The sequence below is a fragment of the Sardina pilchardus genome, chromosome 1, assembly GCF_963854185.1.
Source record: "Sardina pilchardus chromosome 1, fSarPil1.1, whole genome shotgun sequence".
Taxonomy (NCBI): domain Eukaryota; kingdom Metazoa; phylum Chordata; class Actinopteri; order Clupeiformes; family Clupeidae; genus Sardina; species Sardina pilchardus.
Window position 1 is genome coordinate 17,263,858 of NC_084994.1, and position 72,089 is coordinate 17,335,946.

Genomic DNA, 72,089 nt, shown 5'->3' on the forward strand with positions numbered 1-72,089 from the left:
AGGTAGCAATTTCCAATGCATTTTGCCATTGGGATTTACTACAGGTGAAATGGGTAAAATTTTAAACTATAGATATCAAATTGAAAATGTCACAGTTGTTTACTCACATTAAGGCAAATATTTTTTGTATTGCAAGTTTTCTGAAATGTGATGTTTAGATATGCAAATGAGACCAGTTTTACCTAAATATGCAATAATTTGCATATATTTCTAGAAAACTAAATCTGAACAATAGGTACAGTCAGCTTCAAAATAATTGCTGCATTTTGCTTCTATATTGGATACCAAAAGCCTATGCAAAGGGAATATTAGATATTACTTCATTTCACCTCAGAAATGAGGAAATCAAGTCAAGTCAAAATCAATGCGTTTCAATGGAAGTACATTATAGAACAAATGATTGTCAATGATATGGTATGATGAAAGTATCTCAATGCATGCCAAGTCACATAAGGAAGATATTGACCTTTAGACATAAACATATCAAGTGAGTTGGCATGCACTGAGATACTTCCATCATACCATATCATTGACAATCATTTGTTCTATAATGTACTTCCATTGAAACGCATTGATTTTGACTTGACTTGATTTCCTCATTTCTGAGGTGATATGAAGTAATATCTAATATTCCCTTTGCATAGGCTTTTGGTATCCAATATAGAAGCAAATTGCAGCAATTATTTTGAAGCTGACTGTACCTATTGTTCATATTTAGTTTTCTAGAAATATATGCGAATTATTGCATATTTAGGTAAAACTGGTCTCATTTGCATATCTAAACATCACATTTCAGAAAACTTGCAATACAACATTTTTTTGCCTTAATGTGAGTAAACAACTGTGAAAGTTTCATTTTGATATCTATAGTTTAAAATGTTACCCATTTCACCAGTAGTAAATCCCAATGGAAAAATGCATTGGAAATTGCTACCTTTGACCTTGAAAAAAAGTATGTTCCACTAAATATAAATGGGTAGATTTTTTATATGTTAATTAGATATACCTAGGGATCACAAAAAACTTTGAATGATTACTATTGCAATTAGTTATGGGTCAAACGCTAGATTGACTGGCCTATAGGGTAGACAGGCTTTGTGGCTAAAACTATGAAAACCAGTAGGCTAGTCTGTCACAGCTAACTTCAGGCACTGTAGCCTAGACTAGTTTACACGCGCAGAAATTAAAAGTCAATATTGCCATCACGAGATTGCTGTCATTATCGGAAAATCCAGACACGTCAAACTGGATGCGAACGCGTGGCAAAGCCAACAACAACTTCATAAATGATGTCTTTTAAATAAATAATTTGAGCCTACCGTTTCATGCCTAACGTCGACAGCAGATTTCTCAGCCCATCATAGGCAAGGTTATTAATGCATAGGCCTATAGCCTAATTAAACTAGGCTTAGTGATGGCAGATCAAATAATAAAAAAACGTTTTGAAGTCTACCCAGAGCATGTTTGCAAACGCATGCAAAGGGATAAACTATGTTCATACCATCTTCAATCGTTTCAAAAACTAGGATTAGGCAGTCTGCCTATGCTGTTTCAATGTATAGTTGCAGGAATCAATCGTTTGAAAAATATCGTTGTTTCTAGCCTCGTATGGTTTCACTTGGATCACACACACATTGCACGACTGCTCATATGAATCGGTGGCACCAAACTAACGTATTTCCAGACAGTGGAAACGTTTAGATTATTTTGAATAGATAGATGGTTCACTCCATTTAAAGGCAATTAATCACCACAACTGATTAACATTAACCTGCCTTGCACTGGAGGGAAATGTTCTTACCTTGATTGAAAGCTAACCAGTGAAGCAGACGGCCAGTTCTAGTTCTGTCATCTTCTCTCCTGCTTTCTAGATGTCCATGGAGAAACGTCCTCCTTCAGTTAGGCAGAGTAAGTTCGTTGTGGTTTCAAACTTACGTCCTCCACTAATAGCTAGCATTAGCTAGCTTCCACTCACAAACGGTAGGCTACTCCCAAAATGTGACACATTTGAACTTCTCGTTACGTTTTACAACTGTCAAAGGTTTGGATTATGTTTCAGGAGTTAAACTGACACCTAGGCTATCAATGCTCTATTTGTAAGCTAAAATAAACTAGTAAGCACCATATCGCTAACGTGCATCACTTGGAGTTAGCTAGCTAGCTAGCTAGCTTAGGCCAAGATTTAAAACCAGGTCGAATTTACTACGGCTGGCCCTAGGTGCCTGTTGTGTTTTCCGCTAGACCTTTTCAAACAAGACCAACTACAGTAGCAGCTAGGCTATTTGACGTTCGTTATCGCACTGGGACTTGTTAATTACCGAACGTGACAAAAACCTGCCTTGCTATAACGTTAGCTCCCAAAAGGCAGGCTACTCCCAAACGGCAGGCTACTCCCAAACAGTGACACATTTGAACTTCACGTTACATTTTACAACTGTCAAAAGTTTGGATTGTGTTTCGGTAGGCCTAGTTAGGCTGTCACCTAGGCTATCAAGGCTCTATTTGTAAGCTAAGATAAACTAGCTAGTAAACACCATATCACTAACGTCCATCACTTGGAGTTAGCTAGATGGAGGAAACGAGCGCTTTAGCCAACTTATTGAACCGCATCAAATAGCTTGCAAAGTTGCGTTTCAACAAAACTGTTACCTTACTTTCAAGAATAACTCCGTAGACAAAAAGTCAAAATGATTGCACTGTTTCCACAATATAAATCCACGAAAACACTCAGTGTAGAGCTATGCTATGAGTCTTCTATGGGGTCGCCTGGATCTGCACTGACTAACAAATCACATGATGTAGTGGGCGGGACAGTGCTCTCGACCACAGAATGTCAAATGAGTGAGAGACTTTTACAGACAATTGAGTTTCATTCCCTAGGGCATCAAACAAATAACCCTAAATAACTCACTTTCTGTTAATGTGTTTAAAGTCAAAATTGCAGCATAGGTTAATATGACTATTAGTATTTGTAAACTCATCTCATAATACTTTAGGTAAAACTATGTGTCAATCATTAATATGCTATTATAAGTGACAAAATCACAACCACACCAAACAACATCAAAACTTGAATGTGACTGTCACTACAACCACACTATCTAATACTCCATTCAATTTCATCCAAATTAGTCACTGCTTTCTGCCTATAACACCAACTTATTGTTCCTTTTATAAGACACCTAGGTTCAAACCTGTGTGTGTGTGTGTGTGTCTGTGTGTGTGTGTGTGTGTCTGTCTGTGTCTGAGTCTCTATGTGGAAAGCGGGGGAGGTTAGAAAGACATCCAGCTGGGAGAGAGGGGAGGGGTGGGAAGAACTGTGGGGGGAGAGTGGGTGAGCCACAGTGAGGGAGCCAGACCGTGCGCCGCTAGGCACACAGACCTATAAAAACCTAATAAACCTAAATATCTCACTTTCTGTTAACATGGTTAAAATCAAAATTGCAGCATAGGTTGATATGATTATAATTATTCATCAACTCGCTTCAAAATATTTTAGCTAAAACTGTGTCCACCACAATCATTAATGCGCTTTTAAAAAACACAAACAACACCAAATTCAAAACTTTGTATATGACTGTCACTACAAACACACTAACTAATACTCCATCAAATTTCATCCAAATTAGTCACTGTTTTCTGCCTATAACACCAACTTTTTGTTTCTTTTATAAGACACCTAGATTCAAACCTTCGCCATTTCAATATACTTTTGAAATTCAAAAATCTGGTCGCAATTCCTCTCGGGCAACCCCTCAAGATCATTTTAGTGCTTAAATGACATAATTTCGATAAACCGTCTAGGAGAAGTATTTCAAAATACATGATGTGCAAAAATCAGAAAATCTCACATAATTCATATTCTTCTAAGATTCACTATATAGTTTGAATGTAAAACTTGTTCAGAATAATACAACACACGTGTCCACCAAATTTGGTTCATTTCCGTGAATGTATGTGTCAACCACAGTAGACGGCGCGCTAGGTGGCGCTGTAGAGTCCCTGAGCCACACCCTAGGCCACAGCTCTGTGTCTGAGTATCAAATGCAATTCTACATATGCCAGCTAAATTGCAAGAGTTTTAGAGCATGCCAAGGTGGTGAAAAATGTTACTGGTAAGATAATTATACTATAATAATAATAATAAATATAGCCGCAAGCGGCGATGGCGGGCCCGAGCACCTGCGGTGCGGAGACCTGTGAAATTTCGGAATCTAACAAAGCAACACGTGCGTGTTGGTGGGCATGTGCATGAGCAACGCACATGCCCACCAAATTTGGTCAATTTTCCTGAATGTATGTGTCAACCACAACAGACAACACGCTAGGTGGCGCTATAGAGTCCCTAAGCCACACCCTAGGCCAGAGCTCTATCTGTGACTATCGATAGCAATAACGCACAAGCCCACCAAATTTGGTTCATTTTCGTGAATGTCTCTAAGACACCCTTGGCCAAAGCGCTGTCTCTGAATAGCTATAGCAATAACACACATGCCCACCAAATTTGGTTCATTTTCCTGAATGTATGCGTCAACAACAACACACAATCTGCTAGGTGGCGCTATTCACCCCTTGCCAATGATGTCATAAAAGTTCGCGCCACAGCGAAATAGCTAACTGGACGGCAAGAAGACGAGTCGAATCAATGGGTTCTGATGGGACGTATAGCGCTAGCTCAAAGATTATATTGAAATTGTACCTTCATAATGTCCTTCCACCACTGTTAGCATATTGTCTGTAATGAATCAACATCCGATTACTTGAAACAGATATATTTTGCTTTGTTTTCTTGAGTGTTTCGGGAGTATTTCAACCACGATTGCACTGTCATCTGGTCCGTCTACTTAGCTCAGCAAGGGTTGTTATAGCAACCATAAACTCTGAATGGGACGGCACGTTTAACGAGTTCAGTGCTAGGATAAACGTAAGCTAGGTTAGCTAATAATAGTGTTCAATGACCGCTAACGTTATTTCATATACTGATATGTTATGTTTTGACTATGTTTCATCTGTTAAGAGCATTACAAATAAAGTGGCCAAATCGGTTTGAAATATTTTAGCCCAGAAATACTTAATATGGGTGTTAATATACAGTAGGCTAATATTAGCAGTAGACTACGATCTAGCAGCCCTATGTTAGTGCTGTTATCACTAGTTTAATAACTATGTAAATTTGCGATCACAACCCATTTCACCTTACAACACATCTGGCATGTTTATTTGACTACCAGACGCTTACCAAAGTAATACATTGAACTACAAAAGATGTTAAAGTGAAGGTGTTCACTTCTTCATAATGTCATTTGCCGTACATCTCCTATCTTTCTGCCGTCCGTCATGGTGCCGTCCGGCGCTGTCACGTCACTTTGTGACGTTTCAGCAAGGGGTGAATAGTCCCTAAGCCACACCCTAGGCCAGAGCTCTGTTTCTGACTAGCGGCAGTAATAACAAACAAGCTCACCAAATTTGATTCATTTTCGTGAATGTATGTCAACCACAACAGGTAACACACTAGGTGGCGCTATAGAGTCCCTAAGCCACACCCTCGGCCAGAGCTCTGTCTCTGAATAGCTATAACAAAACACATGCCCACCAAATTTGGTTCATTTTCGTGAATGTTTGTGTCAACCACAACAGACAATGCGCTAGGTGGCGCTATAGAGTCCTTAAGCCACACCCTAGGCCAAAGCTCTGTCTCTGACTACCGATAGCAATAACACACAAGTCCACCAAATTTGGTTCATTTTCGTGAATGTATGTGTCAACCACAACAGACAACGCACTAGGTGGCGCTATATAGTCCCTATGCCACACCCTAGGCCAAAGCTCTGTCTCTGACTAGCCATAGCAATAAGACACAAGTCCACCAAATTTGGTTCATTTTCGTGAATGTTTGTGTCAACCACAACAGACAATGCGCTAGGTGGCACTATAGAGTCCTTAAGCCACACCCTAGGCCAAAGCTCTGTCTCTGACTACCGATAGCAATAACACACAAGTCCACCAAATTTGGTTCATTTTCATGAATGTATGTGTCAACCACAACAGACAACGCACTAGGTGGCGCTATATAGTCCCTATGCCACACCCTAGGCCAAAGCTCTGTCTCTGACTAGCCATAGCAATAAGACACAAGTCCACCAAATTTGGTTCATTTTCGTGAATGTTTGTGTCAACCACAACAGATAACATGCTGCTAGGTGGCGCTATAGAGTCCCGAAGCCACACCTTAGGCCAGAGCTCTGTCTCTGACTAGCGATAGCAATAACACACAAGCAAACCAAATTTGGTTCATTTTCATCAATGTATGTGTCAACCACAACAGACTATGTGCTAGGTGGCGCTATAGAGTTCCTAAGCCACACCCTAGGCCAAAGCTCTGTCTCTGACTAGTAGTAGCAATAACACACAAGTCCACCAAATTTGGTTCATTTTCGTGAATGTTTGTGTCAACCACAACAGATAACATGCTGCTAGGTGGCGCTATAGAGTCCCAAAGCCACACCTTAGGCCAGAGCTCTGTCTCTGACTAGCAGAAGCAATTCCACATGTAGCTGCCAAATTACATCCAATTCCTAACCTTTTTTCTGCCTATAACACCAACTTCCTGTTTCTTAATAAAACGCCATAATTCAAACCTTCGCCATTTCAATATGCTTCAAAAATTCAAAAATCTGGTCGCAATTCCTCTCGGGCAACCCCTCAAGATCATTTTAGTGCTGATATGACATGATTTCGATAAACCGTCTAGGAGAAGTATTTCAAAATACATGATGTGCAAAAATCATAATCATAATCATAACTCAAATTCCTCTAAGATTCACTATATAGTTTAAATGTAAAACTTGTTCAGAATAATACAACACACATGTCCACCAAATTTGGTTCATTTCCGTGAATGTATGTGTCAACCACAGTAGACGGCGCGCTAGGTGGCGCTATAGAGTCCCTGAGCCACACCCTAGGCCACAGCTCTGTGTCTGAGTATCAAATGCAATTCTACATATGCCAGCTAAATTGCAAGAGTTTTAGAGCATGCCAAGTTGGTGAAAAATGCTACTGGTAAGATAATTATACTATAATAATAATAAGAAGAATAATCTGAGCAAAAACAATAGGGCCTTGCACCTCCGGTGCAGCCACTTTCAGTGGCCGCACCTCGGTGCTCGGGCCCTAATAATCTGTACAAAAACAATAGGGCCTTGCACCTACGGTGCAGCCGCTGCTACAGCGGCCGCACCTCGGTGCTCGGGCCCTAAATATAGCCGCAAGCGGCGATGGCGGGCCCGAGCACCTGCGGTGCGGAGACCTGTGACATTTCGGAATCTAACAAAGCAACATGTGCGTGTTGGTGGGCATGTGCATGAGCAACACACATGCCTACCTAATTTAGTAAATTTTCCTGAATGTATGTGTCAACCACAACAGACAACACCCTAGGTGGCGCTATAGAGTCCTTAAGCCACACCCTAAGCCAGAGCTCTATCCCTGACTAGCGGTAGCAATAACACACATGCCCACCAAATGTGGTTCATTTTCGTGAATGTGTCAACCATAATAGACAATGTGCTAGGTGGCGCTATAGAGTCCCTAAGCCACACCCTAGGCCAGAGGTCTATCCCTGACTAGCAGTAGCATTAACACACATGCCCACCAAATGTGGTTCATTTTCGTGAATGTATCAACCACAACAGACAATGCGTTAGGTGGCGCTATAGAGTCCCTGAGCCACACCTGAGGCCAGAGCTCTGTCTCTGACTAGCGGTAGCAATAACACACAAGCCCACCACATTTGATTAATTTTCGTGAATGTATGTGACAACTACAACAGCCTATATGCTAGGTGGCGCTATAGAGTCCCTAAGCCACACCCTTGGCTAGAGCTCTGTCTCTGACTAGCAATAGCAATAACACACAAGCCCACCAAATTTGGTTCATTTTCGTGAATGTTTGTGTCAACCACAACAGATAATGGGTTGCTAGGTGACACTATAGAGTCCCTAAGCCACACCCTTGGCTAGAGCTCTGTCTCTGACTAGCAATACCAATAACACACATGCCCACCAAATTTGGTTCATTTTCGTGAATGTTTGTGTCAACCACAACAGATAACGTGCTGCTAGGTGGCGCTATAGAGTCCCTAAGCCACACCCTTGGCTAGAGCTCTGTCTTTGACTAGCAATAGCAATAACACACATGCCCACCAAATTTGGTTCATTTTCGTGAATGTTTGTGTCAACCACAACAGACAAAGCACTAGGTGGCGCTATAGAGTCCCTACGCCACACCCTATGCCAAAGCTCTGTCTCTGACTAGCCATAGCAATAACACACAAGTCCACCAAATTTGGTTCATTTTAGTGAATGTTTGTGTCAACCACAACAGATAACGTGCTGCTAGGTGGCGCTATAGAGTCCCAAAGCCACACCTTAGGCCAGAGCTCTGTCTCTGACTAGCAGAAGCAATTCCACATGTAGCTGCCAAATTACATCCAATTCGCAACCTTTTTTCTGCCCATAACACCAACTTCCTGTTTCTTAATAAAACGCCATAATTCAAACCTTCGCCATTTCGATATACTTTTGAAATTCAAAAATCTGGTCGCAATTCCTCTCGGGCAACCCCTCAAGATCATTTTAGTGCTTATATGACATGATTTCGATAAACCGTCTAGGAGAAGTGTTTCAAAATACGTGATGTACAAAAATCATAATCATAATCATAACTCAAATTCTTCTAAGATTTACTATATTGTTTAAATGTAAAAGTTGTTCAGATTAAGACAACACATATGCCCACCATATTTGGTTCATTTTCGTGCATGTATGTGTCAAACACAACAGAAACCGCGCTAGGTGGCGCTATAGAGTCCCTGAGCCACACCCTAGACCAAAATTCTGTCTCTGAGTTTCGATTGCGATTCTACAAGTAACTGCCAAATTACAAGAGTTTTAGAGCATGCCAAGTTGGTGAAAAAAGGCCAAACAGGTAAGGAGGAAAAAACTATAATAATAATAATAATAATCTGAGCAAAAACAATAGGGCCTTGCACCTACGGTGCAGCCACTTTCAGTGGCCGCACCTCGGTGCTCGGGCCCTAATAATAATAAGAATAATCTGAGCAAAAACAATAGGGCCTTGCACCTACGGTGCAGCCACTTTCAGTGGCCGCACCTCGGTGCTCGGACCCTAAATATAGCCGCAAGCGGCGATGGCGGGCCCGAGCACCTGCGGTGCGGAGACCTGTGACATTTCGGAATGTAACACGTGCGTGTTGGTGGGCATGTGCATGAGCAACACACATGCCCACCAAGTTTGGTCAATTTTCCTGAATGTATGTGTCAACCACAACAGACAACACGCTAGGTGGCGCTATAGAGTCCCTAAGCCACACCCTAGGCCGGAGCTCTATCTTTGACTATCAATAGCAATAACGCACAAGCCCACCAAATTTGGTTCATTTTCGTGAATGTGTGTGTCAACCACAACAGACAATGCGCTAGGTGGCGCTATACAGTCCCTAAGACACCCTTGGCCAGAGCGCTGTCTCTGAATAGCTATAGCAATAACACACATGCCCACCAAATTTGGTTCATTTTCCTGAATGTATACGTCAACCACAACACACAATCTGCTAGGTGGCGCTATAGAGTCCTTAAGCCACACCCTAGGCCAGAGCTCTGTTTCTGACTAGCGGCAGTAATAACAAACAAGCTCACCAAATTTGATTCATTTTCGTGAATGTATGTCAACCACAACAGGTAACACACTAGGTGGCGCTATAGAGTCCCTAAGCCACATTCTCGGCCAGAGCTCTGTCTCTGAATAGCTATAACAAAACACATGCCCACCAAATTTGGTTCATTTTTGTGAATGTACTGTACGTGCCAACCACAACAAACAATGCGCTAGATGGCGTTATTAAGTCCTTAAGCCACACCCTCGGCCAGAGCTCTGTCTTTGACTAGCAAAAACAATAACACACGAGCCCACCAAATTTGGTTAATTTTCGTGAATGTTTGTGTCAACCACAACAGACAATGCGCTAGGTGGCGCTATAGAGTCCTTAAGCCACACCCTAGGCCAAAGCTCTGTCTCTGACTACCGATAGCAATAACACACAAGTCCACCAAATTTGGTTCATTTTCGTGAATGTATGTGTCAACCACAACAGACAACGCACTAGGTGGCGCTATAGAGTCCCTATGCCACACCCTAGGCCAAAGCTCTGTCTCTGACTAGCCATAGCAATAACACACAAGTCCACCAAATTTGGTTCATTTTCGTGAATGTTTGTGTCAACCACAACAGATAACGTGCTACTAGGTGGCACTATAGAGTCCCTAAGCCACACCCTAGGCCAGAGCTCTGTCTCTGACTAGCGATAGCAATAACACATAAGTCCACCAAATTTGGTTCATTTTCGTGAATGTTTGTGTCAACCACAACAGATAACGTGCTACTAGGTGGCGCTATAGAGTCCCGAAGCCACACCTTAGGCCAGAGCTCTGTCCCTGACTAGCAGAAGCAATTCCACATGTAGCTGCCAAATTACATCCAATTTATAACCTTTTTTCTGCTTATAACACCAACTTCCTGTTTCGTAATAAGACGCCATAATTCAAACCTTCGCCATTTCGATATGCTTCGAAAATTCAAAAATCTGTTGGCAATTCCTCTCGGGCAACCCCTCAAGATCCTTTTACTGCTCATATGACATGATTTCGATAAACCGTCTAGGAGAAGTGTTTCAAAATACATGATGTGCAAAAATCATAATCATAATCATAACTCAAATTTGTTTAAGATTCACTATGTAGTGTAAATGTAAAAGTTGTTCAGATTTATACAACACATCTGCCTACCAAATTTGGTTCATTTTCGTGCATGCACATGTCAACCACAACAGACAGCGCGATAGGTGGCGCTATAGACCCCCTGAGCCACACCCTAGGCCAGGGCTCTGTCTCTCAGTATCAAATGCAATTCTACATATGCCTGCCAAATTACAAGAGTTTTGGAGCATGCCAAGTTGGTGAAACGGCCAAACGGGCTAAGACGAAGAGAGAATAATAATAATAAATATAGCCGCAAGCGGCGATGGCGGGCCCGAGCACCAGCGGTGCGGAGACCTGTGACATTTCGGAATCTAACAAAGCAACATGTGCGTGTTGGTGGGCATGTGCATGAGCAACACACATGCCCACCAAATGTGGTCAATTTTCCTGAATGTATGTGTCAACCACAACAGACAACACGCTAGGTGGCGCTATAGAGTCCCTAAGCCACACCCTACGCCAGAGCTCTATCTCTGACTATCGATAGCAATAACACACAAGCCCACCAAATTTGGCTCATTTTCATGAATGTGTGTGTCAACTACAACAGACAATACGCTAGGTGGCGCTATAGAGTCCCTAAGCCACACCCTAGGCCAGAGCTCTATCCCTGACTAGCGGTAGCAATAATGCACATGCCCACCAAATTTGGTTCATTTTCGTGAATGTATGTGTCAACCACAACAGACAATAAGCTAGGTGGGGCTATAGAGTCCCTAAGCCACACCCGAGGCCAGAGCTCTGTCTTTGACTAGCGGTAGCAATAACACAGAAGCCCACCAAATTTGGTTCATTTTCTTGAATGTATGTGTCAACCACAACAGACAACGCGTTGCTAGGTGGCGCTATAGAGTCCTTAAGCCACACCCTAGGCCAGAGCTCTATCTTTCAGTAGCGGCAGCAATAACACACAACCACCAAATTTGGCTCATTTTCGTGAATGTATGCATCAACCACAACACACAATCTGCTAGGTGGCGCTATAGAGTCCCTAAGCCACACCCTAGGACAGAGCTCTGTCTCTGGCTAGCAATAGCAATAACACACAAGCCCACCAAATTTGGTTCATTTTCATGAATGTTTGTGTCAACCAAGACGGACAACTCGCTGCTAGGTGGCGCTATAGAGTCCCGAAGCCACACCTTAGGGTCAAAGCCCTGTCTCTGACTAGCAGTAGCAATTCCACATTTAGCTGCGAAATTACATCCAAATTATTACCTTTTTTCTGCCTATAACACAAACTTCCTGTTTCTTTAATAAGTTGCCATAATTCAAACCTTTGCCATTTCAATATACTTTTGAAATTCAAAAATCTGTTCGCTATTTCTCTTGGGCAACCCCTCAAGATCATTTTGCTGCTGAAATTACATGATTTCGATAAACCGTCTAGGAGAAGTGTTTCAAAATACATGATGTGCAAAAATCATAATCATAATCATAACTCAAATTCTTCTAATATTTACTATAGAGAGTAAATGTAAAAGTTGTTCAGATTATTAGAACACACATGTCCACCAAATTTGGTTCATTTCCGTGAATGTATGTGTCAACCACAACAGACAGCGCGCTAGGTGGCGCTATAGAGTCCCTGAGCCACACCCTAGGCCAGAGCTCTGTCACTGAGTAGCCACAGTAACTCCACATGTAGCTGACAAAATACAAGAGTTTTGGAGCATGCTAAGTTGGTGAAAAAAGGGTGCACAGGGTAAGACGATGAAAGAATAATAATAAATATAGCCGCAAGCGGCGATGGCGGGCCCGAGCACCAGCGGTGCGGAGACCTGTGAGATTTCGGAATCTAACAAAGCAACATGTGCGTGTTGGTGGGCATGTGCATGAGCAACACACATGCCCACCAAATTTGGTCAATTTTCCTGAATGTATGTGTCAGCCACAACAGACAATATGCTAGGTAGCGCTATAGAGTCCCTAAGCCACACCCTAGGCCAGAGCTCTATCTCTGACTATCGATAGCAGTAACACTAGACAGACACAGACAGAGGGGGTACAGACAAATGGATCAATAGAATAGAATATACACTTTTTTGATCCCGTGAGGGAAATTTATTTCTCTGCATGTAACCCAATTTAACCAAATTAGTGAACACACACAGCACACAGTGAACACACAGTGAGGTGAATCACACACTGACCCAGAGCAGTGAGCTGCCTGCCCAACCAGCGGTGCTGGGGGAGCAGTGAGGGGTTAGGTGCCTTGCTCAAGGGCACTTTAGTGGTGGACTGGTTGAGGATTGAACCGGCAACCTTCCAGTTACAAGCCCCAAGCCCTAACCAGTAGGCCACGGCTGCCCAGAGGGAAGGAGGGAGGGAGGAAAGAGGGAGGGTGTGTGTGTGTGTGTGTGTGTGTGTGTGTGTGTGTGTGTGTGTGTGTGTGTGTGTGTGTGTGTGTGTGTGTGTGTGTGTGTGTGTGTGTGTGTGTGTGTGTGTGTGTGTGTGTGTGTGTGTGTGTGTGTGTGTGTGTGTGTGTGCGCGCGCGCGCGTGCGTGCGTGAGAGAGAGAGAGAATGACGGGGGAGGGGTGAGAGAGTGTCTGTGAGTCTGTGTAGAGAAGTAGCAAGGGACGAGAGAGACATGCAGCTGAGAGAGAGAGCACCTACTCCTGCTCAGCTAAATGGATGGAGTATAAGACATATGCAAACACAAATAAACCTAAATACTCACTTACTGTGAACATGGCTAAAGTCAAAATTTCAAAATTGCAGCATAGGTTGATATGTTTATAATTATTCGTCAACTCGCTTCAAAATATTTTAGCTAAAACTGTGTCCACCACAATCATTAATGCACTTTTAAAAAACACAAACAACACCAAATTCAAAACTTTGCATATGACTGTCACTACAAACACACTCATTTGGATGAAATTTGATGGAGTATTAGTTAGTCACTGTTTTCTACCTATAACACCAACTTTCTGTTTCTTTAACAAGACACCTAGATTCAAACCTTCGCCATTTCAATATACTTTTGTATACTTTTTAATATACTATACTCAGAGCAGTGAGCTGCTTGCCCAACCAGCGGCGCTCAGGGAGCAGTCAGGGGTTAGGTGCATTGCTCAAGGGCACTTCAGCTGTGGACTGGTCAGGGATCGAACCGGCAATCCTCCAGCTACAAGCCCCAAGCCCTAACCAGTAGGCCACGGTTGCCCAAAGTGTGTGTGTGTGTGTGTGTGTGTGTGTGTGTGTGTGTGTGTGTGTGTGTGTGTGTGTGTGTGTGTGTGTGTGTGTGTGTGTGTGTGTGTGTGTGTGTGTGTGTGTGTGTGTGTGTGTGTGTGTGTGTGTGTGTGTGTGTGTGTCTGTCTGTCTGTCTCTGTGTCTCTAGAAAGCCGCGATGTGTGTGTGTTAGTTAGGGAGGACCCGAGAAGGGGGGTGACAGAGTGCGTGCGTGTGTCTGTTAGTTGCAACAGAGAGAGAGGCAGAGAAGGACAGAGAGGAGGGGCTGTGTGATTGGGCAAATATGAAATTAAAAATAACTCACTTTCTGTTAACATGGTTAAAATCAAAATTGCAGCATAGCTTGATATGATTATAATCATTCATCAACTCGCTTCAAGATATTTTAGCTAAAACTGTATCCACCACAATCATTAATGCGCTTTTAAAAATCACAAACAACACCAAAATCAAAACTTTGTATATGACTGTCACTACAAACACACTAACTAATACTCCATCAAATTTCATCCAAATTAGTCACTGTTTTCTGCCTATAACACCAACTTTTTGTTTCTTTTATAAGACACCTAGATTCAAACCTTCGCCATTTCAATATACTTTTGAAATTCAAAAATCTGGTCGCAATTCCTCTCGGGCAACCCCTCAAGATCATTTTACTGCTGAAAGGACATGATTTCGATAAACCGTCTAGGAGAAGTGTTTCAAAATACGTGATGTGCAAAAATCATAATCATAATCATAACTCAAATTCCTCTAAGATTTACTATATCATTTAAATGTAAAAGTTGTTCAGATTAGTACAACACATATGCCCACCAAATTAGGTTCATTTTCGTGCATGTATGTGTCAAACACAACAGAAACCGCGCTAGGTGGCGCTATAGAGTCCCTGAGCCACACCCTAGGCCAAAGCTCTGTCTCTGAGTTTCGATTGCAATTCTACAAATGGCTGCCAAATTACAAGAGTTTTAGAGCATGCCAAGTTGGTGAAAAAAAAAAAACAGGTAAGACGGAAAAAGAATAATAATAATAATAATAATAATAATAATAATAATAATAATCTGAGCAGAAACAATAGGGCCTTGCACCTACGGTGCAGCCGCTGCTACAGCGGCCGCACCTCGGTGCTCGGGCCCTAAATATAGCCGCAAGCGGCGATGGCGGGCCCGAGCACCTGTGGTGCGGACCCGTGACATTTGCGGAATCTAACAAAGCAACACGTACTTGTTGGTGGGCATGTGCATGAGCAACACACATGCCCACCAAATTTGGTTAATTTTCATCAATGTATGTGTCAACCACAACAGAAAACAAGCTAGGTGGCGCTATAGAGTCCCAAAGCCACACCCAAGGCCAGAGCTCTGTCTCTGACTAGTGGCAGCAATAACACACAAGCGTACCTAATTGTCGTGTATGTATGTGTCAACAATAATAGACAATGTGCTAGGTGGCGCTATAGAGTCCCTAAGCCTCACCCTAGGCCAGAGCTCTATCCCTGACAAGCAGTAGCAATAGCACACATGCCCACCAAATGTGGTTCATTTTCGTGAATGTGTCAACCATAATAGACAATGTGCTAGGTGGCGCTATAGAGTCCCTAAGCCACACCCTAGGCCAGAGCTCTATCCCTGACTAGCGGTAGCAATAACACACATGCCCACCAAATGTGGTTCATTTTCGTGAATGTATCAACCACAACAGACAAAGCGCTAGGTGGCGCTATAGAGTCCCTAAGCCACACCCTAAGCCAGAGCTCTGTTTCTGACTTGCGACAGTGATAACACACAAGCTCACCAAATTTGATTAATTTTCGTGAATGTATATGTCAACCACAACAGGTAACACACTAGGTGGCGTTATAGAGTCCCTAAGCCACACCCTCGGCCAGAGCTCTGTCTCTGAATAGCTATAGCAAAACATATGCCCACCAAATTTGGTTCATTTTCGTGAATGTACGTGTCAACCACAACAGACAATGCGCTAGGTGGCGCTATGGAGTCCCTAAGCCATACCCGAGGCCAGAGCTCTGTCTTTATCTAGCGGCAGCAATAACACTCAAGCCCACCAAATGTGGTTCATTTTTGTGAATGTTTGTGTCAACCACAACAAACAATGCTCTAGGTGGCGCTATAGAGTCCCTAAGTCAGACCTTTGGCCAGAGCTCTGTCTCTGACTAGCAATAGGAATAACACACAAGCCCATCAAATTTGGTTAATTTTCGTGAATGTACGTGTCAACCACAACAGGCAATGTGCTAGGTGGCGCTATAGAGTCCCTAAGCCACACCTTTGGCCAGAGTTTGTCTCTGACTAGCAATAGGGATAACACACAAGCCCATCAAATCTGGTTAATTTTCGTGAATGTATGTGTCAACCACAACAGGCAATGCGCTAGGTGGCGCTATAGAGTCCCTTAGCCACACCCTAGGCCAGAGCTCTGTCTCTGACTAGAGATAGCAATAACACACAAGCCCATCAAATTTGTATGTGTCAACCACAACAGACAACCCCACAGAGCGTTCTTAAGCCTTCTTTAATCATTGTCTAATATTAAGGAAAGTTTAAGATCTATTAACCAAGGTGTTATCACACACACACGGCAAATAAGTTGCAGGATTGTGGTGCCTTCTCTCATCCTCAAGTTGGGTTATCATCTGTTGACCTTCTTACCACCACCAGAGAGGCATGGGGGATGGGTGAGAGAGTGTGTGGGGGGTCGGAATGCAAATGAGGGGAGGGGGGGGGGGCATGGGGCTAAGATAGAGAGAGAGATAGAAAGAGAGAGAGGGAGGGAGGCAGAGGGGTCAAGGGGGAGGCTGTGTGTGTGCGTAACTCTCTGGAAAGCTTGCGCGTGTGTAATGTGTGTGCGGTTAAATGTGGTTCTGTGTGTGTAACAGGACCAACATGAAGGCGCGGATGAGGAAAGATCGTAACACAGAGCCATCCTCATAAGAAAACCTAAATAACTCACTTTCTGTTAATGTGGTTAAAGTCAAAATTGCAGCATAGGTTAATATGATTATTATTATTCATCAACTCGCTTCAAAATATTTTAGCTAAAACTGTGTCCACCACAATCATTAATGCACTTTTAAAAATCACAAACAACACCAAATTCAAAACTTTGTATATGACTGTCACTGCAAACACACTAACTAATACTCCATTAAATTTCATCCAAATTATTCACTGTTTTCTGCCTATAACACCAACTTTTTGTTCCTTTTATAAGACACCTAGGTTCAAACCTTCGCCATTTCGATATACTTTTGAAATTCAAAAATCTGGTCGCAATTCCTCTCGGGCAACCCCTCAAGATCATTTTAGTGCTTAAATGACATGATTTCGATAAACCGTCTAGGAGAAGTGTTTCAAAATACATGACGTGCAAAAATCATAATCATAATCATATCTCAAATTCTTCTAAGATTCACTATATCGTTTAAATGTAAAAGTTGTTCAGATTAATGAAACACACATGTCTACCAAATTTAGTTCATTTTCATGTATGTATGTGTCAACCACAACAGACAACACGCTAGGTGGCGCTATACTGCTCCTGAGCCACACCCTAGGCCAGAGCTCTGGTTCTGAGTAGCGTTACCAATTCCACACGCAGCTGCCAAATTTCAAGAGTTTTAGAGCATGCCAAGTTGGTGAAAAAAGGAATTCGGTAAGACGGAAAAACTATAATAATAATCTGAGCAAAAACAATAGGGCCTTGCACCTACGGTGCAGCCACTTTCAGTGGCCGCACCTCAGTGCTCGGGCCCTAAATATAGCCGCAAGCGGCGATGGCGGGCCCGAGCACCTGCGGTGCGGAGACCTGTGACATTTCGGAATCTAACAAAGCAACATGAGGCGTGTTGGTGGGCATGTGCATGAGCAACACACATGGCCACCAAATTTGGTCAATTTTCTTGAATGTATGTGTCAACCACAACAGACAACGCGCTAGGTGGCGCTATAGAGTCCCTAAGCCACACCCTAGGCCAGAGCTGTTCTTCACTAGCGGTAGTAATAACACACAAGCTCGTGAAATTTGATTCATTTTTGTGAATGTAAATGTCAACCCAAAACGGGTAACACGCTAAGTGGCGCTATAGAGTCCCTAAGCCACACCCTCAGCCAGAGCTTTGTCTCTGAATAGCGATGGCAATAACACATGTGCCTACCAAATTTGGTTCATTTTCGTGAATGTATGTTTTAACCACAACAGACAACGCACTAGGTGGCGCTATAGAGTCCCTAAGCCACAACCTAGGCCAAAACTCTGTCTCTGACTAGCGATAGCAATAACACATAAGTCCACCAAATTTGGTTCATTTTCGTGAATGTTTGTTTCAACCACAACAGATAATGTGCTACTAGGTGGCGCTATGGAGTCCCTAAGCCACACCCGAGGTCAGAGCTCTGTCTTTATCTAGCGGCAGCACTAACACTCAAGCCCACCAAATGTGGTTCATTTTTGTGAATGTTTGTGTCAACCACAACAAACAATGCTCTAGGTGGCGCTATAGAGTCCCTAAGTCAGACCTTTGGCCAGAGCTCTGTCTCTGACTAGCAATAGGAATAACACACAAGCCCATCAAATTTGGTTAATTTTCGTGAATGTACGTGTCAACCACAACAGGCAATGTGCTAGGTGGCGCTATAGAGTCCCTAAGCCACAACCGAGGCCAGAGCTCTGTTTTTATCTAGCGGCAGCAATAACACACAAGCCCACCAAATTTGGTTCATTTTTGTGAATGTTTGTGTCAACCACAACAAACAATGCTCTAGGTGGCGCTATAGAGTCCCTAAGCCACACCTTGGGCCAGAGTTTGTCTCTGACTAGCAATAGGGATAACACACAAGCCCATCAAATCTGGTTAATTTTCGTGAATGTATGTGTCAACCACAACAGGCAATGCACTAGGTGGCGCTATAGAGTCCCTTAGCCACACCCTAGGCCAGAGCTCTGTCTCTGACTAGAGATAGCAATAACACACAAGCCCACCAAATTTGGTTCATTTTTGTGAATATATGTGTCAACCACAACAGACAACCCGACAGAGCGTTCTTAAGCCTTCTTTAATCATTGTCTAATATTAAGGAAAGTTTAAGATCTATTAACCAAGGTGTTGTCACACACACACATGGCAAATAAGTTGCAGGATTGTGGTGCCTTCTCTCATCCTCAAGAGAGCCAGAGAGGCATGGGGGATGGGTGAGAGAGTGTGTGGGGGTCGGTATGCAAATGAGGGGGGGGGGGGGGCATGGGGCTAAGATAGAAAGAGAGAGAGGGAGGGAGGCAGAGGGGTCAAGGAGGAGGCCGTGTGTGTGCGTAACTCTCTGGAAAGCTTGCGCGTGTGTAATGTGTGTGCGGTTACATGTGGTTCTGTGTGTGTAACAGGACCAACATGAAGGCGCGGATGAGGAAAGATAGTAACACAGAGCCATCTTCATATGAAAACCTAAATAACTCACTTTCTGTTAATGTGGTTAAAGTCAAAATTGCAGCATAGGTTAATATGATTATTATTATTCATCAACTTGCTTCAAAATATTTTAGCGAAAACTGTGTCCACCACAATCATTAATGCGCTTTTAAAAAACACAAACAACACCAAATTCAAAACTTTGTATATGACTGTCACTACAAACACACTAACTAATACTCTATTAAATTTCATCCAAATTAGTCACTGTTTTCTGCCTATAACACCAACTTTTTGTTCCTTTTATAAGACACCTAGGTTCAAACCTTCGCCATTTCGATATAGTTTTGAAATTCAAAAATCTGTTCGCAATTTCTCTTGGGCAACCCCTCAAGATCATTTTACTGCTAAAATGACATGATTTCGACAAACCGTCTAGGAGAAGTGTTTCAAAATACATGATGTGCAAAAATCAGAAAATCTCACATAATTCAAATTCTTTTAATATTTACTATATAGTTCCAATGTAAAAGTTGTTCGGATTAATACAACACACATGCCCACCAAATTTGGTTCATTTTCGTGCATGTATGTGTCAAACACAACAGAAATCGCTCTAGGTGGCGCTATAGAGTCCCTGAGCCACACCCGTGGCCAGAGCTCTGTCTCTGAGTAGCGACGGTAATTCCACATGTAGCTACCAAATTACAAGAGTTTTGGAGCATGCCAAGTTGGTGAAAAAGGGCCGCACGGGCTAAGAGGAAAAGAGAATAATAAGAATAATAATAAGAATAATCTGAGCAAAAACAATAGGGCCTTGCACCTACGGTGCGGCCGCTGCTACAGCGGCCGCACCTCGGTGCTCGGGCCCTAATAATCTGTACAAAAACAATAGGGCCTTGCACCTACGGTGCAGCCGCTGCTACAGCGGCCGCACCTCGGTGCTCGGGCCCTAATAATCTGAGCAAAAACAATAGGGCCTTGCACCTACGGTGCAGCCACTTTCAGTGGCCGCACCTCGGTGCTCGGGCCCTAATAATAATAATCTGAGCAAAAACAATAGGGCCTTGCACCTACGGTGCAGCCGCTGCTACAGCGGCCGCACCTCGGTGCTCGGGCCCTAAAAAACAATTTTCAAAGGTTAAAGGTCAAAGGTATAAAAATACACTATAAATATATATCGAGCTAAGACTTTTGAAGTTTAAACCTTGAAAACAATGGTGTTGGCTCCATATAAGTAAAAAGAACATTTAAAAATGTTATGTAGTTTTACTACAAATTGGAAAAAAGTCAGACTAATGGGTCACTTAGTGCGTGTCTCTTTCAAATGCAAATTACTGTAAGTTGAATGGGCTTTTTGGATGGGCCTGCTGCAGGTGAGAGGACTGAAATCCTAGGGTTTTCTTTTATTGTTTTTACAAAGTGCCATTGATACATTCTCTTTTAACTAGTTGATGAAAGGTTTATGGTGTCACTTATATGTTTCTAGGACAAAAAAATAGCAAAGATTGACATGTGTGTTTGGAACAGTTTTTCAAATCCCCAGGGAGGGATTTAGACTCCAGAGGGTTAATCAATCTAGTTCTGGGAAGTCAGGAAAAATAAACGTTTTGGATATTGCCGAAATGAGATCGTTTTGCATGGTTTTAGACATGCCTGTAAATAGTGACGAATTGTTGTCTGAATCAGCCCCCTCGTCATGCCCCCTGAAAGACAGTTCTTGCATGCCCAGATAGGCAGTAGCATTAATCACACGCTTCACAGTCTCCCTGTTCTGGCGCACCTTTGCATTATGCTGTGCAGTCTGCAACCGCACACCTTCGTCCATAACCTGATCAATTGGCATTGTGCCCAGCAATGACAATCGGATTACAGCTTCAATGTGCTCATCACACAAATCGTGGCGTTTTGTTGCCCTATCCAAATTTCCAAATTGGCGTTTTGTTGCCCTATCCTGGCTATCCAAATATCCAAATTGTCAGTAAATCCCTGAACTGTCCACGTTCGTGACTTCCCCATTAGCAGGCAAGGCCAGCAGTATAGCCGACTGTTTTCTGTGCTACCAGTTAGCCACGAGTATTTGTCATACCATGTAGCATTCACTACACTAGATTTAGCATTACCATCTTTTTTTGGAATATGGATTTTTGGAACTGGTCTTCCTGCTGCTTTGATCCTAACCTTTGCACTGTAATTGAATGTGTAAAATGTTTGTTCAGTAAAAACATGGACAGCGTCCTCTGATGCCATTGTAGTCTTTATTTCACGAGCAATTAGCAATGTAAAACAAGCCTCCCGTTCAACACATTATTCTTCTCGTTGTGGACGCAGATCACGGTCTTGCACGGTGTAATCCAGAGGAGCTAGCTGCTTATTGGTTCACCGTTGGCGCTAAATTCCAGAGCCTCTGGCTAGACCCGCCCACTCCAACGGAGGAGCTTCCTCCCTTGCCCATTGAAAACGACGGGGTTCACGAGCCGCGGGGGTCTGAGAAGTTTATAATGGACTTCAATGAGGGGTCTGAGGAGGAAGCTCCTCCGTACAGTAATTTTGAATTGCGATAGGGGGTGCTGTTGGCATTTTGACCTAGGAGAACGATTTTAGCTCATTCAACGTGTCCAAATAGTAATATTAAGAATAATTTATCAGATAAATTAAAAAAATAAAAATAAAAAAAAATCCCTGAAGTTTTAGGGAGGTTGTTCCTCCCTTTCCTCAATGGAGGAGCCTCCTCTGGTAATAACATATCACACAGTAGATATGGATCAGTTATGCCACACATACCCACAGAGAATGCAGAACCTACTTTTTCAACTTTTTATCTCTTGTTTTGTAAACTAGTTATCAGCCAACTATCAGTGTGATTGTTGTATCGTAGTATGGTCTCTCCATATACAAGTACAGTATAGGGATGTTGAGAAATTCTCAAACTTTCAACTAAGCATGATATAACTTTAAAACCATACATATAGCTCATTTCCAAAGACAACACACGAGTCACTCATCATTTGCTACACAAATTCAAAGCTGTTTACATAACCCTTATCTACTCTGTTAGACATACCATTTACTTTAATATTGCCAAATAGGTGACAGTTTATATTGTAGATCAGACAATACAGTACTTAGGACCATTAACAATGAACACTATATTTAATCCCATCCATTTCTAAACCAATAGAATAATATGGTATACTCAAAGCAATTTGCAAAATAATATTTCAATAAACAAAATACATATAGAAAAGCTGTTGACAAACATGAAGACAAACCCAGAATATTAGCTTACCTTACTCATCGGTGTCTCAAAGTTACTGATTCAAATTCTGTGTTGTTCATTTTATCTCTTCAGTAAGTTTCGATTCTTTCCTTACTGGTCGAGGAAATGGGGAACTACAAACAAGATCTGTGGGATTCCTGCTGACACTCTGTGGGTGTGAGAGAGGCCGTATCCTTCATGTACAATTACAATTTCCCGATACAATTTTAAAAAACTATCATCAGACAAATTCCAAATCCAGTTAGGGTACATGTCATATTGTATTCAGATTTGCATTCTTGTTTCAAATTGTCTATCTCCTGTTGTCAATTTCCCATCAGAAGACTGCAGTGGGCGGTTGGTGATTACATCTTAATCAATGAATTAAGATGGCAGAGAGCAGATCCAGCCCGTGTCCTATAGGCCAGAGTGAGAGATTCTGGCCACTAGAGAGAGCCAGCGGAGAGCAGTGTAACTAGGAGAGGAGTTACACGTGTTCTCTTTGACTGATTGAAGACTAGGCATGCCACATTATTCTGAATCAGTTGTAACGATTTTACTACATACAGTATGCAGGTAGGCTAGCTAACAGTGAATTACAATAGTTTCGCTTGGCGATGACCATGGCCTGTGCAAGATGTTGGTGTTGTCAATTTAACAACATGTCACATACAGTAAGGATCACTTTCATTTCTTAGAAGTCTGTCGTCAGTCCATGTCATCTTTCACTTCCTCTGTTCTCAGAAATAATCAGGCAGGACCAGGCAGAATATGATATACTGGTTTTGTACATTTTCAGGGTCTTTTAAAAACTTTTTTTTAAAAAGAATTTTTGTAAAACAAATGTTGGGCTTTTCATGCCCTTACTGTGACTGGACAGTGTAGAGAGAGAGTTACAATCTACTAACTGGAGAGAGAGATGGGATGGGATGAGGAAATGACCTGAGCTGGACCCGGGCCCTATGGGCAAGTGGACCCAGATATGGTCAGATGCACCACAGCACCCCCGTACACGCTCATTTTTTTTAAACGACCTGATTTGGGTCCAAATATTTCAGATCACTGATTATTTGCAGGGGAGAGAGATTATGTGCAGAGATATCACACAACACATCAGTACTTTCTCCACAGGCAAGGACAATATCTGTGCTCAGGTCTGTGTCTCCAACTTACTGATTCACAATCTCTGTGCTTTTGATTATATCTCTTTAATAAGTTTTGATTCCTACCTTTCTGGTCGAGGAAATGAGAGACTACAAACAAGATTTGTGGGATTCCTGACAGCTGACACTCAAAGGTATGTAGGCTTCTGATGATGTAAGAGAGGCCATAGGCTTTGTAATAGCTCTCTTCATTTCAAAATCAGATTGCAATTGTTGACCTACAAAAACTTGAAAATGCAGAGCATTCAAAAAGTGACTGATAAAAGTGTTACATAGTACAGTTGAGTAATTAGACATACCTTCAATTCATTTATCTCTGTAAATGTACTGTAGCAGCAAACAATTTGTTTTGTTTTGTCAAACCGTGTCAATGATGATTTTGTTATTTATATATATATTTTTAAAGAATATCCAGAGAGTGTTGCTGTTCACTGGGTGCTTGTATCACCTTCACTGAGTGTCTTTTAAATACTACTTTTTAAAAACGTTCTCTTGTATTCATTACAATTCTGATTGTTAAGGTGCAATGGTGGCAGAAGACATTGAACTCTATCAGCTCTACACAGAGTTTAGCTCAGTTATTATTACTGATGACCAGTAGGGGGCAGAAGGGGGACAGTGTGGAAATTAAAAGAGTGAAGAAATCAAAGACACCCTCAGGAATGGAAATAAGACATGAGGAATTGGTGGTGTTCAAAATAATCACAGCCACATTTATTCACTTAATGTAAGGAACACACACAAACATATTGCATGTAACCACTGATATACAAAGAGTTCTTTACAGATCAGTGCATGTAACACATGTACATATTGCATGTAAGGAAGAACAAGTGAACAAAATGTGGGATAATAAAGGGATTATCATGTAACTGAATCACAGCCAGACATGATTGGTGCCATGACTTTTACTAGCACTGTAACCCTGACTTTGTAACCAGTGACCAACATATCGGTACAAATAAGTCATTAATATATTAGATGATTTTCAAAAAAAGTCAGTTACTTAACTGACACATACATTTGATTGTAAAACACAATAATATATATATTTTTAAAGTTTTGCATTCTTTTTTTCGCTTTATTCCAATAGGATAGCGAAGAAACTGACAGGAAGCGAGTGGGAGAGAGTAATGGGGTGGTATCAGGAAATGACCCGGGCCGGACTCAATCACGGGTCCCTTAGGCACTCGGACCCACCTGTGATGCGTATCGATAACCAAATACTAAACCGATACCGGTCCATGCCTCGTTGATACCAAGATACTGTTAAGGCTGGTGCCCACCGGACACAGTGTTCAGCGGTGTGGGCTTGACACACAGGATTTTTGAACAGCGAACTATCCCTGTGCGGCTGCCACGCGGCAGACGTTTCTAGTGGGCTTTGCTCCGTTAAAAAAATATGGAGTTCTATTTTTTTTCTTGTTGTGTCGCGCCGTGTTTGTGTCCGGTGGACGCCGGTCTTTAAGCTCCCAGACACATGATACTATTGGTATTTATTAGTGACACTATGGTATGCGCTATCAGGATGTTTATGGTGAGGGATCATCCGCCCTCGTGTCCACAAAGTCAGTAGGTCTGGAGTTGAGTTATTGACCTGTTTATCCTATACTTTATTCTTTAATTTAAATTCTTTTCTATGGTGTAAAGTATCGCTAAGAATATTGATAAGAACAGGTATCGTTAAGCAGTATCGATTTTTGTATCAGTATCGATAAAATCCTAACGATACTCATCCCTAGTAAGGAGGGCTCAGTAATCCAACAGCACTGAGTAAAGGCCCCATCACATTGCACGCAACATGCGCTGCGCTCACCGCTAGGTTGCTCTTGGTTGAGATAATGTGCTAACGATTTTTGTTGTGGTCGCTGGGCTCCGCTCAAAAGACCATTGACTTACAGCGCGTCGCGGTCAAAGTTCAGCATATATTAACTTTTGCGCAAGAGCGGTAAAGCTGAGCACAGCGGCAGTCCAGCTCTTGTGTGCTCAAACCATTGAAAGTAATGGGTTTTATAGCGCGTGCCGTGTGCAATGTGATGGGGCCTTAAAAATCCTAACGATACCCATCCCAACAGGTACAGTAGTTCACCAGCAGCACTGAGTAAGGAGCGGTCAGTAATTCAACAGGTACAGTAGTTCACCAACAGCACTGAGTAAGGAGCGGTCAGTAGTTCAACAGGCAGCTCAACAGCAGCACTGAGAGCAGAACTGAGAGTCCAGTGGAGGAGCTGCTGACCGCCTGACCGCTGTTGCACTGAGCCCTCACCTCCTCCAACCTTCTCTCTCTCTCTCCCAACAACCTCTCCAGCGCCTCTCTCTTCTCCTTCTCCTCCTGACGTATTTCCTGCTCTAACTCTACTCTCTTCTGCTCCTCCTGTTGACGTAGTTCCTGCTCTAACTCCACTCTCTTCTGTTCCTCTTCTGCCCTGATCTCTCGTTCTTTTCCCACTCTCTTCTGTTCTTCCTCTGCCCTGATCTCTCTTTCTCTCTCCACTCTCTTCTGTTCCTCCTCTTCTTGTCTCTGTTTGGTTCGCTCCATGGATGTTTTCTGGGACACTGCCAGGGTGTCAGAATCTGTGGAAAAGGAAAAGGAAGGGGATAATATTGCTGATGGAATGGAAGAAACAATGCTGGCAATGAATCGCCATATTTCCCATTTCAATAAAAAAACATGTGCACACACACACACACACACACACACACACACACACACACACACACACACACACACACACACATACAGCGGGAGAAAGAATAAAATAATGTCTATCTCTAGCTCAAACTATGGTATGCGTTTATTTACTTCTTTCCTAATTAATTAAACAAAAGAAAATATTCTAAATCCCAGAGCTGTCTATTGTCTGGGTGTCATTGTGATATGCATCCTACCCTACAACCTATAGCATAGCACAGTGCATTGCATCCATCATACCTTAACGTCATAACTTAACAGTACTTGACAACAACAGCAACAGCAACAACAACAACAACAACGATGCCTTTGTGAGGTGTTGTCAGTATTGTGTTGAATAACAGAAATCTCAACTGGTGTGGCATCCCAGACCCACCTTCCTTTATATTCATAATGGACGATAAGACATGTCAATACCAGACACAGCAACACATCAAAATAACACACACACACACAAAGTGTGGATGAGACAGCCTGTAGAATACTGTACTGTATGTGCCTGTTAGTGGGCATAAGACACTGAGATACAGCAAAACCCAAATGGTCACAAATAGAGAGAGGCTGACCTCTGAACCAGGCACAAACAAACAAACAAACAAACAAACTAAACATAAATAAATACATAAATAGAGAGAGACTGACCTCTGAGCCAGATCACTGCGACAATGAGGACGGTGACCAGCAGCAGCACCGTGAGGGCGATGAACACAACAGCGATCACTTTCCACGTGCACCATTGGTTAGGACCTCGGAGAGAAACACGTACAGGGAATGATTATGACCTCACTTTACTTACAGCTGGCAGGGGGAAACTACCAACAACAACAACAACAAACACAAAAAGAAAATATGAAAAAAACTAAACATTATTACTTTTTAAGTAGCGTTCAGACCAAAGATTCCCAACGAGATGAGGCGAGCCGCGACGTTCTAAAACCTTAAATTAAACATGTTGAATGCTCTGCGACGACTATGTGAAACTTTTAATTCACGTCTCATCGTGTCGGGAATCTTTGTTGTGAGTTGGGCTTTAGAGGAACACAACATGCAATAAATAAATAAATAAATAAAACATTGACCTTTATATTTACCTGGGTCTGACTTGTCACCATTATCCAGAGCGTACTCTGCCCCATCATTATCAGCTTTCTGGATGTTAGAGTAACGGTCGTCACTGTATCGGCCTCCAGCCTTGAGCGCCTGGTTGTTTGGGCTACCGAGGAACATAACAGGCGAAGGGAGGGAAAGGACAATGTCCATGAAACATGAGACTGAGAACATCATAAAACATGGCGTCTCTGCGTGATGAAGCACGCCTCATTTTCTCTCATTCACACACATGCTCTACCTAAGTTCCATCTGTCACAGACAGTCAAGAAACTAAGGACTTGTTTGTTTATTTTTCATTTAGTACCTTAACTTAAGTCACATTGTCTGCTGTGCAGAAACTCAACAAAATGTTGTGCCATATCAACGGAACATTTCAGTGCTCACCAACACTCTAAAACTTAAAAATACACACAATAAAAGAGTTGTGTAAACATAGAACAAGACACATTTTTTGCCTATTATAACATGGTTAACCTATTTTACTTTAAAACTCAACCATACCATTCAATTATCTCAAAAACAATATTTCTATTGACTATGGAGGGGACAGAGGTGTCCCCATATACAGCAAACTCCACAATATAAATCTGCCAATAGTAAAATAATATGATAGAGAACACTTACACAACTTGCTTAGCATCGTTCAGTGAGTCTTTTTCATAGAGCGTGTCACAGTTCTTCTTGTACTCCATTTTAGAAATCGGCACCTACAGCCAACAGGAAAATAACATGTGGCCTGAACAATGTGCGGACAAGACAACAGCAGCAACAAGTAACACGATTAAGAACCAAATAGTTGAGACATGACTACTGGTTCAGCACAATACATACACTGAGAAAGATACAGGCAGCAGAGGAAGAGAAAATGAGAGAGAGAGAGAGAGAGAGAGAGAGAGAGAGAGAGAGAGAGAGAGAGAGAGAGAGAGAGAGAGAGAGAGAGAGAGAGAGAAAGAGATATTACAAATGATGATTGCATAGACAGGCATTTTGTAACTTTCCTCAACAATATACGAGACAACAGTCAGTACATTAAGAAACTCTTACAGGTACTTTTGTTTCTAATACAGACTAAACTTGAATTCTGGTCAGTGGTCGAAGACAGGACACAGCACTTCCCAGAGTGGTCAGAGGCTCGGGCAGGACTGCTGTCTTTTAGTGTTCTACTGTTGCTGTGGTAAGGATCACTTTCATTTCCTCAGAAGTGGGCTGAAGGACAGAGGGCATGTCAGCATAACATTCACTTTCCCTTCCTCCGTTATCAGACATGACCAGACAGATGAAAGAAAACTGGTTTTGAAAATGCAAATGTATGTGAAATATCTTGGTTGGATCTTTTCCAAATGTTTCTACTGACAGATTGTAGATTATTTACAGATGAACCAGGACTGTGTGGGTCATTCAATCAGTTTCCCCTGGTGCCCATCCTCTGATTGAATAGTTGGTTGTAAAAACTAGTCTCAGTGTTGTATCTGTAAACAAAACTAAGTTTTGTCAATTTGAACTAACTGTGTGTCTGTGTGTGTGTGTGTGTGTGTGTGCTCATAACCATATTATCATCTCACTGATGCCATCTAGTTGTGTTGTGAAACATTTGTTTTGCAGTTATGGCCTCTGTCAGGAGGGAGGACTTGAGAATGGGTCTGGATTTTTAAACTTGATCAATTCCAAAGAAAATACACAACTGTGTAGACTCACATCACAATACGGTCTCCTTTTGGCTTTACTGTTCACATCTGTTTTTTTCTTGTTGTTGATGTTGAATTACATTTAGACGTTCAGCTTAGACAACTGTTTCTTTCTTATGTTTGGAAAATGGATAATGTTAGCATTCATTCTGTTCAATAATTGTGATGCCAATATTGACTAAATTATGCTATGCAATAATCCAGCAGCCCTACTACATATAAACATTATTTGACCTACATTATGTCTGACCAACATTGAGCTTCTCAATGACTCAATTAAATAATGTAAACAAACAGCCAAAAACATGCACTACATGCATGATGCAATCATCACACATCTGAGTCATAAGAAACAGGTTTATGAAAGCACAAGGGGCCCAGAAGTTTATTGAATGTGCCCAAATACAACTTTACAAGAAGGAAAGCTACAGTATTTCTTAAGAGTTGAAATGAAGAAACACAAGGCAAATGGTGAAAACCATACACTGGTGTGAAATTGAGCTCAACTGTATTTAGACGAAAGAGACAAGACAAGAGGTGCTTTTCAACATGCCTCCTCGATCCTCGATGCTCAATCCTCGAGGGGCATTCCCAATGATCTAGAACTATCACTGGGTAGACTATCCCATTGTTTTCGCCCCATCATTCTTTATGTAGATCAGTGAGGATCGAGGCCTAGGAGTGAAGGAGGACGTATAAAAGCCCAAATGAGAGGCACCCAAGGAGTTCTCCTTTGCTCTGGGTGCTCCTACATGGACTAACACCATGCTGTTACCTCACAACCTGGAGGATAGGACAATTTCCAATAAGATCTCCTCTTTGTCCAACCGTATTGCTCCTATAGACACACGAGGAAAATGAAGAGTCGAAATTCAGAAATACCAGACAATCATCAAAATTCATTCAATCGTCATGTTTTTGTAAGGCAGCAGCGTAGGTCGAGCTGTGCAACTCGAAGGCCGAGGGCATCTCGATCTATTCTTATCTCTTATCGTTACATGGGAGCTTTCGCCACACATTGCTCAGAGGGCAAGTCAATTCAGAATAGGATATAATAATATCTCTTCTTTGCTTGTCGAGCCCTATTTCTCCTTGACCCTATCAAACAAAAACAAGAACAACAACAACAAGGAGCTGAATTTCAGAAAAAATACGAGACAATCATCCAAATCTCATCGCCATTTTTTTGCTCTAGGCAGCGTAGCTCGAGCCGGGCAACTCCAATGCCGAGGGCAGCTCGCTGCACCAGTCCAGGTCTCCTCTGATGTTCCTCTCAATGCTGTCCAGGTGCGACAGCGTGGCCTTGTAGCTCTGCTCCACGACCTCCATGACGAGGTCCCGGTAGGTCTCGGCGCCCTCGTCCAGGACGGGCTGGTGCTCGGCGACGTGGCGCTGCTGCTGCCGGACGTGCGCGTGCAGGGCGCGGCGCTTCTCCTGGACGCGGCTCTGCAGCTGGCACATGAGCTCCGTCATGCTGCGCTTCTGCTCCTCCGCCGACAGGTGCACCCGCCGGCAGCACGCGCGCAGCTCCGACGCCTCCGCCTCCGACTCCGGCATGAGCACCCCCGGCAACGGCTGAGCATCATCTGGTGGTGGTGGGAGGACAGAAGATATCCGTTAGAGGAGAAGGGTGGAGAAAAAAGGAGGAGAAAACACACTAGTGGTGGCAGTCCTGGAATCAAGAAATGATCAGGAGCACCTGTTGATCGTAACCTGTACGTATGGTCAGCATACGTTTATAATGTAACCTTAGCGTACCTCTATTAGCATAGTTGGGTATAAATGTAACCTGTTTATAATGTAACCTTAGCGTACCTCTATCAGCATAGTTGGGTATAAATGTAACCTGTTTATACTGTAACCTTAGCATACCTCTACCATACATGCTAGGTCAAATTGTAGATCCTATTCTTCAGTGGTTCCATGTTGGTGGAATGAGTTGCCCAGTGCTCTCCGTTCCAGCAACAGCTTTGGATCTTTTAAGAGGGGTCTTAAGGCATATTTATTTAATATGCACTTAGTCCTTTGAGTTTGTGATGTGTTATGGTTTGTATAATAGTATTGTTTTGTTATAATTTGTCTATTGATAGAATTTGAAATTTATTTTGCTATTGTCCTTAAATTTAGCCATACCATGCTTTAGTTATTATTATCATATATAATTAACTGAGTGACTTATTTGATTGCTATTCTCATTTCACTGTTTTATTTCTCATTAGGTTAGTGCTTAAAATTATTGTTCTACTGATAATATTACTATTCTCCCTAGTTTGTAATTGTTCACTGTTATGTAATTTGTAATTTGTATTGTTATTTATTTGTATGTCGCTTTGGACAAAGGCGTCTGCTAAATAACCATAGCCATAGCCATAGCCATAGTTGGGTATAAATGTAACCTGTTTATAATGTAACCTTAGCGTACCTCTATTAGCATAGTTGGGTATAAATGTAACCTGTTTATAATGTAACCTTAGCGTACCTCTATTAGCATAGTTGGGTATAAATGTAACCTGTTTATACTGTAACCTTAGCGTACCTCTATTAGCATAGTTGGGTATAAATGTAACCTGTTTATAATGTACCGGTAACCTTAGCGTACCTCTATCAGCATAGTTGGGTATAAATGTAACCTGTTTATAATGTAACCTTTACATACCTCTATTAGCATAGTTGGGTATTAATGTAACCTGTTTATAATGTAACCTTAGCGTACCTCTATTAGCATAGTTGGGTATTAATGTAACCTGTGCATAATGTAAACTGTACCTCTATGGTCAGCATAGTTGGGTATTAATGTAACCTGTACACAATGTAACCTGTACCTTTATGGTCACCATAGTTGGGTATTAATGTAACTTTCACGCACCTCTATTAACATAGTTGGGTATCATTACTGCCACCAGCGCCACCAAGACCATCGCGACCAGCCACGTCCAGGACACACCTGCATTTTCTGGAGCTGCTGCTGAATCGAGATGTTGGAAATGTGAAAACAAAAAAAACAAACAAACAAAAAACAGGGAAAAAGTCCTGTCTTCTAAATTTCACCAATTATTTCCAGACAGTGTCTTGAAGTTACTACACATCCTGATGAAACATATATAAATCACCACTTTTATGTCATTACAAATACTTACCACCTGACTATAACTGACACTTGACAGCACTCACAGATGCACTTATTCCTATCTTACCCTAAAAAGTGTCCGCCAAAATGTAATGCAATGTAATGTAATGTAATGTAATGTAATGTAATGTAAAACAAACAAAAAACAGGGAAACAGTCTTGTCTTCTAATGGTGAAATTAGACAGTGTCTTGAATGTAATATAATGTAATGTAAAATAGCCTGCAACAGTGAGGCGTGGATCTGTCCGAGGTTTCTTCCTATATGCATCTCCAATTCTAGGGAGTTTTTCCTTACCCCTGTTACTCATGGGCTCTCTTTGGAATGTTTGACCCTCTGTAAAGTGCCATGAGACATGTGTAATGTGTTTGCGCTCTATAAGTGAAATTAAATTGAAAATTGAAATTGAGGCCTATTCCACCCACCAGGAGGGGGCGCTGTAGCTGACGCCGCTCTGGATGTCCGTGAGGGGTGAGCCAGCACGTGTGCGGACGTGGTCGGGGCCCGGCTGTGGTCAGTGAGGTGCCTCTCACAGAAGGAGGCGCTGCAGGCATGGCAGTATCTCACTGCACCGTGGATACCGTCCAGGCAAATGTCACACGATCCTTGCACATGCTGTTTGATACTGTGTGAATGACATGACATGCAGAACAATAACTGTAAAAATTATATACAATTTGTTTAATTCTACGCATTGAAATACATAATAAGAAAAATATTGTGTTTTAAGCATGTAGACTCTACACTTTCCATAAAATAGACCTGGATTTCGAATTTAATTTGAGACTGTATACAAACAATAAAGGAAAAATGGTGCATGAGTGATCACTTGGGTTGTGAACACCTTGAGCAGTTATTATATTGGCACTGTGCACATAACGTTGAGTTAATTTGCACACATTGTTATCATGCAATAATAATTAAACAAATTTATTGTGAATAATAATAATAAAAAAAACATTAGAATATATAATATATATATATATATAAAATTCCCACTACCTTGCATGCAGATCAAGTTCATTCACAGAGTCATCACGCTGTTGTCCTTCCATGTTGTCCTCGCTCCTGTAACAGACATAAAGATCAGATGACCAGCTGATACTTGCCTACAAAGCGCTCTCCGGCTCTGCTCCCACCTATTTGAATGCCCTCATACAGGCATATGCTACCACAAGACCGCTGCGCTCCTCAGCCGAGCGACGTCTAGCTTTTCCGCCAGCACGCTCAGGCCAATCCAAACTTTTCTCATTTGTCGTCCCTCGTTGGTTGATCTGTTCCTACTAGATTAGGGACATCCCTCGCCATCTTCAAAAAATCTCCTCAGATGACCAGCTGAGACATACCAGGAAGTCTCCATGGCGAGACAACTCACTGCCCATGTGGCCTTCTAAGAGAAATGATACAGTTGGAAAATGTGTATGTTTGTGGGGAGTATTTGTGCTAGACTTGGAAACCTTTTGATTGTTGAATGAATCAGGCAGGGTATAGTAGTAGTAGAAGGCTGAAATATTTTGTCATTTTGTCATGTTTAACATAACTAGTAACATAGAGTATTGCCTGATGTGTAAATGTGTATTTGACTTTTTTTTTTGTGAGAGTGATGGGTGGACTGCTTAAAACCTTGTAATGAGGCCTAGATGAGGCCGCCTGTGTGTGTGTGTGTGTGTGAGAAAGAGAGAGAGAGAGAGAGAGAGAGAGAGAGAGAGAGAGAGAGAGAGAGAGAGAGAGAGAGAGAGAGAGAGAGAGAGAGAGAGGTGCTTAGGTGCTCAAGGCTGATGTGAGTGGAGACCGGTGTGGGGAAATGTCCAGTAGTTTGACTATAAACCACTTTAGCTGGTACATGTCTACTCGGGTTGTGGGCGTCTTACTGGCTGCACTTTAAAGAAATGTAGACAACTCAAGGATGATCCGAGTTATTTTTGTCCATGACCTCTGAGGTCAACCTCCCTTAGGGAGTCAGAGAAATAACGGCACACACGCCGGCAGTGCACTAACAGTGTCAGCAGGTTTTATCACCAGACCAGACAAAGATTCACCACCACCTCTGTGAATGTGTGGGATAACTTTGTGTTTTAATAAAAAGCTTATTTGCTGTTTTGCCAGGGTGTGCTTACAGACTGAGCCTGAAGGCTGATGTATAACTAACTGGTGTTAATTGAAAGTAGAATGCTTAGTATCCTAAGCTGTTGAGACCTAAGTGACCTAGTGAGTGTGTGTGTGTGTGTGTGTGTGTGTGTGTGTGTGTGTGTGTGTGTGTGTGTGTGTGTTCTTTTTTCTCTCATGAATCTACACACAATACTACAATACTCCACACAAGAACAGGTATTTGAAGTGTTTTGTAAAAATACAAAAAAAATTAAAAGACTAAAATATGCTATTCACTTAAGTATTCAGACCCTTTGTTGTGACGCTTGCAATTGAGCTCTGGTGCATCCTACTTATATCAATGATCCTTGAGATGCTTCTACAACTTCGCTGGAGTCCAGCTGTGCCTAAATTAATTCATTGGACATCATTAGGAGAGGCACACATCTGTCTATGTACTGTAAGGTCTCACAGTTGAGGGTGTATGTCAGAGTGAAAACCAAAATAGCAAGCAGCTAAAAGGGGAAGTTCACAGCTGCTGTTGTTCAAAGGGCTGCTGAAGTGGTTGACATACAGCTTGTTTTGGAACGGCTGAACTCTTGCTAACTCCAGAGTCCAGACTGCTTTTGTGATTTGTTTTAGGACAACTGGCCTCCTGGTAGTCCCTGAGAGCTGAACTTTGTGCTATCCCAAACCCACTAATTGATTCAAAATGCATTTAATCTCAGTTTAAAAGGATTATTATAAGACCGAATCAGCATTCAAAATTTCATTGAAAGTTGTGACTATGCTAAGGTCCAAAACTGTGATGATTTCACACCAATACGAATGTATTTTTAGGTTTCAAGCAGAGAACATTATCTTCACGAGTCATTCCAACATTTTCTGTCTTTGAAGAGTTACGTCTGTAATGAAGTTTCTTGTTTAGGGCGATATGCAGAAACAGTGTCAGTAGGCTGTATCATCAGTTGAAGATACACCAACTACTCCAAATTTTAAATGTGTGGGATAACTTTGTGTTTTAATAGATGTGCTTAAGTTAGATAATTTTTTCTTCAATCGTTCAAGAACAGAAAAACAAGCAACTGTGTTGCAAATGCAACATCTACTGATCTGCATCCAATATGGTCCTCCCTGTAGTGAGTAGGACTGACATGACAATACTACTACTACTAATAATAATACTAATAATAATACTAATACTAATAATAATGTTATATTATACAATGTTATATAATGCCTTTCTATAACCCAAGGTCTCTTTACAAAGTGGAAGGAATATACACTACAAAAAAGAAAATGCAACAAACAAACAAACAAACAAACAAGGAAACAATATAACAAACTGAGGGAATGATGCACAACCATTCAAAAATATGATTGGTTTTCTAAAGATACAAAGCTCAATGCTAATCGGTGAATTGTCCCTTTAAACAAAGAGGTCTTGATGTGCTATAATGATGACCCTATACTTGTCCCAGGCCAGGAGCGGGATTTTCCCTCAGGCTGACATGGGAGGCATTACAGACATACATTAGACACGAGGCCGGCAAGACAAGACTGAGGAATGCAAATAGTAGGTCTGAATGGTACTATTATTGTGCTTGAGTTGACAACAGGCGCAAATAATGAGGCTTTACTAATGCTCTCATTTGTCAAAAAAGGAGTTTAGTGAATTTAAAATGCATAAGTGCATGTGTCTTGTTGTTTGTACACAAATAGGCCTCTGTTTCCACACACAGGCCTGGTGAGTGTGACCATAAGTGCATGTGTGTTGTCTGTGCAAGACGACTGTCTCAGCCTCATTTTCTAATTTATTACTGTCAAAATGATCACATATTGGATTTCACTCTCAAAAACACGGGATTGGGGTTCTATGTGCAAGCGTTCAATCTATGCATGTGTGACTCCTGGGAAATTATTTAACTGAGATTGTCACAGTAAATAAGCATTTTAAACATGATAATATTAAACAGGTTAACATTATACACTGATTTGGATCTGCTTTGCCTTTGCATTGAAATCATGGGCAGCTGGGCATAGTATGAGCTTTGGTTGAATGCCAACTACTGTACATTTCAGTCAGCAGCAACTATCTTCCAGACTGTACATGACCAAAGACACACTTTTGTGTCACTTTTCTGCCACCTAACTTGACGTCTGCCATTTCTCAGATCAAAGGTATGCTGCAGTTGACACACTGCAACAGGAAAACTGTGATGTCTTTACCCTCCCCCTAGATGCAAGAAATAAGTTTTTGACAATTCAAGCCTATTGTGGACGAATACTAAAAGTGTAAGGCTAACATTAAAAGCAGATGTGTCAAATTATAAATGATGAAAGATGAATTATGAATTATGACCCCCCCCCCCCCCCCCCCCAAAAAAAAAAAAAAAAAAAAGTGCCCAGCTCCTGCTCTACAAAACCCTCAGGAGTGCTGAGGGGAGGGGAGGGGAGGGGAGGGGAGTGTTGAGGGCCAGACGGATGTCCCATGAGGCTATGGGGAACAGTAGCTATAGACTCTAGCAGTGAACTCCAAGAGGCTTGGGCACCCCAACACTGCAAGCTCTGAGAGGCTGAGGGGTGAGCTTACATTTTTAACGCCATATGGTTAACTGAAGTTATAAGCACTAGAGGCCTTTTGGTCATCATGTGCTGTGTTTACTCAGGGCCCTGATGCTAAACTTCATAATCTTAAGTACTGTATGAAGAAAATGTTTACCTTAAGAAATAAAGTCAGTCCTCCAATCTCTTTCATTTTTTAAAAAGGAAATCTAACAGATAAGATTTATTAGTCCTACTACACGGACCGTCAAATAACACTAAAGAAGACTAAAGGGTGACCAGAGAAAATACTGTCGGGTGACGCCGGTGATGTCAGGCAAGCAATTTGGTTATCGTGTGATAAATGCTGGGCGTAAATGCAATGCAGCGATGATGTGGTAGCCTACTGAGGTCCGTGTTATGCACAAACGGCAACAATGTAGTCATTACTCTTTTTTGCGCATTTCACCGATATTTTGGTAACTAAATGGCGAAAGCGCTGGTAACTTTTCTAAATGACAGCGACAGCGTAGAGCTTCAAGTAGCCCTACGTGACACACTCAGACATATTATTTGAGACACATTTCCTTCTTTTGACAGAGGAGACTGTAAGAGAGTGGATAATGACAAGTACAGTAAATCCAGTTTACCAGTGGATGAGCGCGATGAGCAGCAGTCTCGAGGAGCATACGGTACAAAACAATGCAGAGGAACAGGAAGTACTGTATGTTCACCTCAGTCCACGCTGTTTCCTATATTCATCCAATCCGCTTCTGTTGCTATGTAGAAACTCTGGCAGAAAAGTTTTCGTTTTACAGATGCGCAGAAGCATAGATTTTTGTACAGTATATATAGGTCAACAGAAAAATCGTTTATGCAGTAGTTAGTCTTTATTTAATGTGATAATGTGAAAACTGTTATCTGCACTTATGAACACTATAGAACACTTTAACACTAAAGCTGCTAGATGATGATGATGCATATAGTATAGTTTGCATAGTTATAATACAATATATTATATTGTTATAGATATAGTTTGCATATATGCACAAAGTTATAGCCTACTCTTTATACAGTCTTCACTAATTACATCTCCATCTGTAGCATGCCAGTCAGTCACTCAACAACAATTCACCACACAAGGCTGTGTCACTAAATGACCACCACCTGTGGCATGTTTTCAGGTCTGACCGTCTGACCCCACTAAATCTGGGAAGACAATCACAGCTCTTTCCCAGGCCCACACTATCTCAACAGCAACAGTGTGAATCCCAAAACAACACAGGGGACATAGAGTAGAACAACATACACCACAGATGTCAGATGCAAATCATCATCTCTGTCCATTACACTGTTGGGTAAATGGTTTAAACATGCATTCTTATATACTGATAATCTGAAAAAGCTCTTTGGTGTGTTGCAAAATATAATCATGGGAAACAAAAGTTGGAAGTGCTTTTTTTAACTTGAGCATGAACCTTATGTTACAACCTTTCTGTTGTACGATCAGTCGTGAGGTTATGCAGTCAGTCGTGAGAGTATGCAAAAAGTATGTCAGCTGCTATTGAAGATGTCTGCTTTTAAAAAAGGTCCTTAGGGTGCTATATAGAACCATGCAGGCTTTAACAAACCTTTCCTTTGAAGGACTCTTCTAAATGGTTTAAAGACTTATATGACACATGGTTTTTGATTCTATATAGCACCTTTTTTTCTAAGAAGTATACTTCTCAGTATACTGCCATCTTAAGCCATGTGAACATATGTGGCAAAGTACAGTCAGAGACTCTGCTTGTGTAAACAAATGCATAAAAGGGAGCACCCAGCCAGGCATAACTCATCAGAGTCTGGTGCCAACCATTTTGGGGACCATATGTTTATGTCCATTTTGGTGAAACAGCCGTCCCATGATGACAGATTTATGTATTTTTGTCTAATGACTTGTTTCTCAGGCTCAGCCTTATTTGAATGCAACTTTGAAGCAGCTCCACTGAGGAAACACAACACGACATTCATTGGGCAAAAAAAAAGGATCTCAAAAAAAAGGAAATTATGCATAACTATTATATTTTTTTTCATTACTTATTGATCTCTATAGTAAAGAGTTTACATAGTCTGTAGACTAGGAACCTAACGTGTGATAGTAGAGTCACAAACTGCACATTCTGTTTTTTTACTTTTGGGCCTCTTGGTTAGATAACCTCAAGGTCGCAATTAAGCTCTCCTTTCATTGGTATCAGCGTCTGGCAGAATGTCCTTGCAGACTTCGGGGAGTGAAGCAGTTTCGGCTGTTAGCTGACGAGATAAGGATGATTTGCTCACAACTGAGGCTTTGTCCACCGTCGGGGTCTTAGGAGTTCATTATGTGAGCCCGGTCGGTGAGATGTATGCTTTTGTGTGCAGCGCTGTGTTTTCCTTTGGAGTATTAGGAAGAATTACACTCCTCTGGAGAACAGGGCCCACATGCTTTGGGTGTCATAAAAAGCACTATGTGTAAATATTGTTGTTGTTGTTGTTGACCCAAGATGGACGCTGCTATGTGTTGATGATGCGAAGCAGTGTGATTGCAAAACTATGTAATAGTATTTTCTCACACACACACACACACACACACACACACAAAGGCCTGCCCTGACCACTGCGCCAAGTGTGGGTGTGCTGTGCTCTGCTCCTAGTGAGCTCACTGCTCTGAGTGTGTGTGTGTGTGTGTGTGTGTGTGTGTGTGTGTGTGTGTGTGTGTGTGTGTGTGAATGTGTGAACACTACCCCTGCTCTGAGTGTGTGTGTGTGTGTGTGTGTGAGAATGTGTGAACACTACCCCTGGATGGGTGAAATGCAGAGAAGAAATTCCCAGAAAGAAATTCCAACAGGACTATACAGTTCCACAAAAAATCCATCCCCCCTTCTGTCCTGTAGAAGCAGTTCTATTATTAGCTCTGGTGCTAATAATGTGCAGACTGAGGCTCCTGTTCAGCAGTGACAGAGCGAAGCAAAGAGAGACCTAAAAGATCATTCATTTATTAGAAATACAAATAAATCCTGTGGACAGCAGTGGCTACTACGACAACACGTGAACGAATTGAATTGAAATAAAAATGAATAATAATAATAATAAAAAAAGTTTTAACTGCTTTTAACATGAGCATGAACTGTTGTTGGATATTTCGGTATGTTTCTGTGCAAATAAAGACAAAAACCAGTGATCCCAAATGACAACACAATTGTATTATCTTTGCAAAGAGAGAGAGAGAATGATACAACACAAAATGGTTGGCACTAGACTCTGATGAGTTATGTCTGAGCGCTTCCTTTGATGCCTGTGTTTACACAAGCAGAATCTCTGGTTGTACTTCGCCACACATTGTCACATGATCTGAAACCGCAATACTTCTTTACTGCATGACATTTGTTTCTCTGGCACTTTTCCGGCCAGACAACGGAACTTTTAAACAGAACATAACTTTTGAACAGAATAACAAAACAGAACTTGCGGCTTACACGCGGGTCTAGTGAAAGCAGTTCCAACTCTCATTTCCCCATAGTTATATTCTGCACACATACAGTAGGAGCTATGTAGATTATTAATACAAAAGAGTATATGTTTTACGATCAATCAATGTAAAAAAGTACAGGGTTCAGGATCATGGTTATACAAGAATACATGTTTCATCACTCATGATTACATTTCGCAACACATATAGCTTTTTCAGATGATCAATTCTATTATGTTCCACGACCCAAAGTTGTGCAATCAATCGTGAAAGGATGGAAAAAGTGTATGCCAGCTGTGTTTGAAGGTGTCTGCTTGACAAAATGAGCATACAAATGTCATAAAATATAAGAAGTATTGAGGTCTTAAGTCATGAGAAAACATGTGGCGAAGTGCAGCCAGACTGCCAGTGTAGACACACGTATCAAAGGAAGAACTCATGCGTCAGCCTCCTACAGCAACAAAGCTCTGTACAAAACTCACTGAATGCAGCTCGAATACAGTGTATTCACCTCAAGTCATTCACATGTAAAGACATGGGGGGAAAAATGAACATTTCATCAGACATTTTAGATAAGAAAAAAAAAAATGAAAAGACAGCAAACAATAGTGTTCAACACACCACTGATGTCAAATCAAACACTTTGTAACAGTTTACAGTACCGGTCTGTCCAGCTTCAAATCAGACCTAGTCATCCTTGAACTTGAAAAGAAGATTCCACAACCACGGCTTGAGGCGGAGGCAAGTTTAACAGAATGAAAATTAACAGAAATGTAACACTATTCCTGTGTTTGAAATGTTTCGACCAAATCTTTAAAAGAAAAAGAAAAATCTATGGATTTGCTTATTCATTTTGAATCCATGGATTATAATACAGCTTTTACAGTTAGTTAGTTACACTTCAAGACGTGAGCATCAAACAGAGAAGAGTTGTCCGCGCTTCATCTAAAGCCTACCTTACACTGACAAGATTTGGGAAAGTTTCTTGAAAGATTGTACGGTAGTCTTTTGAGTAAAGCTTGAATGAGGGGCATTAGTTAAAAGACTACAATCTTTCAAGAATCTTTCCCAAAATCTTGTCAGTGTAAGGTATAGGCTTAAAGAACATCACACACTAGTGCAGCGACAAAAAAAACCCCACTCGTTATGAAGACTGAGCAAGATCGACCTCGGCCAACTTGTCGCACCACTTTTGCACATCTGCCACGAACGTCCGGTTGTCCAGCAAGGAGTACAGGATGTTGCTGGTGCTCATGATTATGGGCATGACGATGTCCTTGAGGTACTGCGGCTCGCTGCTGAGGGCGTTCTCGAGGAACTCGTGGTCCGCCTGCACCTTGCTCTCCATGGCGCGCCGCTGGTCCTCGAGCGTCTCCTGCATGTGGCACACGTGCTTGGCCATGAGGAGGCGCTGGTTCTTCACAGCGAGGTGCATGTCCTCGCAGTCCTGCATGCGCTTCTCCACCCGCGCCCGCTGCTCACGCACAAACGCCCTCCCACGGGCATCTGGGGGCACAAATTCAGAGATTGGCTTAAATTCTGTGGGTATCTCGGGGGGGCATGGGGAGGTATAGGTGGAGGGGGTAGTAGAAGTGGTTGGGGGGGAGTAAGGGTGGGAGGGGGTTGTTGAAGTGATTGGGAGGGGAGGATGGGGGTTGTAAAAGTGGTTGGGAGGGTAGTAAGGGTGGAGGGGTGTAGAAGTGATTGGGAGGGGAGGATGGGGGGCTATAAAAGTGGTTGGGAGGGTAGTAAGGGTGGTGGGGGGGTGTGTAGAAATGGAGTAGGGGGGGGTGTATGGGGGAGGGGGGTGATGGAGGAGGTAGGAGAAGCAATTAGAAGGGGAATATGGAGAGGTGTAGGTGGAGTGGGTAGAAGAAGCTGTGTGGAGGGTGTTGGTGGAGGGGCTAGGAGAAGCAGTTAGGAGGGGAGTCTAGAAAAAATGGGTCAAGAATGATGAAAATAAAGTTTAAAAAAAGCTGCAAAAGTTAAATGTACCTTCATCGTCTGAAGACATGTAGAATACGGGTATCACCACTGCCACCACAACCGCCAGGATCATAAGTGCTCGTGTCCAGGAAACTAGAGGTGAGGGGAGATGGACATCATCACTTGTACGTTGTGCAGAAGTGGACAGTCAGGCTCAAAAGTGGGCAAATGTCCTCCTACTAATCCCATGTGTTGGGCTCTCCCTGTGCACCAGACACAGGCGATTCACTAATGAGCTGTCTGTAGCCAGGATGCCCATCTGTGAGGTGAGGTGTGTTCAGATTCGACCGGCAAACATCTAGCGGATGTTCGTGGCGAATAAAACTGTGTGCAAGTATTCACAAAACGTTTGCGGAGGACTCACGCCAAAAAAAAGAAAACTGTTCTCAAATGTTGGCTCAGCATTTGAAGACAGTCTCAGATGATTTGTCATAAGAAATTGTTTACAGTGAGCTTCTCCGGTGAGGTGAACTGCCGGATGTCTGTGCGTAACGGAGTATTGTGTGTGTTACAGAAGCACCATTTTACCTGAGCTACTCCAGATAGGTGACCTGCCTGATGCCTGTGCATAACTGAGTATTGTGTGCGTTACAGAGGCACCATTTTACCTGAGCTACTCCAGAAAGACAAACTGCCTGGTGGCAGTACATAACGGAGAATTGTGTGCGTTGCAGAGGCCGGAGACTCCTTGTGCTCTTTCAGGTGTTTCACGCAGTAGGTGGCTCGGCAGTTCTCGCAGTATCTACGAGCATAGTGGACACTATCCAGGCAAATGTCACACGCTGTCTGATGGAGCTTGTAAGCCTCCAACTGGCTTTTGAACCTGTAAATGAAAATGCAAAAACATCGTCAAAACAATGTCTTGAGTTTATCTTTCATCAAATTCATCCACCAGAAATTCTAGAAATTGTCCAGAAACTAAATCTGAGTGTACAATATAATTATCAGAGGTGGACAACCCTGGTAAACGTCCTGGAATTAATTCCTCCTTTGCATTGCTCTCCCTCTTACGGTCACTACAATCAGACTAAAGGACTCAGCAGAGCAGTCTGATCATTAACGTTTCACCAACACATGAACACATTTTTAATGGTTTGAACAATCGTACACACAGTCAAAGAGCTGTCTGATCATCACTCATGCCGGGTTGGAAAATGGCCTGACTAACTCAAACAACGTGGCTGGACTGCATAAAGGGGAAAGCCGCTAACTCTATGGTGAACTGAATGAGACCTTTGACCTCTATACTTTCCATAGGATGTGGCAATATTTGTAAAAAACAATATTAAAAAAAAATGGCAATATGGTAAAACATTTTTCCTCATTTTGTTTATGCAGTGCGGTAATGTTGAGATTGAAATGGATGTGGGATACCTTGAAGGTGGTTTGTCATTGCAGTCTGAATCACATTTTGATGGCCTTATGGGAGAGTCTACATGCTGTTGCTCTTCCATGTTGTCCCGACTCCTACACAACAACAAACAACAACAATAATAACACAGTCAATACAAACCAATAACCATGTAAATGCTTTATATACTATTGTCTTTCTTCTTGCCAGTAGTACTTATATCAAGAATATAAAGGGAAAAAAAACATCCTTTGACAGCTATCTAGATGTCTATAAACGTACTAATTGATAAAGTTTCAAACACAAACTTACACAACATTCACTTGTGCTTATTTCTGTAGGTGCGTAGTGACTGACTGATGTGTGTGTGTGTGTGTGTGTGTGTGTGTGTGTGTGTGTGTGTGTGTGTGTGTGTGTGTGTGTGTGTGTGTGTGTGTGTGGTGTGTGTGTGTGTGTGTGTGGTGTGTGTGTGTGTGGTGTGTGTGTGTGTGTGTGTGTGTGGTGTGTGTGTGTGTGTGTGTGTGTGTGGTGTGTGGTGTGGTGTGGTGTGGTGTGGTGTGGTGTGTGTGTGTGTGTGTGTGTGTGTGTGTGTGTGTGTGTGTGGTGTGTGTGTGTGTGTGTGTGTGTGTAGGGGAAAGGACAGGATGAATTTCTCATCCAAAAACAGTCAAACTCTACTCTGCATTCACTTTGGCCCTGCCAATGTGAAGCTGGTTGAACAAATGGTTTGAGAGATGTAATGGATACAACAGACAGACAGACATGCCATGAATTATTAAAAGATAGATACCAGAATTTTTTTTTTTTTTTAATGTTTGCGGTTGGCAACAGCTATTTGTTTCAGTTAGCAGTTTGCCCACAACCTTTTAGATAACGTTGTGTTTTGCCAAAACACCAGCTGGTGTCTGAAGTCACACACACACACACACACACACACACACACACACACACACACACACACACACACACACACACACACACACACACACACACACACACACACACACACACACACGGCTATTTATTCATCTATTTAAACAACTTGCTGCATGCACAAATATTTATCCTACACCCGGTGTTTGTCATTTTAAAAGTCCCTCCTGTCTGTGAATATGCACACTTCTGCATGGAAAAATAAGCCCATCGTGATGATGATCAAATGTGCCTTAATACACTCATGAGCGAATTATAATTTGATTAACTGGACAACACCGTTAGTTAATTTCATATCAAACCAAACACCAAACACGAACACCACGCTACACGCACGAACCAACAGTCGTTCAGAATCACACTCGTCCTATGACAGTCGCTGGGTGATTTCCGCTTCACGGAAGTCTTGCGCACTGCGCAAATAAATCCTACTCCAAAACTGTATATTTCGATCTATCTTACCTTTCGATGTGTTTTCGGCGAGCAAGACACTAATTCCTTGGATTCCGACGAAACAAAGTCATGCAAGAGAAGTACAGGAAGTGCGTTTCTGTTTTGTAGCCCCTTCCCCTCGTTGGCCATATATCCATCCAATCAGCTCGTGTTGCATTTGGAGTATGACAAGAAAGTCGGTGTAGTTCTGTAAAAATACCATAGTACTACAATGAGCAGTGAACTCGACGTACTATTGCATGCTTTAGTTTTAGTTTGCATGCTTTTAGTCACAGACAGTGTAACTAGTTTGGATAAGCTTTAGGCTAGCCTACTCATTAATCCGAGTGTCATACTGCTGGACATTCCTTGATATTGCTTCCACGAGGCTTGCTTTCTATTGCAAGTTCTGATCCCAATTTTGTTGTTGTCATTGTGCCTGAAACAGACATGTGCCATCATGTGAAACAGTTACAATACTTATGACCGGAAAGGAAAACATTTATTCACAATTATTCACTCACAAAGAACATTTTCAGAAGGATTATATATTCCTTTTCATAGCCAACATTAGCATGTGTTCCAAAACTTGGAGGGGACTGCATACAAGGTCCTACCCGGCTTTCACTGTCTCAAATGCTGTGAAAATTAAGATGGGACCCGTTAAATGCAGAGAAACTAATTTCCCTCACGGGATCAAAAAAGTATATGTTCTATTATATTCTTCTTTTCTTTAGGAAAACATACTCTATAAAGTCATTATTATTTTCTTAAATGCCATTCTCTGAAAGTCTGAGTTTAGAAAGGCCACGTTTCAAAGATAGATTTACCTGTAATCTGTAGTATCTTTCCTTTTTGAACAAGATGTACATGTAAACTGGACACTGGCCTATACAGTACATACTGTAAGGCTATAAATAGGGCATTCATTGGAGCCAAGAGATGAGAGACCCACAGGAGCAGCTGCTCAGCAGGGGGTAAAATAGAATGAAGGCCAAAGTGATACCTATGCATGTCCTAGTGTTGTAGAGGAAATGTGTAAGGAAAGTGATACCTACAGTATGCATGTCCTAGTGTTGTATAGGAGATGTGTAAGCACATTCCATCTAGTATGGGTTCACAGAAAAGGAGATGGGTAGCATCTTCCGTCTATTTTTAAGTTCAACCAATCTCCAGTATTCTTTCATATTGTACGTTTTTCATTATTGTACTATAAAATAATTATATTTTGACACGACTATCGTTGATGGAAAATTGCTCATGCGAAAAAAGAATAACAATGAGTTAAAAAAAAAGGCAGACTACAGTAAATCTGACCACTCCACTGTGCGGCAGTCATAATAAAGGAAAAGGCTCGTTGATCAGGTGATGTACTGGCCAGAGGATGCCCCCTAGTGTTAGACTAGAAGAACTCCTCAGTTTCTGAACAATCTCAGACAATCCAGTATTTATTGCAGACAATCTTTCACATTTACATCATTGCATAATGTTTATCATGGCAAAACTATTGTGTTTAACTAATAATAGTGCCTATGGGGGAAGAAAATTCTGCCAAATACCATACATATAAACATCAACCCATATTATTGAAATATCTTCTGTAATGCATTTTCTTAACAGAAATGTTTTGCTGTGATACACTGTGCGTAGATGTTCATTCTCTTTCTGTAACAGTGGAAGTGACTCACAACAGACTGAATATATGCATATTTCTCTCTCTCTCTCTCTCTCTCTCACACACACACACACACACACACACACACACACACACACACACAGTAGAGATAGAGATGAATTGTGATTTATTGTGTGTGATTTGTTGTCTGTGGAAAGAACATGCAAGAGCATGCTATACAGTGCAATAGTGGAAACAAAAGAGAAACATTGTGATGCCAGCAATGGCATATTAATTACAGTAACGTTTTTAGAAAACGTGATTGATTAGACTGTCTGTTTACAAGGAGGGGGGTCAAAGGTTTTGCATTTACTCTACTAAATAAATTCTAAAAAATAATTGCTTGTTGTCCGAAAGATTTCCGCAACACCAGCACAGAAACAATGTATTTTACATGGTAAATTGACTGCATTTGTAAAGCACTTTTGTCCTATAATGCTTTTACAATTGCAAGCTTCACTTTCACCCATTCACACACTCTGGCTCCGTTCGAATCGGGTAAAACTGCTGCCTTCTAAGATATCTAACTAGAGAGCAAGGCAGCGAAGGCCGTTCGAAACCGAAAAAACGATTTTCACTGCCTTCTAACATATCTTAGAATTCCTGAATAACGGTCAATTTTGAAGGCAGCATCGATGTACACTTCAAGCTGCCTTCTACCCATAATCCTTTGCGTCCACGTCTGAATCTCGGTGAAAACAAAACAAACATGGCTGCAGATATCGGTAAATGACTGCTGAGTCTGTTGAAATGTCATTTGTGTGACGTTATTTAGCTTGGATTTGTGGAAAGTAGATTGAAAATAAACTATTTACTACCTGGTTATACCATTGTTGTACCCACTAATAACGCCTCGTCTGAGATATTAGCTGTCAGTGAAACTATTTTATACCGTTAGCCTGCTAGCTTATGTAGGCTAATTTTGTTTAACGTCAGGCTTTTGCTAACGTCATACCGTAGTGTTAACCAAAGATTCTAGAGTGCTACGCTCATTTTTTAAACGACGCGTTTAAACTAAAGTCATGTCTAGTTAGAGAGCTCTCTATTTAGGGAGGGAGGCAGTAGGCAGCTGCCCTCCGATTCGAACGGAGCCTCTGCCATTCAAGCTGCCAACCTGCACAATATAGGGAGCACTTTAGGGTTTAGTGTCTTGCCCAAGAACACTTTGACCGGTAAAGGAGGCGTCAGCCTCAATCTGTCCACCCTCTGGCTGTCCGTTTGTCTGGTTTTCCGGTTCTTCTTTACCGCCTGAGTCACTGCCTGTTTGTGTCTTGAGTAATTCTATGCGACTTTTGTCTGTGGTTCCAGGGCTGATAACAGGAATGAATGTGGTATTGTGTATTAGTCTAAACAGACAAAGATGATGTCCACTGTCTACATCATAAAACGAGAGGGTGTGATTGTCAGAGTCGAGAACCACTCTGAGTCTATCTGGGACTTCTTCAGCATCCACCATGAATGGGGGTTCAGTATTGGCCCAGAGACCGCTTCCTTCCCGATACTGTAGAACCCAGAAGCCATTCTCGGGGGTTAAAGGGACTCCGTGTCCCCTCTGTGTGTCTCTGCACACTCCCACACACCAGGAACCCTGCACAAACACCTCCCAGCTTCGCCTCCCCGAAAGGAAGCGATCTTTACACAGGACATAAGGACACAATGTCTCACTCTTAAAAAATGTCCTCCTGTTCGGACCACTTCACAACTTTCCCTTCGTCACACAGTGTCAAAAAATGAGGAGCAGTCGCTGGGTGCAAGGTCAGAGTTACTCTCTCTGTGAAACTCCACACAGCCACTCCTCCACAGCACCAAAATCATGTGACATCAGAAATGTTATCCACAGTGACGTTGGCAATGCATCTCCTCCTAACTGGGATATTATTTTTTTTCCATTTAAAGCTTTAAGATCAATTTCCAAAAGATGATTTTATATTGTCAACTATGTATGTGTTCCAATACGTTTTGAGTTGACTGTGTGTGTATATACTCTATATATACACACACACAACCTAGATGGTGGATTAAAGTGGAAATGAAGCAATGATTAATGTCCATGTTCCACAAATACATTCCTCTTCATGACGCATTGAATTATTAAAACATGATCAATCCCACAAACCCACAAAAGCTTCAGTCGTTTACTGCAAAATATCTATGTTGCCTTAGTTAGCTTAAGTGAGTTCTTACAGGAAATGTGTCATCAGTTCCAGGACTGATGAGGGGGATAAACGTTTGTTTGTGAATTTTTTCGAAAAAGAGAAGGTCTGTTCCTCTATCTGCATCATAGAACAATATAGTTTGTTTTTTGCAGTCTAGACATACACCCAGTTTTGATGGTAGTACACAGGCGGTCACTTGAGTAGGAGGTTCAGTGTTGGTAAACAGCCCATGATTTTTGTTGTACCGCAACACCCAGAAGCCATTGTCTGGGTTTAAAGGACCTCTGCGTTTTTCCAGTACATTGTCTATGCACACTCCCACAGCCCAGCTACCTTCTACCATTATCTCCCAGTGGTGCTTGCCTGAACTAAAACGCTCTTTGCATAAAACATGAGGAACCCACTTTTCATCCCCTTTCATGACTTGGGGTTTAGGACAATACACAGCTTTACCATCATCACATAGGCACAGATTATCTTGAACAGTAGCAGGGTCCAGATTCACTGGGGGAGAAAAAGCAGAAAAAGTTCATGTGAAATAATGTTGATGCAAAACAATATTTGTTTACTTGTCTCATATTTTGAGAACATGGCTTGACAGGTAATAAACGTTGTCCTAAAATGTGTCATCATTGTCTTTGATTGTCTTTACCTGTTGCTTGATCAGCATCTGAAATAAAAACAGAATGCATATTATACAACTTCCAAAACATTTACTTAATGCATGTATTATGTATTTATTTCAGGGCAACTCAAATGCAAAAAAACATCTTATGTTGTAGTTTTGTCTGATAACGAGTATACATTTCTGTTAAAGTCCAAATTAATGCCAATCAGTCAAGTTTTGAGTATGCTTAAAACATAGCATATTGTCTTGGGGGCAACTCTTTTGAGCCATTAGCTAGGCTCACTATACAATGAAGAGGATCACAGAAGACAAATGGAAAAAGTAAATAAAGGGAATAAAAAATACTGTTTGTGCAGTCAGTGCATTACCTTGCTCTGCATAAGTCGATAATCTTTGAATGTTTGAGTCTTTATCTGCAGTGCCGATCAAAGGAAACAATGTGACGTTTGGTAGTAATCTCAGAAGACAAATAAGTGATTTCTTGTCCACATCATGGAATGATAGAGTCTGGTTTACACAGTCTAGGCATACTCCCACTTTGGATGGGACTGTGGTTGTATTCAGTGTAGTTGGAGGATCAGTGCTAACATAGAGTCCATTTTCATGGTCATGCTGAAGCACCCAGAAGCCGTTCTTTTGGGTTAAAGCTGCTTTGTGTCCTCTCTCTGCTGTATCTCTACACACTCCCACATACCAGCTACCACTGACAAATACTTCCCAGTAGTGCTTCCTTGAACTGAAGCTCTCTTTACACAGAACATGAGCGAACATCTTGGCATCCCATTGGGTGTCTTGGTTACACATCACCCCTTTATTATCCTTGGTGAGGATGAGAAAATATGGAACAGTCTTGTTGTCCAGAGTCAGAATAGCTGAAATAAAATATTACAGTATCATAGTAGCACAACATATAGCAGTTTTAAATTGTATAATATTGATCACAAACAAATCTTACCTTTTATTGCTTCCATAGTGGTCCACTCTGTGCAATTTCAGATAAACAATACATGTTTACAATATAACAAGCATAGAGCCATTTATATGTTGAGTAATTTGCCCAGAATTATGAATTTACCTGTAACCTGAATGATGTCAGAATCTGTGCATATTTGAATGTCTTTCATCTCTGGATTAGCTGAAGGAAAAAAAAAAAAATAATTAAAAAAGCAACAATATTGACAGGGTGAAAAAATATGGAACAGTTTTTTTTTTTGAATAGCTGTAATTGGAATGAAGAAAATACCATAGTATTATCCTAGAACGATGTAGTAAAATTCCTATGCACACACTCACACACTCGCACACATGGACGCCCACACACTGCTTTGTATTGCTTTGTGGTACATCTAGTTATACAAAATGTAATGCCCAACACAAAAAATGTAGGGATACTTAAAGCATGTCTCAATAGTAGTTCATTTAGTATAATATCCACAACGTCTTATCTTTGATTGCTTCCATGGTTCATTTGGTGTCCTTTAAAGGAACAGTATGTAGGATTTTGGCCAAAACTGGTCTGCAATCACTTTCAAAATAGTGGTGTATCCCCTCCCCCTCCCCACTGAGTCGAAGTTGGCAACCCGGATGCCGAAACACTACTGACTTCACGATTAGTAGTTAGGTAGAGGGTGGCGCATCAGGCCAAAACATACAATATGTAAACATCAACATCAGTTGAGGGCTGCAACTTCACTACTGTTGTCAGTGATATAAGTATTTGAAATGAGCATGATTTCTTGATCTCTGTGAACATTTCTTACATACGGTTCCTTTAATATAAAACAACAATACAACATGCAAAGAGTCAATTAGAGTAATTTGCCCAGAATTTACCTGGTATTTGAATGTCAGAATCTGTGCCTATTTGAATATCCTTCAACTCTGGTTTTTGGTTATCTAAAAAAAACCACACAATTTATGATAAAACAAGAAGATAATCAGGGTCAGAAATATTAATCACATTAACACTGTATACATCTTATTTGTATTGCTTCTGCATAATTTATGATAAAAACAACATAGTTATAAGTTTAGGGTCAATTGCAATGAATATTGTGTAGTTGACCCTTTAATTAGGAATTAAACTGGCACTACTGAATGTATCATTGTATTTATCTAAATTAAATGAGTTTCATTTCAGAAGATTAAAAAAAACCTATTGCAATGTACACAATAAAGTACTCATCTCGATAAACAGATTTGGGAACTTTCATCACCTTGGAGAGGAATTTCTTCTTCTACTGAAAAATACATACAATAACAAGTAAATCTCAATCTCAAAGACAAGGCCACTTGATTTATACAGTGCATTTCAAACTCTGAGGTGTATATTTATGGTTATTAATTTAGCTAACACCATCCAAAGAAACTTACATAGAGTAAATACAAACATAAAAGGACGAATGTCCATCAGTAAAAGACAAAAAACCCACATATGGTTAAAAGGAAGTATATCTGGTAAGTTAGAAGCATCTAAAACTCTAAAAGTCTAAAAGTGGTTTTAAGCCTAGATTTGAAATGGGAAACAGTTGGAACATCAGTTCAAAGCTGCTTTACTTAGTTTTGAGAGCAGGTTTTACCAACATATACATGTACTGTATAATAATTCTCTTGTGATCTACTTGGGAGGTCTAACAGCTGTGTATTGAGGAAACATGACATAGGTAGCTTGGTCCTGCACAGAGACCAATTTAAAACATCTCTACTACATTTAAAACAAATATACCTTTAAAGGTCCAAAGATACAATCCCTACCTGGTGCTGTGGGAGCCAGTAGAAACGTTGGACATCTGATAAAGCCTGCTCAGAAATAGAGACAAACAGGTCCAAACAATAAGGAATAAAATGCAAAATTAATCAAATCGATAAAAATAAACAAAAATGTTGATAACACACCTTTCTTGTAAAGTATCAGTGTCAAACACACCAAACTTGAAAAAAGCATTATCACCAAGACAGCTGAAAACGCTGTTCTCCACTCAGTCATATCATTAGGCACTGTAAAAGAAAAGGAAAATCTGCTTTGCAATGATACAACACAATTATCAGAAATACTTAACACTACTGTAATGCCGCATTTGCCATAGAGTAGATCTAAAATTACATACAGTAAGTACTCACCCATGTTTGGAAAAACCCTGCTCTCCCTCCTGTCCTCATCAGACAGACCCACGGTACAGGAGACCCACTCAGACTCAGAGGGGAAGACCTGCACCCAGGAGCTCACACTCACCAAACCATCATCACCTGAGAGATGCACAAGCCATCATTATCTGATTTTTGGGGGGATTTGTTTTTATAGGATCACAAAAAAATGGAATGTTAAAGAGATAACCCAAATCCAGATTGCCATTATTGGTCTACTAATAGTGCACTTACCTTTGGTGAAGAGGAGGTTATTTTCATTTCTACCTATTATGCTTCTGTCTTCAGCTGCCCAGATGAGATTGGGTTCAGGGGACCAACCATCGGATACACAGGTCACATTCACCGGTTCTCTTATTCTATTAAAGGGATAGTTCGGATTTTAAGACACAAAGTTGTATGGGTTCCCTGTCAGCAACGTAGTGCATCAGCACTGACTTACCCCCGACAGCGTCCTGTGAGCCGAGATCCAGCCGGTTTTTGATCGTTTTTGATGCCGGACTATTTCCTTCAGCAAGTTTCTGGGGTCACGAAAGTAAAGTGTTTTTCTTCTCAAAACCATATGCGTTCAACAGAGTGATATATTTGCACCACAAAAACGTTGTCCAGCTGTCAGTAGCGCGCAGTGATAGGAATCGCGAAAAATAAGTAAGTGATAACGAGGTTTGAATTTTTCCTGGACAACGTTTTTGTGGTGCAAATATATCACTCTGTTGAACGCATATGGTTTTGAGAAGAAAAACACTTTACTTTCGTGACCCCAGAAACTTGCCGGACTACTTTCTTCAGCATCAAAAACGATCTAAAACCGGCTGGATCTCGGCTCACAGGACGCTCTCGGGGGTAAGTCAGTGCTGATGCACTACGTTGCTGACAGGGAACCCATACAACTTCGTGTCTTAAAATCCGAACTATCCCTTTAAGACTTACTGACATCACTGGCATGGATCCCAATGCTACAATAGTGATAAATATGAACAAATGATGATCAGATTCATCAATCATGAAATAGTGATGAAAGAAACTAGTTAATACAATGTGCTTCACTGTACCTTTCACTGTTATGTGAACGTTGATCTTCTCATACCATACTGGGCTTTGAACATAGCACACATACTCTCCTCCGTCTGCAACTCTGAGGTTCTCCAGTTTCAGAGAAACATTCCCATTCTCCAGGTTTTCTATCAGAGACACCCTGCCCCTGTATTGAGGGTTTCTAGAATGATCCTGGATGCGGTTTTCATACAGCAGAACTGGTGTGTGAAACTCACCAGAACGGTACCAGCGCACTTCTAGTGATACTGCACTGATAGCAGGAGAAAGTTGACAGGGCAAAATGGCCGAGGTCCCAACCCAGGCAGAAAAGGGATCAGGAGCAATCAGGGAAAATATGCCTGAATCTAACAAAAGAGATTTTTTAATTTTGTTCACAGACTTTGAGGGAGTATTTTTCTTCAAACGACAATTTTGAATGGTATTCTAAACATGCATACCTGCATGAGCTTCTTGTCCATGTTCAGTAGATGCAACCACACATAGCCATGTCAACAGTCCTGTTAAAGGTTCACTCATAGTTATGTTATCTACTATACTAGTATATTTCAGTAAAATGAACATTTATAGAAAAGTATGAGTATAATTTACTCATATTTATTTATTTTTAGTGTAAACAAAAAAAACCTAATTACCAATATTAACACCCCTGAAGCACTGCTGTTTCCTCAGCGACATAGCTGTAAATAATTAAATAGGAATCCTCAGAAAATACTTTAACATAGGGTCATAATGTGTTATAAAATTATGTAATAAAAACAGTGAAAAACACTTTTATATTTAATATAAAATATTCTTACCTAGATAGAGCAATAATTGTGCTGTCCGTCGATGTGAAAACAGTACAATTGTATTCTGTCCTGGGAGAGTGAATTTCTCAGTGTATCATTTTTTTTGTAATTTGTTTCAACAACAGTTAACTCTTTGTTCATCAGGCTATGAAAACAAATATGTACAATCTGCTATAGCCATTTTTTTCAAGGTCAGTTGCAGCACAGGGATAGGCAACAGCTATCAGAGAGACAATTAATGTCTTTTATTCAACCTGAAGCCCTTGCTGCTGCACTCTTGTGAATACAATGTGTATGACAAGTGTAGCAAATTCAGATGATCTTATAATAAACATACAAAATAACATACCTGAATCCTTTGACTGAATCAATTCACACACACACACACACACACACACACACACACACACACACACGTGCACACATGCAGCAGTTCTTACTGAAACTTGAAAACCATTGTGCCCAAGATGACAGATGTTAATGGTATGTCGGTGTCATGGAGTCACATCAACCTACTGTAGCCCATGTAGAAAAAACTAGAAAATTATCATCGCCACATTACCACTCTCTCTCACACACACAAACACACATGGACGGACACACTCATGCACACACATGCTCACACACGAATACCACACCAAACGAACAGTATAGAGATGGAGATGAAGTGTGATTTATTTTCGGTGGAAAGAACATGCAAGAGCATGCTATACAGAGCATAGTTTCAATGGAAACGAGAGAAAAACATTATGATGCAAGCAAAGGCATATTAATTACAGTAACTTTTTTAGAAAGACATATTGATTAGGCTGTGTCTACAAGGAGGGGGGTCAAAGGTTTTGCATTTACTCATCATGGACTGCATCTGTATAGCACTTTTGTCCCATAACTCTTTTACAATTGAATGCCTCACGTTCACCCATTAACACACTCATACACTGGTTTTAGAGGCTGCCATTCAAGGCACCAAGCTGCAGATAGGGAGCAATACAGGGTTTAGTGTCTAACTCTAGAACACTCTGTCTGACCGGTAATGGAGGCTAGCTGTCCTCTGGCTGTCCGTTTGTCTAGTTTTCCGGTTCTCCTTTACCGCCTGAGTCACTGCCTGTTTGTGTCTTGAGTAATTCTATGCGACTTGTATCTGTAGTTCCAGGGCTGATAACAGGAATGAATGTGGTATTGTGTATTAGTCTAAACAGACAAAGATGATGTCCACTGTCTACATCATAAAACGAGAGGGTGTGATTGTCAGAGTCGAGAACCACTCCAAGTCTTTCTGGGACTTCTTCAGCATCCACCATGAATGGGGGTTCAGTATTGGCCCAGAGACCGCTTCCTTCCCGATACTGTAGAACCCAGAAGCCATTCTCGGGGGTTAAAGGGACTCCATGTCCCCTCTGTGTGTCTCTGCACACTCCCACACACCAGGAACCCTGCACAAACACCTCCCAGCTTCGCCTCCCCGAAAGGAAGCGATCTTTACACAGGACATAAGGAAACAATGTCTCACTCTTAACAATGTCCTCTTGTTCGTACCACTTCACAACATTCCCTTGGTCACAGAGTATCAGAAAATGAGGAGCAGTCCCTGGGTCCAAGGTCAGGTTTACTGAGGAGAACAGAAACGTAGAGTTTGATGGTGTTGAATGGTATTATGTATGCCATTATGTGTGTTGTATGTAATACATACAAGATCTTACCTTTCACTGTCTCAAATGTGGCCCAGTCTGTGTGGAAATGAAGAGATCAACCATTTAAGACATGCCATTATTTATGAAATGACAACCTAAAGAATTTGAGACTTACCCTTAATCTGAATGACTTCAGTGTCTGTGCCAACTCCTGTGTCTGACATTTCTGGAATTTCTGCGACTGCTCCTGTGTCTGATATTTCAGAGAACATGAACTAAGTTATACTGTCTTAGATACCATTCTATGAAATTCCAAGTTTACTAATACCAAGGTTACAAAAAAGGTTACCTGTAAGTGGAGTTACTTCTTCTGAAAAAAAAAACAAAGTTTATTTGTTTGTTTATTAGTCGTGTTATCGATTGAATAATTGGCATACTGGTACATATAATTAGCATCCTCAAATTGTTACCTGCTTCTTTGGGGATTTGTAAGAAATCTGGACATCTGATGAAGCCTGTCAGATGATTGTTAAAAAATGAAACATTTGAATAGAAACAATGTAATGATACAGAACAGACATGTCATGACATAAATGCATAAATGTAAGATTATATATGTGTACCATTCCTGTAGAGCTTCAGTGTCACACCTGCACAGGTTGCAAGTATGCAGAATACCAAGATAGTCAACAGAGATCCCCTTTGAGCGGCAGTGTGCAGAATGTCTTCAACTGCTGAGAAATTCGTAAAAGTTATTGACAGCAAAATAAAAAAACACAACAGTTGTTTATTTAGGACCTGTACAGGTAAACAAAGACTGACCAGTGTGAGCGTGTGGTGCTATTCTGCTCTCTCTCCTGTCCTGATCAGACAGACCCACAGAACAGGAGACCCACTCAGACTCAGAGGGGGACACCAACAGCCAGGAGCTCACACTCACCAAACCATCATCACCTGAGAGATGCACAAGCCATCATTATCTGATTTTTTGGGGGATTTGTTTTTATAGGATCACAAAATAAATTTGAATATTAAAGAGATAACCCAAATCTAGATTGCCATTATAGGATCTTACTAATAGTGCAAGTGCACGTACCTTTGGTGAAGAGGAGGTTATTTTCATTTCTACCTATTATGCTTCTGTCTTCAGCTGCCCAGATGAGATTGGGTTCAGGGGACCAACCATCGGATACACAGGTCACATTCACCGGTTCTCCTATTCTATTAAGCCTTACTGACATCACTGGAATGGATCCCAATGCTACGATAGTGATACATATGAACAGATAATGATCAGATTAATCAATCATGAAATAGAGATGAAAGAAACTAGTTAATACAATGTGCTATACCGTACCTTTCACTGTTATGTGAACGTTGACCTTCTCATACCATACTGGGCTTTGAACATAGCACACATACTCTCCTCCGTCTGCAACTCTGAGGTTCTCCAGTTTCAGAGAAACATTCCCATTCTCCAGGTTTTCTATCAGAGACGCCCTGCCCCTGTATTGAGGGTTTCTAGAATGATCCTGGATGCGGTTTTCATACAGCAGAACTGGTGTGTGAAACTCACCAGAACGGTACCAGCGCACTTCTAGTGATACTGCACTGATAGCAGGAGAAAGTTGACAGGGCAAAATGGCCGAGGTCCCAACCCAGGCAGGAAAGGGATCAGGAGCAATCAGGGAAAATATGCCTGCATCTAACAAAAGAGATTTTTTAATTTTGTGCCCAGACTTCAAACGACAATTTTGAATGGTTTTCTAAACATGCATACCTGCATGAGCTTCTTGTCCATGTTCAGTAGATGCAACCACACATAGCCATGTCAACAGTCCTGTTAAAGGTTCACTCATAGTTATGTTATCTACTCTGAGTATATTTTAGTAAAATGATAACATATGGAAAAGTATGTGTAGAATTGACTCAGTGTAAACAAAGAAACATATTACCTGTGTTAACAACCCCTAAGCACTGCTGTTTCCTTAGCAACATAGCTGTAAATAATTAATAAGGAATCCTCAGAAAATACTTTAAAATAAGGTGATAATATGTAATACAATCAATATGTAAAACAGTGAAATCACTTTTATACTTTAATCTACCTTGGTAGACTTACCTAGATAGAGCAATAATTGGGAGGTCCGTTGATGTGAACACAGTACAATTGTATTTTGTCCTGAGAGTGTGAATTTACTTTACCCAGTAGGTATCCAGACAATTTCATTTTTTCTCAGTGTATCATTTTTTTGTCATTTGTTTCAACAACAGTTAGCTCTTTGTTCATAAGGCTATGAACAGAATTGTTTACAATCTGCTATAGCCATTTTTTTCAAGGTCAGTTTTAACACAGAAATAGGCAACGGCTATCAGAGAGACAATGAATGCATTTTAATTCAATCTGAGGCCCTTGCTGCTGCACCCTTGTGAATACAATGTGTATGACAAGTGTAGCAAATTCAGATGATCTTACAATAAACATACTAAATAACTTTGACTGAATCCTTTGACTGAATCAATTGATTTTTGTCATGAATCAGTGAAGACTAATGATATATTTTGTTTAAATATTGATTAATTAAAATACCTTCATGCTCATGTACTTACCTACTGTCTTCATGTAAGTTATTAAATCCGATGAATAGTGTCTTTTTTCGCTTGCAGGGCCGTACAAAAAGTGTTCAAAAAGTGTACAAAAGTACATTGCTTAGTAATGCTTCATTTGCATATTAATGTGATGTTTTTAGATACAATTTACAAATGTGACCGTATTCACCAGTTGTAGCACCCCTTAAAGGGATAATCCGGAGTGAAATGCACTTTAGATCAATTTTTCGGACTATTGGGAGTACATACGTTGAGTTGACACCAAAATCATGTCATTCGGATGTATTTTGAGAAAGTTCGAGTTCACTGTTTTTAGCCAAAACTCGTTAGCCTGGAAGTGACCGGGGCAGGTCCTTGAATTTATGAATTTAATCGAGTCAGTACCTTTCCGGAAATGTTAGTAAAGTGTTGTTGAAGCGTTGCGCTGCTGCCGCCGCGACATTTCCGGAAGGTACTGACTCGATTAAATTCATTCTGGACTCTCTATCCGACCACATAAAGACGTGGGGATACTTCGGTTTGGCTTTAGGGACCCTCTACTCACTACCACGTAAGTGTAGTGTTGTTTGGAACAGTAGAAGAGGTATAAAAATAGCGTTTTGTAGTGGCGAAAGGACCTGCCCCGGTCACTTCCATGCTAACGAGTTTTGGCTAAAAACGGTGAACTCGAACTTTCTCAAAATACATCCGAATGACATGATTTTGGTGTCAACTCAACGTATGTACTCCCAATAGTCCGAAAAATTGATCTAAAGTGCATTTCACTCCGGATTATCCCTTTAAGTGTAGTCAATTACCCTGTGTGTCTACCATGATAAGCAGTGATGTATGAGGACATTATTTTTTCTAGTGTAACCATTTTAGATAATTTAGGCTATTGATTGCATACCGTTTGTTTAGTTTAGCCAGAAGCTTTCTACAGTCTTGGTTAGGTACCTGTAAACTTGAAGCCCTAGTTTAGTCTTTCATTCCAGCTGCCATAAGACTCCATAACAGGGCTGGACTGGGACCAAAAAACGGCCCGGGCATTTTTGGCCATAGTGGCCCACCATGATAATTTACACGATAAAACATATGTGCACACTGTTTTGTTTGTAAAAAATATTTAAGTAAACCGCAGTAGCCTGCATGGAAGCGAGTAGGCTAGCCTACCCTTGCTAAAAAAATATTAATTATTATACTCTCTCTCACTCACACACACACACACACACACACACACACACACACACACACACACACACACAACCACGCACCCCTAGAGTGACCTTTAAAGCAAGGATGAGGTTGTGCACAAAACTCATGCTATTAAATGCTTCACTAAATAAAACCTGCTATAATTTATGTTGAGGATTTGCACAGTTTTAGCCAACAATTCACCTTGATACTATTTAGTGAAGATGTATAGGCTACACATCCCAAAACATTTTCATTGTTAATTCCATGGGCTATCACCATTCCTGTTTCATTCCATGCGTCTGACTGCATGTCTGTGTGTATGGGTGTCTGCTTGTCTGCGCAAAGACATTTGATAGTTTGCTTGTTGTACTGCGTCAAGATTGACAACAATTTCGACCAATCGTGACTGTCTTAAGATTTCAGAAGGTTGATGGCGAGCCGACAACTCGTTAATTTGATGGGTATCGCAATTCAAATGCATGCGAGAGGGGTAGGCCTACACAGAAATCACACAAAAAGACGCGCTCACACTATAAAACTTTGTTTTGCTTAACTGGGTGCTGAATCCTACATAGTAGGCAGGTTAATACATCTAAGAAGCAAGGGGAAGCAGCAGTCGCAGATTTCAAACTTTTAATTGTTCGTTGTGCGCCCAAAAAGTTCAGCCAACATTTCGGCTACTTCTTACCTGGCTCACAGTAGCTATTCTGACCTCCCCCTCCTCAATCTGTCCCTGCTGGGTCACGTCTCTCACCTCTTCCTCCTCCTCCGAATCAATTTAAATAGTTACTCCTTCCTCTGTGTAACTACTCTGTTGCACACTCGCATGTGCCTCTCTGATGTGCACTCGGTGCTGCTTCTACACTGCTGCTATGTCGACGGCCCTGTTTGAACTTGTGGTGGCAAACATTTCTGTAATTTTAGCACATTTTTGCTGCATCCACTTGTAGGCTTTTGCCTTTTATCTCGCAACTTCTCTGCGCCCCCCTTGCGCTTTTGTGGTTTGTCTTTGTACATTTTCATATACGGACGGTCTCAAACTCCGGTCGAACTCCAAGAGGGAGATGAGGCCGGGAGGGAGACAGGGAGGGGCCTGAGATTTCATTGGACTAGCTCAATGTCCATTAAGGCAGTCAACCAATGGGCCGCGATTCGCTACCGTTGCGGCCGTACGCTATATAAATGAGCCTAATATTTGTTTTATAATTATGAAATTATGACAGCCTCGGCCCAATATATGCGTCGGCCCACCGGGCATTGCCCGGTATGCCCTATGGCCAGTCCATGCCTGCTCCATAATGCACACAAATAGCTTTATCTAATTATGTATAGTTTTTAAGTATTTTTTAAACTTATTATTAACTTATTAGGTCTGGATATATGTGAATTATTGTGTGGTGTTATGTCTGTCTTGAAGCTGCTGTGACACTGTAATTTCCTGTTAAAGGACTAATAAAAGGATCTATCTATCTATCACCACTCACCTTCACACAAGTCAAGAAACACCACAATAGGGCTATTGACACTGAGAATACATGATGTGACTGTGACTGTGTGCTCACTGTTGCACAAAATATGTGGAGGGAGGGAGGAATAGAGGGATCCGGAAGGTCAACAAAGTCTAATGTGCTAACCCCATATATTTCCCCCCCGCTCAATCAATATTGTATTTATTTATTTATTTCCAGGAAGCTGTGTGCAAACATATTCACTATTTTTAGCTCTCCTTAAAGAAAAAGTCAAGTCAAGTCAAGTCATTTTTATTTGTATAGTGCATTTAACATTCACAGAGTGCAATCCAAAGCGCTTTACACACAAAAAGGACAGGGGCTCAAGTCCCTTTTGATGTCTATGTGTGCACATGCTTGCATTGGGTTTACAGGTTGAATGCTTTCACATTAGAAAGAATATATAATTCTCAAAACCATTTATTTCTCACACACCCTGCATGGGCCAGACAAGAACATGGTACGGGGGTTGTAGCCAGCTGTATTACACCCCAAAGCAAGATGTTTTCTGAATAATGTAATATAATATAATATATTATAATATAATATTTTCTATTCATTAATTTGATCTTCTAATCCTGTTCCTATTCCTGGTCCAAACTTAGAACGATGACATCATGTGTTTTTGATATTCAATTTCACTTTCATTATACTTGTCTTTCAGGGTCTTGAGTGGGAAAAGGGACAATGTTTCAGTTGGTTAGCACTGGCGGGTCCAATGGCCTTCAGCATGCTGGTACAACGAGTACAAAGAGAGGATCATTGTCATTCAGTGGAAGAACAGGCAATGCAGATAAGTAGCTTCAAGATGTCAAATAGTTTAAACAAATGCTTTTACCGATTCAAAGTTGTTAAATCATGAAAGTCATATTGACACTAAAAGGCATTAAAGAGTCAATGAAAAGGCTACAATAATTCCCTATTTAATGAGCTAAAATATTTTGCCATTTTACTATCATGTAAATATACACTCATTTTGAATATTATTCTCAAAGAGCTGTGACAAGAGTAACAAACGGCTGGAAATGTTTTGAGATACTAGAGAAAACTATTTTCACAAATAATGATCAGACCACAACAACTGTGTTATAGACCAATCAAAAAATATCATTCTTTTTGGAAGCCCTCCAGAATAAAGAGGAGAAGGATCATCCAACTTGCTATCAGTGCACTGTTCAAAAGCTTGCATCTGCGATGGCACGGGTCTGCATTGCTGTGTATGGCATGGATGTCTGAAAAGATAAATACGATTATAAAATGTCATCTCAATAACCCCTTAAATCCCAAACCCCCCTAGGGCCTATTTAGGTACTCACAATTGTGGAAGTGTGGTGTTATTCTACTCTCCCTCCTGTCCTCATCAGACAGACCCACGGAACAGGAGACCCACTCAGACTCAGAGGGGAAGACCTGCACCCAGGAGCTCACACTCACCAGACCATCATCACCTGAGAGTAGATACAAACATAGTGGAAAGGACTGCTAATCACCTGTTTTCTACATAGTTTAATTGTCTGAGTACAATCGGATCACAAATCAGGTCGAGACAAATGGCCAAGAAAAAACCGTAATTTTCTTCAAGCTGGAACTGTGTGTTTACAATAGAGTAGCAACAACATCCTACCTAACACTATTACAATGTTGTGATTATGTACTGTACCACATTGGTCTCTACAACTTAGTTGAATAAAGTCATGGCTAAAAAACAATCCACAGCTCTAATTGTATACATTATATACAATGCACAATACGATTGCAAGTATTCTGCATAATATGACCTCAGTAACTGCAGCAAATACTAATATCACACATGCAGCACACATCTTTAATGTAAATACAGAAGACGATGGCAAACATCTGAGCAAAACAGAAGGATTTTTCCACGAGCACACTTGAAACCATGCATGTTAAATTCACTATGAAATTAATGGAATTAACTCTCATAGGAAAATATTGATACCGTTGTTTTTTGTGTTGTTATACTTAATCTAGGCTTTTCAACGTTATTTTAAGCTATTATATTTCACTTATGCAGTGTTCATAAACTGCTAAGACCATTTGGACAAAAGCTATTGCCAAATCATAACCATAAATTCATGGACTCCGGGTTATCTCACACATACAGCAGGAAATCTCTCCAAGATTTCTCCTAGTTACATATGTGCATGTTGGTACTGTCAATATGCTTACCTATGGTTAAGAGGTGGTTTGTAGATGGTATTTGTACATTTCCAAGTGCCCAGTAGACAGAGGGTTCAGGAGACCAGCCATAGGATACACAGGTAACAATCACCTGTCCAGTTTCATCAGCATCACTGAAGGACATCACAGGAATATCTCCCACTACTAGCAGAGCAACAAAACAGGCAATCAAAGCTGTAGCTAACGTAATCAGTATCGTTACTGAAATACTGTATGAATGACACAACGGGGATATCAGAGGTTGGTTCCAAAATGCTATATGTCCATTTTTAAAACCTTAAAAAGTCATGTTATTTTATTGTGTATTCCAGAAAATATCTATCAAATTGCAGTTGTGTTGTTTTGATTGAGTAAAGTTAAATCAAATAACAGTACCCAAAAACATTTCTACTGAAATTTGTTGTGGAAAAGAAATTGTAAAAAAATATTTAGGAAAATTCATTAAAGTTGTGGATATAGCATTTTGGAACCAAACGAAGGGTTCAGATGCAAAACCCTCTAAATCCGTCTGACCACTTTTCTTTTAAATGAGCATTTTGTATCAGGCTCCTATAGGGTTTCGCCTACAAATCAATACTTCAGACCAGGAAGAGAGTGGCATTTAGTGAGTTTTGCATTTGCTCTAAACTCTATATTACGTATATATTTTTTCCTTCTTTTTTTTTTACATGGTGCCTACCTTTCACTGTTACGTGAACCTCAGCCACATCGTACCAGTCTTTGCTCTCTACGTAGCACACATACTCTCCTCCGTCTGCCAGGGTGAGGTTCTCCAGTTGCAGGGAGACGGTCCCGTTCTCCAGGTTCCCCACCAGAGACGCTCGAGCACCCGTGCACTCTTCCTGGACATGCTGGTCCTTGTAGAGCAGAACTGGCCATTCAAACATGTTGGATTTATACCAGCGCACCTCAAAGGACACTGCGCTGAGGGCAGGAGCAAGTCGACAGGGTAAGGTGACAGACGACCCAACCCAGCCAGGGACTGAAGCTTCGGATCCCAGCAAGATAAAAACGGCAGGATCTGGATCTATGAAAATGCAATTACAAATGAATTCAAAATGGCAGTTTGTGGTTTTCATACATCATAGCAAGATAAAAACGGCAGGATCTGGATCTAGGAAATGCAATTGCAAATTAATTAGAAATGGGAGTTTGTGGTTTCCATTCACACGTAAATTATAAAATTATGGCAAATGAGTGAAATCTAACCTGGAACAACATGTCCTTGTACTGGAGAGGTAATCAAACATAGCCAAGTCATCAGCATACCTGTCAAAATATACAGATATCTCCATGACCGGAATAACAGGATCAGCTACTGTTGTAAGTATCCCCCCTCCACACATACTGTACACATCAATTGCATTCAAATTATTGTCACCTGTATAGGAAGTCCAATGAGTCAATGATATATATCAAAACTCTGGTTAAATCACTTACCTGGAAATGGTACTGATGAGAGAAAGGTCATTCTTCTAGACGTTTGATTCTAAATTAGAATGTCTCTATTTCAAAGTTTAGTATGTCAACGTACTTTGGCTGTGAATAGGAAGAAATAACTGGACTTCTGGAAGAAATAACTCTTCCCCCCATTTTTCTCCCTATCTGTCATACTTTGTTTCATTAGTTACTAACCAAGTGCTGAAAACTAAGCCAGGGTCATCCCTAAAATGATGCCATGAAGGGATTCAGTGAGCATCAGAAACACAGAGATAAAGAAAAACTACAACAATGCTCACTCATTGTTCTCACTCAATGTCCTCAGACTGAAACCATAGCAGGTGCCTGCTGATGATAAAACATTAGAAATACAATTGTTATTCATGTGTACCAAAGGCGTCATTTTCAAGAGGCATGTTGTTGGAAAGAATACTATTGTATTTTAACATGTATAAAAGCTATCATGTCACAGGCGTAAAGCATCTATTTCAATCAGTTCAGTTTGAACTAAAAATGTACACAATGTTTTCAGTGCATACTGTGGATCAGGGGTGGCCAAACTACAGCCCACGGGCCAAGCATTTCAATCTTTTTTTACGATAGACAACGTTTTACGATAGACAAGGTTGTGCTTAGCTTTACTGAAAACATAGCTTTACTGAATGTTTACAATGTCAATGTCAAAACAGCATGTTACATAGTGATGGTAATCTTTGTAATCTCCATCGCAGCAGATCTAACTCGAACGTTATGCTACTCCATTTAATTGGGAACATGTTTGAACTCACACAAGATGGAAAGAGAGTGACAGGCTGCAGCTAATACTCAGCCGTGTGTATTTTCCTTGACCCCCCTTTCACATGCAATATTCCGATTTCTACACAAAAATGGAAAAGTGGATTTTAGGAGAAACTCCATTCACCTCCATTCATTCTCCACTTGCTCACGATCGTCCTCTCGGTGCAGTACCATGCGGAAGTATTCAGCGAGTGGTCGTTCTCCCCTTATTAGACATTCTCTGAGCTGGCTTTGCTGATATTTGATATCTCCATTTTAGAAGAAACATTTAAAAGGAAATTGGAATCTTACAGTAACATCTGTGGATATGGGAGGATACAGAAGAGATTGAAGCGAACAATTACATGTAAATAACAGCTGCCTAAACATTACACCCTGCCTGTTCCACAATACTAGCAGCTAGTTTGTCTGCATAGTACTGTATAACAAATGAGCTAGCAGCTAGTTAACAAATGACAAATGTGTTGTAATGAATGCATATTGTCTGTGTTATGACATGTTAAAGAAACAGTAGCATTATAAATTCCATGGTAAATGACAAGCAGTGACTTATATATTTTTAAAATCATTTTAATTCTTTAGAATTGGCATACATCTGTATTTTTTGTTATTGTTGTGTTTCACTGATAGCACAAAGCAGAGCAATAAGATGTCGTTAACTTCACTGGCAACACTTAAATACCTAAGATGCTTCCTCTTGAAGCCCGTTTCCCCTCCCCCAGATTTGCCCTTCCTCTTTTTTCACTGTTAAACCCTCAGAGTATTTTTGAGGAAGCCATTATGCCGTGACTGTCACAGTTGCTGCAGCACTGCTCCTCTGTGCTAAACAGTTAATAGGCCACTCTGTGCATCAGTGTAGGGTGGCCAACAGCCATCTCCTCAGCGAATCACAAGGCTCATCAGCCATCTCCTCAGCCAATCACAAGGATCAGCCACAATCATAAGCCATCTCATCAGCGAATCACAATGGTGAGAAACACTGGGTGTCAGTTTATGGAAACTAATTAGAAAGCAAGGGAAAAGTTGACGCTTTGTTAATACTTACTTTATTGGTGCTATGTAACCTATTTTACAATTAAATTGATGTGTGATTTTTGTCATGTGTTTATGGGGCAAATAACCATATCTAGTCACTTCCGCACACACTGAAAATTCCCTCCCCCTGCCTCCATTTGAAGTTGTAGAGTCATGTGGTTTTCTCTCAGCCAATTAGGGAAGATCAAGCTATCTTACAAATATTGACATCATAGCATCTGACCAATCAGCAGTGGACTAAAGCACCTCAAACACAAGCATCTGGCAGAAATCACATATTTTAGGTTTTTGAACCTGGCTCATCCCACAACTATCATAATAGCATCAAAACTAAACATTGTAAGTTGATGTAAGTCACAAATTATTTGGTTGAATAATTGTGTTAAAGATTGAGATTGTTGTTATTTGCATAGCATTTTTAAAAATGAGCTTATTGTTTGGCTAAAAACTAAATGCACTATATTTGATCATACGCCCTATTCACATAAGTGGCACAAGTGTCCATTTTTACACATATGCCTGATATATGTATCTTTTTAAAATATTATTAAATGGCACACAGGTGCTTATTGTTAGTGTGAAACCTAGTACTGTGTGCATTTATTTTAATGACTCAATACTGGTTAGTGATAAAACACAATTATGAGCAAATATAAGTGGTAATTTAGTGATTATAGTTGTATTTCGGTTTTTATACACTGGTACATAGGAGTATAGCATTCATAGTACTAGGCACCTGTGTATGCCATTCATGCCATTTAATTATATTAAAAAGATACATGGTACACGAGTCCATGTACCAAGTTTGGTTTTGATACATGCAGGGGTTGCTGAGATATAAGCTCACTTTCTGTCTGGCGGCTTCACAAAATTGGCAAAAATGGGCAAAATTGGCTGTTACGGGCGAACGGTAAAAGTTCCGAAGAAAAAACTGAAATGGGTTGGTGAGGCATCAGCTGAGGATGCTCTGTGTCAAGTATGGTGTTGATTGGAGATTTTTTTTTTCAAATTCACCCTCTATTTTTTCCCCCCCCAGACGGGCAAGGACATATATATGGTAACTTCATTGACCATGATTTGCTATGCCAAGATGAAAAAAAAAACAAAAAAAAAAAACATTATTTATGTCCTGAAACATCACCCATTAACTTTCTGAAGTTAAAATTTAGAATTTCCAAAGATTTCAATGAGTGCCCTATAAAGGGTTAAGGAAATGTGACATTCTGGGAAATGCATTGTGGTGCAATTTTGCTGCAAAGTCTGATAGTGTTGATTTTGAAACTGGGCAAGTGTTGTCATAACACTGAGCAAATTATGAGGCATATATGGCGAGGGACACTGATAGATCGTTGTTTGTATTATTGGTGTCGATTTTTGATCTTGATAGCTCAAGTTATGTTTTGTGTTATTGGTTGTGATTAGAGACAGACAAAGCCAGCGTCGGTGTCATATAGGCAGGCCTTAGGGGTACAAACAGGCTAATGTGCCTCCCCCAACTGAGTTCTCCCCCTGACATGGCAACCGACAATTTCACTGCACTCTTTACATTGGTAATCATATGCATGTGACAAATAAACAACCTTTTATTCTGGTATCCTATATAGATAGATAGATAGATCCTTTTATTATCCTTTAACAGGAAATTACAGTGCAGCTTCAAGACAGACATAACACCACAGTCTTATGGCAGCTGGGATGAAAGATTTCCTATATCGCTCAGACTTGCACACTAGTGCAATCAGTCTTTGACTGAAGGTGCTGCTGTTTATCACCTTCAGAGAGTGGAGTGGGTGAGCAGGGTTGGCCAGTATTGAGCCCAGTCTATTCAGTGTTCTGGTCCGTGCCACCTGCTGGACTGTCTCCAGCTCAGCCCCTACCACTGAGCTAGCCTTCCTAATGAGCTTATCCACTCTGTCTCTGTCTGCTGTGTGGGCTCCCTCTCCCCAACAGGCCACAGCTATAAAAAAAAAAGCCATCAAAATATTATTATGGCTATGAGTGAAATTAAATCCATTGAACACTGATGTTGAACACGTGGATTAGGATCCAAACAGAGATGAATTTAGAAATGTCCAAACATCTCCATGTTTATCCATTGTTATATCCATGTAAAAAACAGTAACACAAGTAGTCACACGATCAAGTATGGTGAGACAAAATAAAACGTGTTGCATTTAGCGGGTAAGAGACATATTTTTTTAATAGCGAAAACATGTAGGTGTTTGTTGGCTTCTAACTTCATCTTTGTGTGGATCCTAATGAATGAACTGGGCTACGTGCTTTCAAAGTAGTGTAGGATGCCACCCGCCAGAGCCAGTGAGTGCACACACTGAAACGTGAGAGGTATGCACCAACTAATCTTAGTTAAGGGAATAACATAGTTTAAAGGGATAGTTCGGATTTTAAGACACGAAGTTGTATGGGTTCCCTGTCAGCAACGTAGTGCATCAGCACTGACTTACCCCCAACAGCGTCCTGTAAGCCGAGATCCAGCCGGTTTTTGATCGTTTTTGATGCCGGACTATTTTCTTCAGCAAGTTTCTGGGGTCACGAAAGTAAAGTGTTTTTCTTCTCAAAACCATATGCGTTCAACAGAGTGATATATTTGCACCACAAAAACGTTGTCCAGCTGTCAGTAGCGCGCAGTGATAGGAATCGCGAAAAATAAGTAAGTGATAACGAGGTTTGAATTTTTCCTGGACAACGTTTTTGTGGTGCAAATATATCACTCTGTTGAACGCATATGGTTTTGAGAAGAAAAACACTTTACTTTCGTGACCCCAGAAACTTGCCGGACTACTTTCTTCAGCATCAAAAACGATCTAAAACCGGCTGGATCTCGGCTCACAGGACGCTGTCGGGGGTAAGTCAGTGCTGATGCACTACGTTGCTGACAGGGAACCCATACAACTTCGTGTCTTAAAATCCGAACTATCCCTTTAATATGAAAAAACGGTGAAGTGTTACTTTAAAAGGCTTGATCCAGAGGGTGAGGCATTTTTTGGATGCAGTGACAAAAAGCCGGTCATGAACCTGGGAAAAGCTACAGTTCTGGAGTCAGCATGTAGGCCTATTGTTGCAGTACTTCTCCAAATGTAAATAATCCAATAAATGTTAACTGTCAGAGCAGCACAAAAAAAAGCATACCAAGTTTCCTGTTCTCTTTTTAACTTTTCGTCTCATTTGGTGCATCTACATTTTTCTTTTTTTTTTTTTGGGGGGGGGGGGGTTAAAATTGTTCACACTCAGTCAATAAATGTTGACTGAGCAGCACCAGAAAGACATTTAAAAAGCCATGCCACGTTTCCTGTTCTCTTTTAAAACGTCTGTCACATTTGGTGTTAAAAATTGTTCACACTCAGCTGTAGCCATAGACCTGCAAGTGGTGAGTCCGTTATAGCCTATGCTATGCTCGAGGAGCCTGTAATTTCCCCACTTCCTAAATCTACCTCCAATGACCACATGGCTATAGAGCTGCAGGAGGATGGGAAATTCCTGTGCTTCAGTAGTAGGCCTATGCCTAGGCTTGGTGCCCGAGAGCAAAGGGGGTCATGAGAAGTGACAGGGGAGGTACTGTACCTCACCTCACTTTTGTTATTTTCCAGAGCTTTGCAGAGGGGAAATGACATAGGATACATCTGATAAAGAAACATAATAGCAAACCACTCTGAACAATGCACTGGCGTCTGGCAAACATATTACACAGCAAAGATTGATGTGAAAGTGTGAAAACTATTGTGTGGCAAATGGCATTTCATAAAATGAGATTGGTTCTCAGTTATAGAGTATAGTTGTATATTACATTAAGTCATTTTGATGTTACATTGTTTTAATCCAAGGTTGTTTTACTTGTGTCAGTACAAACATACTGCTTTACCACTGTAAATAAATATATGTGAAATGGTGTTATACCTTTTCTTTGGATAGCTTGTTGTATACACGGCAGCTGTTATATGACATACAGTATGTTCTTACAGTAAGTCCACCCACGCCTGTAAACAACAATTGTCGAATTGTTTTACTACAACATTTGCTGTAACTAATTTTTAGCACCCCGTTATTGCATAGTATGCTATTTGTATACACAAGCTGTAGTGAGTTTCCTGTGAGAAGAGAGGCCACTCTGTGCTTGTGGTCTGGAGTCTTGGGGCCCGCACATTGAATAAGTTGTAGACATACACAATGGAGTGCATCTAGAAAGGACATACTGTACAATCGCAATGAAGCATTTAAGACATACAGTACATACAGACAGACATACGCAATGGAGCACACACACACACACACACACGCGTGCGCACGCACACACACACACACACACACACACACACACACAATTAGACTCCAGGGGTAGAGTAGCGTGCGTGGTTGCACACAGCATTTAATGGAATAGTGCTGAATAGGCTCACCGCTTACAGGCCTATGCCACAGCTTAGGACAAAATGTTCTGTGTCTTCTGTTCCGCTTTTCTGTGTCTTCTTTGGCCACTATGTTGTTGCACTATTTTTCCCCCAAGATCAGATTGTTTCAGATATCCAGAGGGCTCGAAGGACTAAAATAGTACATTCAATGAGACACATACAAAAATCTTTAGGCAGACAAAAGTAGATTATGTCCATCTTTACATTCTACATTGTATTCTATTTCCATTTTCTTTTATTATCGCAACTTGTTTGTTCCCAGAATGCCACAGCCCCTGTAAACATATTTTTGAAGATACAGAAACTCATATAAAGTCTATTTTCTATTTTATCTATAATCACAATGCTACTCATCATTGAATATGTATTAACATAATTGTTTTTACTGCGGAGATCAACAAAAAAACACAAGCAACATATTTGACTATTATTTTTTCTTCTTACTGTAAAACGGTTATTTAATATCTTTTCCCCACTAGAAACAAACGTCTTTGTTCCTGAGGTCCAGC

General features: G+C 41.0%; 4 protein-coding genes across 5 annotated transcripts in view; 1 reads left to right on the forward strand and 3 right to left on the reverse strand.

Annotated features, from left to right (window-relative positions):
* Nucleotides 1–24,565: 24,565 nt before the first annotated feature.
* On the reverse strand, nucleotides 24,566–28,868 carry LOC134083291 (uncharacterized). Of its 2 annotated transcripts, XM_062539552.1 has the most exons (5): nucleotides 28,725–28,868; nucleotides 28,305–28,387; nucleotides 27,662–27,783; nucleotides 27,213–27,317; nucleotides 24,566–26,452 (listed from the first exon to the last, which is right to left on the reverse strand). In XM_062539552.1, the coding sequence occupies exons 2-5, from the start codon at nucleotides 28,370–28,372 to the stop codon at nucleotides 26,043–26,045; spliced, it is 705 nt and encodes a 234-aa protein (XP_062395536.1). In that variant the 5' UTR covers nucleotides 28,373–28,387; nucleotides 28,725–28,868; the 3' UTR covers nucleotides 24,566–26,042. The 2 variants fall into 2 exon arrangements, with proteins under 2 accessions (XP_062395536.1, XP_062395545.1); XM_062539561.1 differs by lacking the exon at nucleotides 28,725–28,868 and having other exon boundaries at nucleotides 28,305–28,504.
* An 848-nt stretch (nucleotides 28,869–29,716) lies between these two features.
* Nucleotides 29,717–37,826, reverse strand: LOC134083301 (uncharacterized). The gene is made up of 5 exons (XM_062539573.1): nucleotides 37,774–37,826; nucleotides 33,494–33,559; nucleotides 32,917–33,116; nucleotides 32,232–32,330; nucleotides 29,717–30,951 (listed from the first exon to the last, which is right to left on the reverse strand). Exons 2-5 carry the CDS (start codon nucleotides 33,544–33,546, stop codon nucleotides 30,557–30,559), a joined length of 747 nt encoding a protein of 248 aa, XP_062395557.1. The 5' UTR covers nucleotides 33,547–33,559; nucleotides 37,774–37,826; the 3' UTR covers nucleotides 29,717–30,556.
* Nucleotides 37,827–40,121: 2,295 nt separating this feature from the next.
* On the reverse strand, nucleotides 40,122–45,481 carry LOC134083309 (uncharacterized). The gene is made up of 5 exons (XM_062539584.1): nucleotides 45,343–45,481; nucleotides 43,971–44,063; nucleotides 43,205–43,419; nucleotides 42,606–42,689; nucleotides 40,122–42,116 (listed from the first exon to the last, which is right to left on the reverse strand). The coding sequence occupies exons 2-5, from the start codon at nucleotides 44,048–44,050 to the stop codon at nucleotides 41,755–41,757; spliced, it is 741 nt and encodes a 246-aa protein (XP_062395568.1). The 5' UTR covers nucleotides 44,051–44,063; nucleotides 45,343–45,481; the 3' UTR covers nucleotides 40,122–41,754.
* A 26,583-nt stretch (nucleotides 45,482–72,064) lies between these two features.
* Nucleotides 72,065–72,089, forward strand: part of LOC134067034 (B-cell receptor CD22-like) — a 2,387-nt gene continuing 2,362 nt past the window's right edge. The window contains exon 1 of the mRNA XM_062522105.1: nucleotides 72,065–72,089. This exon is cut by the window's right edge and continues 37 nt beyond it. The gene's annotated coding sequence lies outside the window, so the exon portion shown is untranslated.

Excerpts from the sequence above, each read along its gene's own strand:
- LOC134083301 (XM_062539573.1), bottom strand. The coding sequence starts at position 33,546 with ATGGAAGGACAACAGCGTGATGACTCTGTGAATGAACTTGATCTGCAT. Across the intron at positions 33,117-33,493 it reads GAACTTGATCTGCATGCAAG|TATCAAACAGCATGTGCAAG; the intron begins GTAGTGGGAATT and ends TCATTCACACAG. Across the intron at positions 30,952-32,231 it reads ACCCAACTATGTTAATAGAG|ATGATGCTCAGCCGTTGCCG; the intron begins GTGCGTGAAAGT and ends CACCACCACCAG.
- LOC134083309 (XM_062539584.1), bottom strand. The coding sequence starts at position 44,050 with ATGGAAGAGCAACAGCATGTAGACTCTCCCATAAGGCCATCAAAATGT. Across the intron at positions 42,690-43,204 it reads GTCTTTCTGGAGTAGCTCAG|TTTCCTGGACACGAGCACTT; the intron begins GTAAAATGGTGC and ends CCTCACCTCTAG. Across the intron at positions 42,117-42,605 it reads CATGTCTTCAGACGATGAAG|ATGCCCGTGGGAGGGCGTTT; the intron begins GTACATTTAACT and ends TTGTGCCCCCAG.
- LOC134083291 (XM_062539552.1), bottom strand. The coding sequence starts at position 28,372 with ATGGAGTACAAGAAGAACTGTGACACGCTCTATGAAAAAGACTCACTG. Across the intron at positions 27,784-28,304 it reads AACGATGCTAAGCAAGTTGT|CCCAAACAACCAGGCGCTCA; the intron begins GTAAGTGTTCTC and ends GTTCCTCGGTAG. Across the intron at positions 27,318-27,661 it reads TGGTGACAAGTCAGACCCAG|GTCCTAACCAATGGTGCACG; the intron begins GTAAATATAAAG and ends TTTCTCTCCGAG.